Source organism: Ostrea edulis, chromosome 3 (genome assembly GCF_947568905.1).
Source record: "Ostrea edulis chromosome 3, xbOstEdul1.1, whole genome shotgun sequence".
Lineage (NCBI taxonomy): Eukaryota > Metazoa > Mollusca > Bivalvia > Ostreida > Ostreidae > Ostrea > Ostrea edulis.
In genome coordinates, this window is record NC_079166.1 from 94247995 (window position 1) to 94320083 (window position 72089).

The 72089-nt window shown below is 35.6% G+C and overlaps 3 protein-coding genes and 4 long non-coding RNA genes across 13 annotated transcripts in view; 5 read left to right on the plus strand and 2 right to left on the minus strand.

Annotated features, from left to right (window-relative positions):
• Nucleotides 1-1615: 1615 nt before the first annotated feature.
• LOC125674014 (uncharacterized) lies at nt 1616-13806 on the plus strand. 6 transcript variants are annotated; one of them, XR_007369885.2, is made up of 6 exons: nt 1670-1714; nt 5411-5493; nt 6130-6262; nt 7013-7144; nt 8575-8656; nt 12832-13806. It is a non-coding gene; the product is annotated as an uncharacterized LOC125674014 (long non-coding RNA). The 6 variants fall into 6 exon arrangements; XR_007369884.2 differs by lacking the exon at nt 1670-1714 and adding an exon at nt 1722-2057; XR_007369882.2 differs by lacking the exon at nt 1670-1714 and adding an exon at nt 3757-3880.
• Nucleotides 13807-26055: 12249 nt separating this feature from the next.
• Nucleotides 26056-30427, plus strand: LOC130053045 (uncharacterized). Its single transcript, XR_008801489.1, has 4 exons — nt 26056-26084; nt 26194-26265; nt 30194-30258; nt 30393-30427. It is a non-coding gene; the product is annotated as an uncharacterized LOC130053045 (long non-coding RNA).
• LOC125672657 (uncharacterized) lies at nt 30425-44368 on the plus strand. The gene is made up of 13 exons (XM_056161099.1): nt 30425-30516; nt 30641-30708; nt 32699-32785; nt 34166-34243; nt 34633-34712; nt 35696-35783; nt 35876-35991; nt 36086-36221; nt 36365-36508; nt 38012-40294; nt 40428-40574; nt 40890-40967; nt 42549-44368. Exons 1-13 carry the CDS (start codon nt 30425-30427, stop codon nt 42764-42766), a joined length of 3615 nt encoding a protein of 1204 aa, XP_056017074.1. The 3' UTR covers nt 42767-44368.
• Nucleotides 44369-47047: 2679 nt separating this feature from the next.
• LOC125674015 (uncharacterized) lies at nt 47048-49095 on the minus strand. 2 transcript variants are annotated; one of them, XR_008801491.1, is made up of 3 exons: nt 48971-49095; nt 48392-48486; nt 47048-48281 (listed from the first exon to the last, which is right to left on the minus strand). It is a non-coding gene; the product is annotated as an uncharacterized LOC125674015 (long non-coding RNA). The 2 variants fall into 2 exon arrangements; XR_008801490.1 differs by lacking the exon at nt 48971-49095 and having other exon boundaries at nt 48392-48970.
• Nucleotides 49096-49865: 770 nt separating this feature from the next.
• LOC130053044 (uncharacterized) lies at nt 49866-52044 on the minus strand. The gene is made up of 3 exons (XR_008801488.1): nt 51820-52044; nt 50783-50898; nt 49866-49992 (listed from the first exon to the last, which is right to left on the minus strand). It is a non-coding gene; the product is annotated as an uncharacterized LOC130053044 (long non-coding RNA).
• Nucleotides 52045-59422: 7378 nt separating this feature from the next.
• Nucleotides 59423-72089, plus strand: part of LOC125677157 (uncharacterized) — a 15701-nt gene continuing 3034 nt past the window's right edge. Inside the window, exon 1 of the mRNA XM_048915130.2 lies at nt 59423-59645. Within this exon, the coding sequence (XP_048771087.1) occupies nt 59603-59645 (43 nt within the window). The 5' untranslated portion in view covers nt 59423-59602. The remainder of the gene's footprint in view (nt 59646-72089) is intronic.
• Nucleotides 59639-63904, plus strand: LOC125677156 (uncharacterized). The gene has a single exon (XM_048915129.2). The coding sequence runs from the start codon at nt 61146-61148 to the stop codon at nt 62100-62102; it is 957 nt and encodes a 318-aa protein (XP_048771086.1). The 5' UTR covers nt 59639-61145; the 3' UTR covers nt 62103-63904.

Here is a 72089-nt window from a genome sequence, read left to right on the forward strand (position 1 = left end):
ATAATAGATTGATATAATGTAGGCGCGGATCTAGAAAATTCTCAAGGGGAGATATGAACCAGGGGTTTAGGCTGTCGATCTCATGATATGTATTTTGTACTTTTTTATTGTCTTCGTGGGATTTATAGGTTAACCAGATAAAAACATTCTTGTTTTATCCATTTCCCTCTCCGCTCTATTTGAATTTAGATTTTTATCCGACAATCGATGCAGTTATGATATTATCAGAAAACTATAAATACCATGCTATGATATATCTCTCTCTTTTACAATATAACCGAAATCACAAGGTGTGTGCTGTTATCTCCGTACCTCTCTAGATTCCCTCATGTAATGTATATGCATTGGTTGCACATGTAATATCTGCATATCTAAGTGTGTTTTGGTCGTCCAAAATATTGATAAAAATCAATAATGAAGAATTGATGATATGCTAAAGATATCTTGATCATAATATTTAGTCGAGGCAAAGTATGTCGATCGATTGGACAAGCGGTATCTGTGTATAGCCTGCTGTTGACTTTGTTATTGCGAATTAAGTTAAAATCTTATATAAGACTACCTGCATTATTGAGCTAGCAATAATTAGTTACTTCATATAATTAACTATATTCTCTTCACTTAATTCGTTCATCTCCGGATTTGTTCGAAATTTCTCTTGTAATTTTTGCGCGCTTATAAAGAAAGGGAATCTTTGGAACACCTTTTAATTAAGATATTTAGTTCTTGCACTTCCCAAACTCTTTCCGGTCCATAAATTTGGTGCTTACACCAATGTTTCTTTTGCAAGTTATTTCACATGAAACCGATACTTTTCTTTCTGATTTCTAAAAATCAGATATTTGACTTTCGGGTATTTCTTATTATGCGAGATGGTTTCCTTTACAGCACGTGCAGTGCAATACATTGAATATCGCTAGGGGTAATGTGTCATAACAATTGGAGTTTCCATCCTCCCTTTATTATGGTTTGGTATTCAATGGACTTAATTGGTTGTCCTTCTGCTGGAATGTAGTTGTCCGTCAACCACCAAGTCTGAATCCAAATTCATTCATACCGCCAACCCCCCCCCCTCTCTCTCTCTCTCTCTCTCTCTCTCTCTCTCTCTCTCTCTCCATTCCTGTACTTTAATTAACACCGAATTCTTCGAAGATTAGAAGAATGTTTAAAATTTTACTCAATTATTCTTTTCCCGTCTATTTCTTGACAATGAATACATGTTTGTCGCAAACTAGTTTGATCCTATTTTTAGTGCCACCTGTCCGCGTAATCTTTAACGAATATAGAGTGCCGTCAAGGTCAAAGGATATATTTAGCTGTTCCATTTAAAGTAGCAAACGCATCAACGATATATTCAATTTCAAATCTGCTTTAATTTCTTTTTTAAAATACAAAAATATAAAGAATAGAGTGTCTTTTTTGTTCTTATATCGGGTGATGAATGTAGCAATAACTGCAGAATAAACTTGCATAACTCGCTAAAAATGCGCTCATGCTTCGAATGCAGTAGATTGTGACGTAATAGCTAACCCGTAAGGTCTTGCACTTGAAATGTCTCAGGTACTAGGCTATTATTCCATACCCGTACGACAAATCAACCAATCAAAATTGAATGTGACGACATCATTGCAAGGTATAAATTAGAGCAACAGCGGATAGGCGAAATATTTTATCATGGCTTTTTCCAAAACATGGAGATCCATTCAGTTTAATGGTAGGGATATGTTTCATTTTACTCTGCCTCCAATGTTTAAAATAAATCGTTTACCTCATTGGACTAGGTATATTCCAGATGATGTAAATGTAATGATTTTTATTGATTTTGATAATCACCCGGACATTTTTCAAAATGTAGAATTTTCCAGAACTTTTCCTACCGAATTTTTTTTTATACTAATTACATCCAAATATTTGATGTGGTTGGAAAGTATCCATTCACCAAGTGAACATTTTGGGAACATTATATTTAGGTGCGACAATGAAACTGCACGCCAGATTTTAAGATTAATGCAAATGGGTCGACTGACTGTCATTGGTATTCCCGAGAGTACGAACAGGTACGCTGTATCAGTTCCCATTGTAATAGAAATAACAAAAATTATTGGTTTAAATTTTCAAATACAAGTTTTGTGCAAGCAAAATGAAATATACGCTGCTAAGAATTACTTCAGCAGAGTATTTAAAAAATATATTGATGCTTTTGAAGATGTTCCTACTTTTAGAAACGTCAATGCTGGCGGTTATTCTAATGGTAGAACGACACCATCAGCTTCTAATGTTTCCTTTGGTGTATCGTTATCACGTCACGTGACTGTAGATCACCACACAAACAATGATTCAGCTGGAAGTTTTGAAATTGAAGATTTTTCTAATATAATTGACTTATCATACTATGATGATTGCTTTCCAAAGGATACTTTGTTTGAAGTCAAGAGTAGAGATGAAATATTTTCACGAGCAGCAGAATATTTATCTACCAAATATGGACGTAATCTGATTAAACTTCCTGACATTGAAAATAATTAAAAATGTATACAATCAATACAATTGAGAAATCATTTCTTTCCTCCATTAAAGAAAAAAATATTTGAATCTATATAGGATTTGATAATAAAAAAGTAGATTAAGTCTCTCTGTAAAGCTTTAATAATTGAGTTTCATGGGGGCCAGAAAAAGTATGTTATCATAAATGCTACTTTCCATTCTATATTTCATTTAATGGTACTAAAATACTACACACAGCATATGCCACTTGTATTGAAATCTTTAATATTCAAGTAAAATTAAACCCCCAGCCTCAGTCTCTATTTCTTTATTGCATTAAGATATATGTTGTTCATGATTATGTTTGTTCGTTTTCTCTTGTAATAATGGCGACGATTATCCCATAATAATGATGATAGTGATACCTACAAACTTAATGCATTGAGTAACATCTAATTTACACTACATGTTGTAAATAACACACAGGAATTTCCTTTAAGCAGCTAATATTCAACACTTACATGAAACTTACATCCATATTCCATACATCTTATTATGGCCCCGACATAAGTGTCGGGGACAAATTGTTTAGCTCTCGTTTCTTCTTCTTCTTCTTTAGTAAGAAATTTGTCCGCGTGACTTTATAAACGTGCTTCAACAGATCCAAATCAAACTTTGTGGGATGGTAAGGGATCATGAGGAAGCGTGCAATCAACTTTCAAAATTTTCGAAATGGCCACCAATTCAAAATAATCAAGGTTGTCGGATTTTAACTTACTTCTATTCATAGAGTATTGTAATGCCCGGAATCCATTTCAACCATCAACAAATATTTAAACCATCATTTTCAAAACAGCCACCATATACTGAAATATTTTAAAGTGTTAAGAACTCCACGAAATTTGGGTTATGGCGTCAATATGGGGCCCAGAGTTCATTTCCAGCATCGTTATAACTTTCCATTAAATTTTCAATTGATTCAAAATGGCCGCAATTTCCATATGGCTGCCAAAAATCAAGTTTATTGTATATATACATAAATATCACATGCATATATACAGGGCCATTATAAATGGATATTCTTTATCCTTGTTGTGTACCGGGATAACTATATATTTATTTTATCGCTACCATGTGCTTGAAACATATATAACACCCAATTTGTAAGACATGACATATATAGGTCATGTTTAAAAGTGATATGCTTTCCCTATCTATATAAAAAAAAAACTTACTCTTGTAATTTACATCAATTTTATGGTTAGTACATACTGCAAATATAGATAAATATAAGTCTATAACATGTGTAAGCCTTTGGATCTCCATGAAACCAAGCCTGTTCTTGTGATATTGCTGTAAAAAAAAAAAAAAAAAGGCTATTGGATTGCTACACAAGGTATGTTAAGATTGCTGTATCCGCTATCGAAAGTAAATTTCGTCGATGATATTTTCGACATTTCATAATTTTTTCCCCCACTATTTCAAATCACCCGTTTCCTCATGGTTATTACCTCAAATGATCTGAAAGCTCAAGTGAGCTATTCTGATGACCTTTTGTTCGGTGTCAGTCTGTCCGCCCGTCCGTAAACTTATAACATTTTCGATTTTTCCAGAACCACAGGGCTGATTTCAACTACAAAGCATGTATGGGTAAAGAGAATTAGAGTTTGTTTAAATGAAGTGTGAAGATATGAACAATTAGTAAATATTTTATGGCGTCATTTAATAATCTTCTTCAGTACCACTGAGCCATTTTCAATCAAACGTAGCACATACCATCCTTGGGTGAAGGGAATTCAAGATTCTTTAAATGAATGGGCACGCTCCCTCCAAAAGGGTGAAATAATCAAGAAAAGGCAAGAATAGGGTGTTCATGTAAATACCACAATGCCAGAAAAGTTGAAATTTATATGAATTCTTCCTGATTCATTTTTGTTAAAATCACGGCCTTGGGAGTAGAGTGGAGTCAAAGTTTTCCATGGGAATATATAGGAAAAAAATTCTTCTCCATAACAACAAGGTCATGAATACTCATATTAATATACAAGCACCACCAGGTAATGCAAATTTAAGTGCATGTATGTTCAAAGCACGACCAGGGGGGCAGGGGCAGGATGGAGCTACAATAAGGGATCACAGTTTTATATGGAAATATATAAGGGTACATCTTTGAAAATTTTCTTCCAGTTGTGCAAATTCAAGTTTGTTTAATTCAGGGACCATAGAGGTAGGTTGAAGCTAAATCATATCAAAATGCTATTTTTCTAAATTCTGTGAATTCAGGTTTTCATGATGCCCCCTTGTAACTTAAGACTGTGTGAAGACATACTGTTTTGGTACTTGAACCTGGTTTGTAACTTTTGAATGACTAGTGATAACGTTCTTATATTTCATATCTGTATTTCTTCTGACAAGACCTTTCTTTTGGTACCAAAGCCTTTGACCTTGTGACCTTGACCTTTGAGTTTGACCTAATTCTAAGAAAATCTAAGATAGGCAATATCACCTTGAACTATTCAAGATAGTGCCTTCATATAGTATGCTCTCATAGTTCCTGCCCTCTGGGTTTTCTTCTTTATTAGTGAAATAAAGTAGGTACGGGCAGTTTCTATACATTCAATATCATGGGAGTCCTCATTGGAGCGAAAAAATTAGTGACTGTTTTTATTTTGGGATTTTCATAACTAGACGGTAACGAATGCTAGATTAATAGTGAAAGAGAGTTGGTATAAGGTTGCATCACTCTATATATCTGAAGGTACACGTCGAAATAAAATAATTCCAGGAACTCTCCTTGTATTATGGGACTTTACTTAAGAGGCAGGCTCTCAATTTTTGTGAGGTTTAATTAAAGTATAAAGTTTGATATTTTGTGAGTAAAAGACACCAAAGAAGGATATGAATATTTTTTAAATTTTTATTGTAGATGTTGTTGAATTGGCTTTTGACCAGCTGATTTATCACGTGTTTGTCTTTAAGGCAAACAAACTCTCATGTCTCGCTGGATGGGTATGTATTTTTGGTATGACATTGATCATAATCAAGTACAGCACTCCATGATGTAAAAGTAAAACTTGTGAGAAGGTTACTTTAGGGGAACAGGGTCAGGTTAAAAGTGAGTAATTTTGGTGAGAACATCTAGGCAAAATTGATAGAGTGGTGCAACCTGCAGCGATGCCATTCGGGAGGTAAATTTTTACATATACATATTTTTAACGTAGATGGAGAGGTAAGGTAATTACATAGACATATTAAAAAAACAATGGATGATACGTGGCGAGAAGAGAAATTAGCTGTTTTAATTAGAAAAGATAGATAGGAGTAGAGTCAATGGGTTGGGGTATAATTTTTATATTAACTTAGCTACAAACGGACGGGGTAGGGGAAATCTATGGCAAGGCTAAAATACCATTACCAGAAGTTAAAGATAGGTCAAATTTCACTCGAATGGCAAGTCATATTTTCCCGTTTAGTGTAGGATTGTTCTTTACTTTTCCTCATGCTACACTGTGGTAAGAGGGGGGAGGGGCACTCATGGACATACAGGTCAATTATCTCTTTCGCAAGGACTTGTCTCCTGATATGGTATGTCTTTGAAATTTTCTTCTGTTTGTTGATCTCATATATCTTTTGTTTCCTCTGCAGTTACCGTGCCAGACGAGTACCTTCAAGACTTTACGAACCGAGAGCAGCACAGTCGAGGGAAGTAGATTTTCTGGGTCGCTGGTTCATCCGGTGTATTGAAGAGAAGATTTGAAAATCAAAGTTCCGAGAACAGGTAACATTCCATGGGTTTGATTTTGAATACCCACGTTCGAATCCCTTGAACTTCTCAGTGTTGGTCCCATGACCGGTAGCTGTCAATGTTGGTCGGCTGAGTCGGAAGTTTATGAGCTGACGTAAGATTTTCTCATCGTCATCAGTCGAGTTAAGTGTTCTGACATGGGTTTAGTGGTAATCTTTGGCTCAGTGACTTTCAGGCGTGCTGCTACAGACGAGGGAATGTTCGCCACAAGTCTTGCAACATCTGCCCAAGTAGCAATGTATTATGGCATCCGCAGTATAACTTAGGGTGTTGACCAGCTTTTCTGTGTTACCTCGGAACTTCTTCACTGCTTCGTCATATTCTGCAGTACATCTCTTCATAAAGCCAAAAGAGAATTTTCTATTCATCCGGAAAACATCTCTTACCAGGCATTGTTAACTGCTTTTTATGGGATAGGGCTTGGTAACAGGTGTTCCTCAAGGTTCTACCACTTGACCGGACTCAGCCATGGACCTCTCAACCCCACGGAAAGCAGTGTTACCTCCATATCCGGTGAAGTGGCTGATTAGTGTGGGCTCGTGGTCATTAAGAAACTCCATGCTGATTTTCCGTCACCATATCCTCCTTCCCTATGAGATAATATAGTCTTATATTGATTGTGCATTTTCCAGGATATTCCAGGCAATGGGCATCCTGTGATCTATTCTTACTGAGTTTTATATGGTAATACAGCCAATTTTTTCTGTTCTGTTACATTTTCAGAGATGGTGTATATTGCCTGGGTTGCTGGCTTAAAAGGATTTCTGTCTCGAGACCAGTATATTACCACCTGTCACCTTCTACAGGTATTGGTGTCTCCCGTGGGAACCCACAGTTCTTGATGAGGTCTTTGAGGTGAGCCAATTCTCTTCCTAAGTCCTTCTGAACCATTTCCATAATCATGGACCAGATCTTGTTTGCATTCTGTTGTAAGCAGTTAAGGTAGGGTGCTCGAAAGTTGAGGGCATGAAAATCTCCTGCACCCCTGTTCCCATGATTGGTTTGTCTAGTAGGGCTACCCACACAGATAGGTTTAATTTGGTTCCGTGTTTTCCGGTTTCGATTTCCTTGTAAAGTTGAGAACTCTGGCTCTGTTAAGTGCGGTACTTGTACTCTATCCAGCAGACTCCCTTTTGCTGTTCAGCTTGAGAGTCAACTTGAAAATGGGTTGGGTAGTTTGGGTTCTCTAGGGGATGCTGGTGGTAAACTATGTTAAACATTTTACACAGTTTTTCCATGTGAAGTGGTCTAAAGGTGTTCCTCTCATTGTCAGGAATGCATGTATTTTCAGTCTGATCACAGGTGCCCCTCGACCGGTGCTTGAAGGCTGAATGGTCCCGTTCTACTGGATTTCTCAAGAGTTTGTTCCTTATCTCTCTTCCCCTTCTATCCCATCCTCCAAGGGCTTACCCTCTCCGGCGGTCATCTTTTACTCTAAAATATCAACTTGTTGCCTTACTTCTTCTCTTCATTTTAACTAATTCATGACTGTAATACTACTTTTGTCTTTCTCTTTTTGTTATCTGAAGTCTAATGATTGAGTTTGATGTTTGGATGCCTAACATCACCGTAAGTGGTAATGTGTATTATCTTGTTTCTACATACCCCCCTCCCCTCGCCCTGAAAGTCCTACATGGAAAAACAGAATGCCCAATATGGTCTCCATCTTCACTTTACAATTAAAGATAAGATAATTCTGCATGATACCAACAATATTTCAAAGGAATTGAACAACAGTTTAATTAAGTTTAATTCAGAACATCATAGTATTTCAATTGAAATTTTTCCACATCAATTTTTAATAGAATATAAGTAAATCAAATAAAATCACCAGAAACTTTCTTATATTCAATTCAAGGCCTTCCACAAGAATATAAAAATCAATTATAAGCAATCAAATCAAAATTTCACACACACGTACTTTCTATAAGAAATGTTCATAATGGCTCAATGTCATACAAACATACTTCATTTACCAACAACCTGTTTCATTTGATAACGATCAATTAATGTACAGTAAAACACACATATAATTCAACTTCTTTTTTCTGAAGCTTATCAAAATTTAAAGAAATCATATTTTTATTGCAGTATACATCAGTTTATTTATCTATCTGAAAGTTCACGGCTAAAGGAAAATAATTAATGGAACTTTCCTTGTATTATGGGACTTTACTTAAGAGGTAGGCTCTCACTTTTTGTGAGGTGTAATTCAAGTATAGTGTTTGATAATTTGTGAGTAAAATCACCAAAGAAGGATTCGAATATTTTTTGTATTTTTGTAGTCGATGTGCACGAGTTGGCTTTTGACAAGCTGATTTAGGACGTACCTGACATCAATGTAAACAATAGATGACGCCTTTCTGGGTTGGTAGATAGTTATCTATTATGTATTGTTTATAGGAGTTATGAGATTGATCACTGTTCGTTATCTTTGCCTTGCATTTAACCATCGAGTTAGTATCTCTGCTGGTGGACAGTCTGTCCCCGAGGATACTTGTCGCTCGATATATGTTCCTTCATGAATATACACAATAACGAAACAATACTGGCTGACACGTCGCCCAGTATAAAAAGGCTCCACTCTGTGGAGTCTATAAGGGACACAGGCTCCTACAGATCGGTTGGTGTCCCTCGGATTATCCTTCGAGATATCAAAGATTTGTCTTATGTACAATCGTCAGATTGTCAGCTTTGGTACAGAAACCAAAATTCTTATACCCAAATTAAAGACTGTTATGTTCCTTTAAGAGATATTTTTAAGAATTCCTTTTTAGACCCCATGTGCTCAACCTCAAAATCTTCTGCAAAAAATTGCAAAACTTGTGATATACTGATCACTAGAAATTCATTTAATAGTAATCTAACTGGACGTAGTTTCTGTACCAAAACTTTTGATAATTTGACTTTTAAATCTTCTAACGTTGTCTACGCCATTGAGTGTAACCTGTGTGGCTTAATTTATGTGGGAGAAACCAAGGGTTCACTTAATAAAACAATATCGGGGCACAGATTTCAAATTAATAATGGTGGTAACCAACTTCTTTACAAGCATTTTAATGCACCGGACCACTCCATCTTGCCCATGAGGGTAAGGATTTTGGAAAAAAAAACAATCCAATATTAAGCACCCCTTTTTGTACACAACGAGAAGATCACTGGATCAGGACCTCAGGCACTGCATATCCATATGGATGCAATGATAATGTGTATGCTGTTGGAAATTTGACTAGTTCACAAGAAAATAACGTGAATGTGATGAGACTCTTTCCAAATAACCAAAGACGGAAACGCAGTCATGGACATCGTTCATCTAAAAGACCAAGTATAAATGATGTCATGTTTGATTCACTTTTGCCTTACGTCAACAGACAATTAGGTCCACATCACATTCGTACAAAACTTTACTCTGTTTCATTGAGAGTTTTACATACGTTATTTGAAGAAACTATGGCTAGTCTATACTTGGATTTTTCAACACCTGAATATAGACTGAACTCTATGATTATGGATGTTGCCTACCACAGGCTCTTTAAACCAGCACGGACCATGGATGATATTCCTTCCAAGTCATGCCGCCAGTTCCTTAAGCTCCAATTTACAAACAAAGAAATAGATGCCGTCAACATCAGCAACATTCTTCGCCATAAAAGGGTTCAGTCGTGTATTCCAACTTATTTCAAGTTCAAGTCTACACCCTGTATTTCCTACAGCTATACTTCTACTATTGCATCCAAACTTTTTAATTATAAACAAACTTTGCAGTGCCTAGATATAGACCATCTTATACGTAATCCACCAACGTGTTCTTGTTCTTCATCTTCTTTCAACTGTAGTCCAGCTGGACATGTCATTACTGGTGATGTTGATATAGTTGAAAATGAGGACCTCAAATCACTTATTTTAAAAGGTCCTAAATACAGAGAACCTCGGTCTTTTAATTGGCGACAGAACTTCATCTCTATTATGAATTATGTCGAAGATTATGCCAGACGATGGGCTAAATATGAAAAAGAAGAACTTGATACATTGTCACAATGGGTTCAAAGCATAAGAGGAATATTAAAATTCCGCATTCGACATATGAAAACAAAAGTACGTACCATATATCCCTCTGTGTTTAGTTAATCAGAAGTGATAAAAGAATTAGATAGGTTACATGAGGAATATGTTTTGGTTCCAGCTGACAAAGCTAGTAACAGCATTGCCTTTGTTTGTAAGGATCATTATTACAACTGTATTTTCAACGAACTTGGCATTAATTCCACTTTTGGTAATCGTACTTATAGTCCATCTGCCCTTTCAAAAGATGAAATTCTTTAAAACCATGCTTCAGTTTTAGACACATTTAATATCCCAGTCAATGAGTCGAATGAATATGAGTTACCGTACCTATACTGGATTCCTAAACTACATAAAACCCCTTACAAACAAAGATACATTGCTGGATCCGGTAAGTGCTCTACCAAGCCCCTATCTTTGCTCCTCACGAAAATATTAACAGCTGTGAAGGAGAAACTTCAAACGTACTGTGCGACTACATATGCCAGAAGTGGTGTTAATCAAATGTGGATTCTAAAAAATTCTAAAGAACTTTTATTAAACTTGAAATCACAGAATTTTTCCCAAATCAATAACATTAAAACCTATGACTTTTCAACACTATACACGACAATTCCTCACGATAAATTAAAGACTAGACTTTTTGATATCATAGACAGTTGCTTCTTCAACAAAATGGAAAACGGAAATATTCATATCTAGTGATCAGTCATTCGAAAACTTACTTTGTTAAACACCATTTTGATTCCACGCACAAGTACTCTGAAGGTGAAATAAAAAATATGCTAGAGTTCCTCATTGACAATATCTTCGTGGTCTTTGGTGATCAGGTCTTCCAACAGTCTGTTGGAATTCCCATGGGCACGAATTGTGCTCCTTTGTTAGCTGACCTGTTTCTATATTCATATGAAGCAGAATTTATTCAAAAACTTCTACGTGAGAAGAAAAAATCTCTCGCTGTGGCCTTCAATTCGACATTTCGATATATCGATGACGTTTTGTCTATTAACAATAATAACTTTCATTCATATGTCGATTTGATATATCCCTGTGAGCTCAAAATAAAGGACACCACAGAGTCATCCACTTCTGCTTCATACTTAGATATTTTATTGAAAGTAGACATTAACGGCAAACTGACAACTCAACTGTATGACAAACGGGATGATTTCAGCTTCTCCATCGTCAACTTCCCATATTTATGTAGCAATATTCCAGTATCACCTGCATATGGTGTTTATATATTATACTGATTCGATATGCAAGTAGCTCGAGGTAAGCTACTGACAAACAAGTTGATGGTACAGGGGTTTCAACAGTCTCGATTGAAGTCAGTATTTCGTAAATTCTATGATCGTTTTAACGATCTAGTTCGTCAATACAACCTATCATTGGGTCAAATGCTGTCTGACGTGTTTCATACCGATTGTTAAGCCGTTCTTGGGACACTGATTTTGACTGCGGATAACTCCGTTTACCTGATCAGGATATAGGGCTCACGGCGGGTGTGACCGGTCAACAGGGGATGTTTACTCCTCCTAGGCACCTGATCCCACCTCTTGTGTGTCCAGGGGTCCGTGTTTGCCCAACTATCTATTTTGTATTGTTTATAGGAGTTATGAGATTGATCACTGTTCGTTATCTTCGCCTTGCATGAAAATGCTCATTAACAACAGCACTATATGATGCGAAAGTAAAACGTGTGAGAAGTTTTGGTGAAAACAAATAGGCACAATCAATAGAGGGCCACAACTGTCACAATCAAATCACTTACTTGAAGTGCACATTAATTTCTAGAACCGACCGGAGCTGAATGTGAATTTCCAGACATGAATTATGAACGACTGCTCCGAGATTCGGTAAATATACAATCGAACCGATATTAGGCCGCGTCAAACCTAAGCCGTAAATATAAGTAATGATTGCTCCTTCGCAAAACGTTCGACATTTTGAAATGAGAATCAAGGATCTTTTGAATATGGCCTTAAAGATGGAGGTCCCTTGTCACGGCAGGCGTTGGCACGTCAAAGAACCTTCACTGTTACGGCCGTAAGCGCTAAGAATAGGTCTAAATATGTGGCACTTCACATCACTTTTGACTGCAGATAACTCCGTTTACCTGATCAAGATATAAATAAGGCTCATGGCGGGTGTGACTGGTCGACAGAGGAAACTTACTCTTCCTAGGCACCTGATCCCATCTCTGGTATATCCAGGGGACCGTGTTTGCCCAACTATCTATTTTGTATTGCTTATAAGAGTTATGAGATTGATCACTGTTCGCTATCTTCACCTTTCACCTACAACTCGCGACGTCTCAGTATGAGTGAACATTATCGACGGGACGTAAAACAAACAACAGCCTAAAGTATTTACTTTAAAAATAAGATTTGATGATTAACGTGACTTGTTTTTCTGTAACTTCCTCCACTGAAATGTTGGGGATTTTTTAATGTTAACTTTTCATTTATTTTTTGCAGAAACCTCGTAAACTCAGCACAAATGCCATCCACTACAAAAACCATGGATTACAGCAAAAAGTTTTCAATGGAGCAAACAAAATTAAGACTTGCTTGCTTAGAAACATAAAATCTTTTTATAGGAGATTCATGGAGATTCCGAATGTAGTCATATACATAGATATTAGAAATACAGTAAAACACGGTTACAATGAACATTTTTATAATGAATTCACGTTTACAGTGAAGTGATTTTCATTCTCTATTATTTTAAGACAAATTATGAACTTATTGGATAAAAAATATATTTTACGATGGATCAAAATTGTTCGTCTCAAGCGTGTTTTACCGTAGAAGCTTTGAAACAATGTCCAGCAGGTTAAAGATTTATATCAACTTTTACTCTCAATCAATTTTCTTTCTATCTGCAATAAACAGGGACAAGATTGCCTTTGACTTTTGAGATTGAAGATGATGGACTATAGTTAGTTGTAAGTTTAAGCTTTAGGACAAATTATTTCATCAGTATGACTATTAATTATATTTCTATCCTCATAAACACATTCTAACCACTCTCTGAGACTTTCGAATCATACTTTATGTAACATCTAATCTAGGAGAGTGGACTTTGATGAATCCTATCAACTTAGAAAAGTCACCATCAGTGGGTCTACTATTGTTAGGGGCAATCATGTTTCACATAGTCTACATGTATCATAACTTGATTTTATATTTATATCAATTGCCTTTTACACTAGATTTTTTGTTTCAAAATTTCTGTATTCATTTTTTAAAATTAACTTGTGTATTGAAATAACTATTAGCTTGGGAGACCTTTTTTGTCTAATTTTTAATGGAAATTTGATTATGTCAAACATCTTTTCATTTTTCTTTTTCCTTTTTTCCCCCTATTGGTTAGAAAATTCTATATTGATTTGAAAAATGTTGTAAATTGTAATGTACTTCGAAATCAAAATATAAGCTCCATCAATGTTATTTGTTTATGTTCATTATTTACCTGCATGTCCTCGTCATTGTGAATGAAATTAGAGATAATTAATAAATTCAGGGTTCGAAATTACCACATGTCCGTAAGTCCGAGACTAGTATAAAACATGTCGGACTAGTAAACTAAGTATAGCACCAGTCCGTACGAACTAGTGAAAATCCGGAAATCAATCTTAAATTGGTTAAGATTTTAGCAAACTTGTCTGAGTCTCTTAGATGTTTGAAGTTATGGTCGATTACCTGCATGGTTAACTGTTTGCGTGACAATATTGACATGCTGATTTTCAAACACATGGAGTGCGTTCGAGACCGCCGTTCTTCGCACGAGTACAAATTCCTGCCGATACCGAACGGCGAGTACGCATCGCGAGAACGGGTTCGAGGTGCAAAAACTCACACCACTTCTGTAGGTGGTGTGGCCGAAGAACACGTTTGTGAGCACATGTTCTCGTCATTAGCGACTCTAACACAGGAGTTCATAAAATATACACTATAGCTCATGACTTGGTCAATCGAGTGAATTCTATTGACTTTATTGATAAAATTTTGAACTCATTTGACTCTAAGAACTGAGCACGAGAACAACGGGAATGTCGATCTCGAACGCAATTATAGACGCGAAGGGAATACGTGATTAACTCGGAGCACAGGGGCTTCTTATCCTTTTTGTTCTCAATCTATGTGCTCGAAGGTTAATGTATGCTTCTGAAGATTTTGATTGCAAAATAAAGTATGGTGGTCTGAATTGTTTGAAAATGTGATGTGTTTGGTTGGATTAAATACTATTGAATAAAATGAAGATCATTTCATGGGATATACTGGACGGACTAGTGAACAACAATAGTCACTAGTCCGTACGGACTAGTGCTTGAAAAAGTTAATTTCGAACCAACTCCTGTGATCTTGATCAACTGCAAATTTTTTGGCGTTATCACATGTAAACAGTCCGTAGCTGTACCTATCCTGATTGTACATATAAAACATGAAAACACAAGATACCATAAATATGCTAGATAAGAATAAACATCAGTTTCAGGGCGTATTAAAATAATAATAATAATGAAATACACACACGCACACACAGCATATAATGTCTCGGGTATAATACATGAAAACAGAATTCTTTTTTTTCTTTCTTCTTTTTCTTTTTTTAATAAAACATCACAAAATGATACTCGAAAACTAAGACATACAGTCAAAACAGATAATACGATGAAACAGCAAACAAAAATGACTGAAATGATAGAAACTAGTCCTGGAAAAATTGATGAAAAAAATGTGTTTTCAGTGACTTCTTGAACGCACACAGTGTTCTACAGTCCCTTACATGTTCTGGAAGGGCATTCCACAGTTTTGGAGCTATTGTTCTGAAACACCGATCCCCGTATGTTACGGTTCGACTTTTTGGAACAACTAGAGTGACTGATTGTTTTATAGACCTAAGATTTCGGGAAGGCTTATATACCTCTAGTAATTGTTTTGATATAAGTTGGGCACTCATCATGTAAGGCTTTGTAAGTATCAGTAAGTATTTTATATTGTGTCCTATACTGCACAGGTAACCAGTTGATACAATTTTAACTTGACATCCAATGCAACAGCAGGCTATACACATTTTCCCCGTTCGATCGACTAGACTAAAATGACTCCTTGACAAAAATAAAGAATGATATGGACAATACACGTGTGCCCTACTTAGCCTCGGCTTTTTATATATCATTCTTCATGTTAATACTATGATAGAACCTTTATAATTAATTCAATAAGTTCTTATCACCTTTATTTGCACGGTAAATTATGGATGTGGTGCTAGCATTCTAATCTTTCTAAAAACACAAGCTTGTTGAACATTTATAATTAATTCAATCAGTTCTTATCACCTTTATTTGCACGGTAAATTATGGATGTGGTGCTAGCATTCTAATCTTTCTAAAAACACAAGCTTGTTGAACATTTATAATTAATTCAATCATTTCTTATGACCTTTATTTGCATGGTAAATTATGGATGTGGTGCTAGCATTCTAATCTTTCTAAAAACACAAGCTTGTTGAACATTTATAATTAATTCAATCATTTCTTATAACCTGATAACGACAACATTGTGACTTAGAAATACTGCAGTACTAGTGTATACAGATACCAATTTCACATATTTCGATGATGGTATCATTTTACACATTAGGCGTGAGATCAAAAGATCGATGTCAGGTAAAATCTAAATTCAAATAATTAGGGGAGAGGAAGGGAGGATAAAAACTGCCGTAAGTTTCTCTCATCCACAATCGATTACACTTCTGTGGAAAAAATACACCGACAAATGACTGTTAAAAAGCACATAATATTACATTCTAATGAACATTTAATAGATTTAATTTAAATTTTCACTTGTAAAGAAACAATAGAAAAGGTATACTGAGTGTTATTTATAATTGTGTGTTAATCGATTAGTTTCAAAATTCGTCATATTTAGTTTTAAATAGGGTATCTTGGTGATAACTATGTGAATTTAGTTTTTTGTCAGACATTGAACTTTTCATCTCGCCCCTTATTCACTACAATCCATCCTGGCCAGTAAACGGTATGGCAAAACATATGACATCACTATAGTTAACAACAAGCCCTTACCAAAATGTTTTTTATGTTTAGCGTCCACCCTAGAATCAAAATCCAATCCCTCTATGATCTGGAAAAAACAAAAATCGGTACAAAACCCCCACATTCTTTTGTTTAATAATATGATAATTATCAGCAATTGAGTATTTAGGGAGATAATACAGTCATTTAGGGTATTTCGGGTCACCCCGATTTTTGGGAGTTGTCGGGTTTATTCAGTAACAGTTCGCACTAAACGTGAAAGAAAAAGAAACTAATGTTGCAGTCACGTCCAGGAAGGTTTATTCTATGTATTCACACAATAAACAAGTGAAATACTAAAAATAAACAGCATCACTAACACTTTGATTAACTGGCTTGAAAATACGGATGTATATTTAATTGCTGTTATAAAGGACAAGGGACGTTATTGACCAAAATTGGCCGCGTTTCAAAAACCGATCACATTTTGCAGGTAGAAAGGTGATAATTTTCTCGTTTCATTCATATATAACATGTACCATTTACTTGTTGCTGATATTGAGAATATAACGTTACAATATTGCATTGTTAACTCAGACGCTGTCTTCCTACGGTCGCTTTTTCGGAACGACGTCATCGACGTTATAGGATTTACAGTCCCCTGATTCTTCTAGAATATTTTTCTAAAAGTTACAATTTTAACTTTTTATATCAAAATACTCATTGATATCAAAGACTATTGAAAACTGGCATGCTATTGAAAATACATTATTCATTTACATGTAACTTAATCGTGGTCATAGACATTTTGCGGAAGAATCTTGTGTTAATTAGAGTGAGGAAAATAATGCGTGTAAATATATTTGTTAAACGTTGTTGAGTAGAATGCAATCATATTTTCGAAGGTGCTGTTCGATATCCTCCTATTCAAATGAAATATGGACAATAAATTGGCTCTTGAATTTTCTTTTTCCTTTTTAAAACGTTGATTGAGTCGGATAAAATTACTTGTTATGCTATGTACACCAAGGACTATATAACAGGTCTGCTTACATGTGTATGCAATATACATGTTACAGTACATGATACGAATAAAATATATCTGCCTGCTGTGGGTATTTACAAAACATATTGAATAAAGTGTGGTAAATGTACATGTACTAAACGATACAAATTTATGTTGCATGAATGGGATATCATTTTCTTGGGTACAGCAAAACACGTCAAGTAATATATACATTAACTTCAGATGGTATATTTCATATAGCAAATGTATTTAAAATCCCTCACAAAAATGCGTCATGTTTATATCTTTACATTCCCCTAAATGGTCAACAAAGAGTAGTTCCAACTCTCTCTCTCTCTCTCTCTCTCTCTCTCTCTCTCTCTCTCTCTCTCTCTCTCTCTCTCCCCATATAGTGTTCATCTTTGATAAATGAAAATGACATCAGTCAGTGGGCATGTCATTGTATGCACCGACATTCAGTCTAAATCTAGAACAGACTCTGAGAAGTTGTTTGAGTACATGTATAGACAATGTAGTATATTTAAATGCTTTTCCCAGGCACTTATTTTCATATGTGAATAAGGAAATATTGAGTGAAACCCCCCCCCCCCCATTTTTGATAGTAGTATTGAATGAGAAAAAATAGGCTTAAAATTATGAATTGAACCCATGTAGCAAAGAATATCCCCCCTCCCTGCGATTTAAGAATTCGAAGATCAGGCAGAAAGGTTTTTTTTTCATTTCCTAGTTAACTACCAACTTATCTTTCGACTCCACCCCCAATAAATGATGCTATGTGTCTGTTTCCAAGAGACAGTATATGTAACTACAACAGACCTTTTATAAAAACGAATTTAATAAACATCATGCATCATTTTTCAATGTGCGGGCCAGGCCTATCCAGAACACCTTGACGTGAGAGAGAGAGAGAGAGAGAGAGAGAGAGAGAGAGAGAGAGAGAGAGAGAGAGAGAGCGTCTACATATGTACATAACCTTACGGTTATACTTCAGTTTTCCTAATCATGGAGGGGCATACATCAATACTATTAATATAAACTTTTAATAAAAATCACCACAACACATATTTATATATTTTATAAGATTGATAAAAGTTGAAGTGTCATTAGACTGGTCAAGTTGTTCCCATAGCAAGGAAATGGTCGACATCACCCCCCCCCCCCTCCCCAAAAGTGGAGGGGCAACCCCTTTTCGATACTACGGTGTTTGAATATTTATATCTATACATGTATATATACACATGTGCATCCTACCCAATTACCTTTGTTATATAAGTGCACCTGTAAATGTGCATCTATTATATATATATATATATATATATATATATATATATATATATATATATATGACCCCGTGGGGATCCAGGTTTGAGTAGGTCCTCAGTACTCCTTGCTTGTCGTAAGAGGCGACTAAATGGGGTGGTCTTCGGATGAGACCGCAAAAAACTGAGGTCCCGTGTCACAGCAGGTGTGGCACGATAAAGATCCCTCCCTGCTCAATGGCCATAAGCGCCGAGCATAGGCCTAAATTGTGCAGCCCTTCACCGGCAGTGGTGAGGTTTCCATGAGTGAAATATTCTCAAGAGGGGCGTTAAGCAATATTCAATCAATCAATATGCGATATAGAGAAAAAGCTGCCACAACAATGGTCGAAGTTTCAAATCGATCACAGGTTTTCGACGTTTTAAAGAAACCACATCTCGCTGGAAGATATAAATAATGATTTGCTGTTAATTTATTTTTAATTTAAACCGTTTTAAGAACCTTTGGAATCAATATCTAATTACTAATGTAGTAACATCTAATTTCAACATGCATCATATATATACATGCATGCATGTACGTTAAAATTGATGTAAGAAAACTGCTTTAAAGAAAAACCCGCACAAACACGTCAATATTATTAGCAACAAGTTTTATGCATTATATTTGATATATTTGTATCAAAGATAGTTTAAAAAGCGAAAAAAGTAACATACATCCCAACTATCTAGCTCTTGAGATGTAACGTATTTTTTGCCGAAAATGAACGAATTTTGGTCCGATTTTTGTAAAAAGAAAATAAATTCGAGTTATTACAGGTCTATGCGTGTCTTTGATTATATATTTTTTTTTAATTCAATTTATTCTTAAATAATCTTATTTTGAAAAGACATGTTCCCGTGACCTTTGAAAACGAAAGTAGAATAATTTCCATTCATCATGCGGTGGATTTTTGATCCGCCTCCGTGATTCGAAAGGCAGACATCTGCATTTATTAGGTGCAGATATTTATGGCAAACTAGGTAAAGCATTAATTGTTTGACAGGACATACATGTATTTATTAAATCGCAGAGTAAGTAAAAGTTTATGAGGTTAAATGATGGAACAGTTTGCTTCAGTTCTATAACATGCAAAATATTGACTTTGCGTAACGAAAACGGCCGATTTACGTATTCATTCTTTTTTAAAATTCATATTGTTTGCAGCCAACAACCGACACCATATTGATAATGAAAGAAGAATATTAATGGATAATTAAACATGCAAAATATAAATCTGGTTGTTGCATGCAAAAGTTTTTTTTTTCTTTAGTTCTATAACATGCAAAATATTGACTTTGCGTATCAAAAACAGCCGATTTCGCATTCATTCTTTTTAAAAAAATTCATATTGTTTGCAGCCAACAACCGACACCATATTGATAATGAAAGAAGAATATTAATGGATAATCAAACATGCAAAATATAAATCTGGTTGTTGCATGCAAAAGTATTATTATTTTTCAGTTCTATAACATGCAAAATATTGACTTTGCGTATCGAAAATAGCCGATTTCGCATTCATTCTTTTTTAAAATTCATATTGTTTGCAGCCAACAACCGACACCATATTGATAATGAAAGAAGAATATTAATGGATAATTAAACATGCAAAATATAAATCTGGTTGTTGCATGCAAAAGTATTTGTTTTTGCTAAAGTTTATTCATAATTTATTTCAAATCAACAGATTCCGCTAAACAGCTCAACTTTAGCGTATATTCATGACGTCATAATAAAATATTACGTCATTTTCATGCAAGTGGGATTAGAAGAACATTCTAGTTGTGTAAATAAAAAGAATAATTAAGCATAGTATGAAAGTTGAAAAAATGAAAAAAATCTCGGCGGTATATAGCCAATAACGTCCCTTGTCCTTTAGAAATTCATTTCAAAATTAAGGATTATCTCCCTCATGCATATAACTCTTATCCTTAGACGAACTTGACTCCACTTTTTTTGGCACGCTGTTTTTGGCTATAATAGCTCTAAAACTTCATTGTTATTTCGGATTTCAAACATTTCGGTTGAGCATCACTGAAGAGACATTATTTCTCGAAATGCGCATCTGGTGCATCAAAATTGGTACCGTATAAGTTTTTCATGCTTTCGCGATCGGAGAATTTTGCGTGTCCAAAACGGAGACATTGTTATTTTCATCGATGTTGTGAATGTTACGATTGACGAAACAATACATGTTATATACTGCTGGAAAGGTAATTTTATACACTTTGAATGCAACTCTACTAAACGTAATTACAATCAATTCTTTGGAGTTAATAGCGTATTTCTTACCCCCTTCGATTTAGTGTATTTCGGGTCACGTGCATTTTAAAAGGTACATCTTCGTCGAGTCTTTGCTGTGCCGCATGTTGATGTTTACAGTAAAATTTTTATTCTTATTTTTAGAAAATGTGTTATCATTAATTATAGATTGTAAAATTGATTAATTACAATTAAAAATCAACGTAACAAAAATACATCTTATCACTGCCACGGTCCACTTCAGCCCCTTTCCTTAACAATATAGCTATACAATATATCTTTATCAAGCCTTATAAAGCATTGAAGAATTTCTAAAAGTATTTAAAATACCTTGTGAAATTTCAACTTCTGGTTGAATTAATTGAAAACACTGCATGACAGATGAAATATTACTGGAAAGATTCATGCATAGATCTATGTCCGGTACATGACAAACGAAACAAAATGTGTCTAAATCTATATAGCTATGAAGGTACAGGTAGCTTATAGACATTTAGATAAAACTACACATGAATTAAATATTCGTAGAATAATGGGAAAAACTAAGAGGGAAAAGAAACGCAAATGTAGTTTGGATTCCAGAAAATGTTCCAGAACACTTTTAAAATATTAAAACTGATGAAGAGAGGGGTCTCAAATTACGCGATATAGAAGGTCTTCCCTGTGGACATGTTCCAAGAGGTTTGGCATACATGCATGTGATGGGTGCTGGAGTAGATATTTCTGCAATCGTTACTGGTGAACCAAAGCGAAGTTTTCCACCCTGGCCCCCTATGGTGAAAAAAGTAGGAGGTGTAGGAAGTCCCTGTAAATACAACTTTTAGTATGACCCTAATGCTTCCATGGTGCGTTGACTACCGTAAACATTATTCAACTGCATGTTGAAATTCTGCCTAAAAAGTTGGTAGATGATGTCTCTAAATATCACAATTCATATTGTCTCACGAATGAGATGTTTTTATCTAGATTATTTATATGCTGGTTAAATAAAAAATATTGTATGCATATAAAGAGAAAATCAATTCCTAAATGTCCAATGTTCAATTTTTAAAATAATTTTTGATATACTAGGCTTAAGTATATACTTTGTGTCTGTTTTTGTGATTCAAAGCTGAACAATTTATTAAAGAGAATATACAACGTATATAACATTTTAGAGAGAGTGGGAGCTAGAGGGACTGTTTTAGATTTATAATGTCCAGATAGCAGCATGTTCCATAATTTGTAAGAAAAGAGAGAGAGAGGGAGGGGGATACAATTATATATCTATCACTATTTATTTTATATGAGTCCACATAAGGCAATGTTCCATTTTTGTTTCACGTTAGTTTGAATATTTTTGTTATATTGGGCTTTACATGTTAGTAATTTTTTTAATACAGACATCTCCATATCAGCATAGGAGTGAAAGATTCGTTAAACAATATACATTCAATCTTTTAATACAAAGGTATTGTATTTTGTAATATAATATTACCTTTTTTATTGTTACATTAAAATATATCTTAGTAGTCATTGTTTCAAATGAATATATAAAATGATTTCAATTATTTTTTTGTGAAATAACGAAAGGTGTCTTTTCTTTTTTTTAAATCGAAGGCGATAATTTTTTTGGTTCGTCTGCTTGATCCGCACACGTTACATCGCGTGTGTATAGTGTATCAACTTAAACCATAAGCCATTTGTCCAGTAAAAATACATTTCTGACAAAATTAAAAATAAATTATAGCAATACTACCTAATAATGTTCACAAAACGATAGTAGCAAATCTTTTATTTAGATTTTATATTCTTTTACGAAGTGAATCGAAAAAACCGGAAGTGACCTGCAATACCCCAAATTGTTGGTCCAAGTAAAACTCCCGTTAGAGTCGTTTTATCAAAGGTAAACCAAAATTGATATATAGATCTATTCACTCGGAAAATATATTTCCCAATAATACCCAACAACCAATAATAACCATGTTTGTTTTATTTACTGCAGTAAAAATGTAAAAAAAAAAAAAAAAAAAAAAAAAAAAAAAAAAGTGACCCGAAATACCCTAAATGACTGTACTTAATTGAAAATAAGACTCGAGCGTGAGCCCTATATCTTGACCAGGTAAAGTGAGTTATCTGTAGTCAAAATCAGTGTGTTAAGAACGGCCTAACAATCGGTATAAAACAAGTCAGACAGTAGTTGACTCAATGATAGGTTGTATTTACAAACTAGATTGTTATAACGACCATGCTGACTATAGACGAGAGTGATGAACCCTCTGTAACATCAACTCATTTGTCAGTGTATCTAAGAGAGAGAGAGAGAGAGAGAGAGAGAGAGAGAGAGAGAGAGAGAGAGAGAGAGAGAGAGAGTGTGTGTGTGTGTGTGTGTGTGTCTGTGGTGTGGTGTGGTGTGGTGTGGTATGGTGTGTGTGTGTGTGTGTGTGTGTGTTAGTTTTACCTACATTACGAGGTAACTCATAGACTTACACACCCACCTACTGAGGTATGTAGAACCAACCGAGGTATTTTTCCCGTAACCTCGGTATGTATACCTCGCACGTCGCTCCCAAATTTAGTCCTGATACTACCTACGAAATTTCGTTATTACCTCACTACAACGGCAATCTGTCACACACTGTGTGTTGGCCTGTTACCTAACGCCAACTGAATCGTTTTTGACTGTCCCACACAACCACACACTCTACATGTAAAGATGGATTTCATTGGTCGGCACATGCGATTAAGTAGAGAACTTTTCATTGGCTACTGATAATAACGTCATTGTTGATTTCTTTGGCTGTTTCAATGGACTCTTAGGTAAGTACACGGGGATTATTTTTAGTCTGTTAATAGGTGAGTTTTTGAAACTATATTAGACGAATACAATTTCTTGTAGATCATTGTATAGAAAGATCATTTGGTAGACTATATGACGGGAATATTTGATTTATTATGCATATTTAAATGAATATTCTGTTATCTACCACGTGATATCATGTCAACATTTAAAATTTTTAAAAGTATATGTTACATGGGCCCAACTTTCAATAATTCACAAAAAAGACACCGACATCTCCACTTCCAGAATTTATTCATATTGATTGATTTGTAATTATCACTATTATTATTATTATTTTTCTCGAAGATTTTAATTTTATATCGACTGAAACATGTGTGTTGAGGAATTTCGCAATTATTACGAATTGGGTGATGATCGGTGACTAATGAAATTTAGCTAGCTAGCTACGTTAAATTCCTTGTGTATTACGGTAACTATAATAATAAAAAAAATACACTGGTGATGGCATTGTCTTTATTTCCCTTCTTGCCTTTGTCCATTCACGTCAGTCTGGGGAAATGTTGTCTTACTGGTGAATATATAGAAATAATTCTGAATGTTTGGTTATATATTGTTGAAGAATTTATTACCCGTATGGTGATGTCACCATTGCCAGAGAAGGGCTGCAAAATTTAGGCCTATCTCGACGCTTACGGCTTTTGAGCAGAAAGGGATGTTTATCGTGCCACACCTGCTGTGACACGGGGCCTCGTTTTTGCGGTATGATCAATAGGAATCCCCCCCCTCCCATTTAGTCGCCTCTTACGACTAGCAAGGGGTACTGACGGTCTATTTTAACTCGGATCCGCAAGGGACAACGTGATTGGAATCGGAATGGTTTTCATATGAATGTACTTAACTATTATCATCTATATTATCTTTTTTCTCTCTTTCTCAAACACATACATACAAGGAAAACGTTTTTCAAGGACACTGAATTTCTCTCCCCGTTTGATTGGGAGTTGGGCTATAATTGATCATACATTTGAATTAAAACTTATGTGAACATGATTCAATACTAACCATGTCTAACAGTCAATTCTATCAATTACATGCATGCATGTGAGGCCTGCATATACAGTACTTGATTTAATACAGTTACGTTTTGAGTATGAAGCGGTAAATATTAGGATAAGTTTGTCAAATGCTTAAAAATGGAGAAAATTTCTATTATTTATTTTCTTTCTCTGCTTTCAGGCTGTGAAATGTGTCTAACTGGTATTTTTGTTGTTCATTTTCCAGCATTTTTGATGTTAGAAGGACTAAACAATTCGAATGATTATTCAGTTTCCAGTTATGAAAATGGATTTTTGTTTATTTTCAAGACTTTTTCTTCATTGATTATTTCTAAATTATTTTTGGATGACCAGGGATGTTTCTATCGTATTGTTAGCATTGATGGTAAGAGTCAAATGTGAAATAAGAGACATATTGTTTGTTATCTTCACCTTTTATATATAATAGAAACAGTGTCCACTGCACGGCGTGCACGTTTTTAAAATATGTGACGATCCCATGCACTTATAAATTCTTAATGTCTATTCATCGATGTGCTGAATTGATAATTTCATTACTATTATACACTTTAATCAAACTACCATATTTAAATTGATTTTGTGATTCAAGTTTCAATTAATAAATATACTAAGTAGCAAACAAAATAAATAAATAGAAGAGCCCCCCCCCCCCCCCCTCTTAAAAAAAAATGAAAATAATGATAATAATAAAACCAGGCAAATTGCACTCAAACGTTTCCCAAAATGTCGCCATAATTATGTACAACTTGATATATTAGGATATGTGAGTTATGGTGTAGCCTATGTATTTTACTGAATTTACCGCATGTTGGAATTCTAAAATTGAGGTACAGGTTCATGTGATTCGCTAATCTATGTTATATATCTCTGGTTATATCATTGCTATAATTGTAGAATTGTCTTGAGAATCGCAAGAAATGTCAAGATTTTATGTAGATCTGATATTCCAGATTTATCTATTTTATGAGATAGTGACTGAGATGAGAGGTCCGTTCCATAGACGGCGCGACGTCACAAACACGATCCTTTTGATATATAGCAACATGTCCAAAACACTACATTCATGTATTGAAAAAACTTAGTAATTTAATGGGGTTACGCCCCATGACTTCGCCCTGGATCCATTGGGGCCTCAGACACCCATTTGTGATTTAGAGAGGGGGGGGGATTATTTTTGATCGGGATCGGAGTTATCTGTGCACGTGCTAAGACTAGAAATGCCAAATGGCTGCCTGTAACTGGTAAAGTTGACATGATTATTTGTTTATTTGAAACTCATTACTTTTATTAATACTGTTCAATCTGTTGTTTATGAATTTGTTGTCAGTCAGTTACAATGTTTGTTCAAAGATTTTGGGCCTAATGTCTTTGCCAAGTTTGGTCCATGAAATTGGCGGTGTGCCGGGGTCCTATGATACCACGGTATTCGTATTAAGATCTTTCGATCTTATTTCAGTAATTTGTTGATGTTTTGTAAATATCTTGTATATATGATTCATAATATGTTGACGGTGCTACCGTTTGAGCGAGCGCAGCTACATGTTTGTATATATTTTGTAACGTTTACCAGGCCCAGACCAAAGACTAGAGTGTTTTTTAAGGTCTTTATTTCAAGGGCCTGGGCCTTTCCAAATTGGGGAAAATAGCGACATTTACTTGAAATTGGGGAAAATGTTTCATACAGAGAAGTAGGGAGAAAACCAATCCAGAGTGCATTAAGGTATAACACGCCAGTTTCGAGATAAGATTTCTCCTGTGTACGAGGAACATTTAGTAGAACTTGAGTGCCTAAGTGGGACAGGGTGAACCTACAGTCAGTGAGGAAGACGATAAAATGTATTAAATGTAGTGATGGGCAATCGGGGGAAAAAAATTAATCGATCGGATTAATCGGATGCACCTTTTCGATTGATTAAGCGAAAAATAATCGAATTTTAATGATTTCAAATTTAAGGCATAGATATATTAAATTTATTTTATTTTGTTACCCTAGATATTAAGTTAATTAGAATAAAATCATTAGATTGATTTTATCTTGCATAACATCTCTGTCGGATATTTTTCACTCATATGGAGGTCCGTCTAAAATCATAATTAGAAATTTGAAGTAATAATCCCATACTTTCGATTTTATTTTCCCGGGATAGGGGTAGATATCTCGACTTTTGTTGTTCTTATGAGATCCGGGTTAGAATAGAGCCTCATTATCCCTTGCATGTTGTAAGAGGCAAAATCTCGAGGCCCCGTGTCACAACAGGTGTGGCATGATAAAGATCCCTCCCTGTTCAAAGACTGTAAGTGCCGAGCTTAGGCCTAAATTTTGTAGGCCTTTACCGGCAATGGTGACGTCTCCATACGAGTGAGAGATTCTCATGAGGGATGTTAAACAATATTCAATCATTATTATCATTCAATCTTATCAGATTATTCAGCTTCGTCAGCCATTTTTGATTTTAGATAATTCGCGGCAGGAATATTCGTATTATTAAATATATTACCGATGTCGGCGATTTTCAAAATGACAATCGATTATTCACATCGTTTCAGTTATAGCGACCGACAATCGAAAGTCGGCGACAATCGGTACATCACTAATTAAGTTCTGCTCCTCTTTAAATATGTAAATGAAGGAAATTCAAAATACTATTGAAAGAAATGTTTGAAAGTAATATCCTGGATATGAAACCTACAACCAACGAAATTACATGATATAATAAGAATTCCACATATTTAATTACTCCCTGAATACATTACTTATCACTTACTTAGTTTGTGTATCAGTTGAATTCAGGTGATGAAACAGCGTATGAAAAAAATACTGAGTACATTTACTTATGTACGAGAGTTCTTCAAAGGAAAATAACTCGAACGTATCTCGAAATCGGCGTATTGGACTCCCTCTGACTTTCAATTTGGCCAAAGTTTACTTCATTTAAATAAGCAGAGGTCAGAAAATTAGGTCTACTTCACAATTTTGAAGCAAATATTGTAATCTGTGGGTCTGTGGAGAAGATTTATTAACAATTAGGTTACTCTGCTTATTTTGTTTTCATTGTTTGGGAATTTCAAAGCAAAGATTGGGGAAAATATCTGCTTTTTAGTATTGAGAATGGGGCCTTATTTCGACCCCCTACAGACTTTAAAAACATCCCTGGACTATTTCTACCTACAATAGCTACCTAGGTATTTAAACCTGCTTAAAGTAGCTACTTCTACCTACTTTTATCTGTTTTAAAAATATGAATAAATAATAATTGAGGTGCATCTTTTAAACAGGTCAGTAGTTTTATGTATCATGTGCTTGTGCACGATAAAATTTGGAGTGTAAATTTGAATACTTTAGAGGGTGGAGAATGTAGAGGAAATGTAAACCGGTATATAATTAACAGAAAATTTCCAAAAATAAATAGAATTCAACAATTCTAATGAGAGCTCCAGATAATTTTTGACCACAAAGAGTATAAATTTACCCCCTGATTTTCAAATCAATGAATATTTTGCTTTTCAGAAGAAGTCAAAAGAGTATTTTGTAATTTACTGATTATCTTTGCTGTTTTGCCACTAATACAGAATTGGATCATAATCATGTGACTGGATGTCTGACATATTAAATTTCAATACCTCAATGATAGATTTAAAAATCCCAATAACAGTGAAGAGTTTTAATAAAAAGAACTACAAAGGATTTCCCCCTGTAAATATACAAGTATCAAATAAATGCGTGACTCCGATTCTCGCAAATGCTTTTTAAAAATACTTATTGAGACAATGCTGCTTTGAGCGGCCTTTCAGTAAAAACTTTAAGTCAAAGTTTAACAGAGGAAGTATTGTTTATCTGGTGATATTTTCTGTGCCATGTTTTTAGCAGCATTCATTTGTCCACGATTGATAATACAAGATTTTGTTTTCTGTGATTTCGACCGCACACTACCTCTTTAAGAGAAAAGTATAACAAGTAGGACTATATAGTTGTTTTGAGTTGACTCTTTCAAACTTTCAAGATTGTGATTGTCATCGAATCGTATTTCATAGCGCTTTCATGTATGATCAAACCCTGGGCAAACCTCAATACGCAAGTTCCGAGTTACCCAAGAGTTATTTCCCTTTGTTGAACTCTTTCGCATTTTATGACGTATGGTGGGTACACAATGTATACATTATATCGTAGACTGGCATTGTACATAACGATTATGTACGATTAATGTAATAAAAGCGTAACTTTTGTTTATATCAATCACTGGTATGCATATTCTGGCCATATCAAGCATAATTTGTTTGAATAAGATCATCAAATTGGCTATTGAATCATTATTTGTTTCCTCTTCTACATGAGTGACGCTTTTATCAAAGAACGATGGCAATTAACAATATTTGTTTGAGCCATTTTGTTATCCAATACTCATAAACTCACTAAAGTTGCCTTTTCCCTGAGATAGGATAGTCTCAGAAATTCTGGATATCATCTTTTAAGAAATAATACAACGATAGTAATTAGCAAATGTACCCACTGTCATCATATTTTACGTCATAATTTACGGAAGAGTTCGACAAAGGGAAATAACTTTTTGGGAACTCGGAACTTCCGTATTCATATGAATAGATAATTTGTATTTATATTATACTACATGTATCACAAGTATGCATTACTTTGGGAGTGTTAAGCGTATTTAAATTCGCTAATGCGTAATTATACGCATAACTTTCAACTTAATTGCGTATCTGGTCAAATTAAATGAGTATTTACGCTGATACGCACCTTATCTGGAGCTCTGTCTAATACAATGAAATAATATTTATTATTCTGCATAATCATGATAATGTAGAAGAACATAAATTAAGAAAAGTATTGGAAAATGTTTAATTTTCTCTAGTTATAAATTCAAAGACTGTTCTTATTTTACTTTACTTTTTCAGTTGAGACAAGTATTGCATGCAATAGTTGTTTATTATCTAAAAATAACTCGTCGACAAATGTCAGTGTTCATGCGTGACATGTAAAACCAAAATACCTCTGTACTGTAAGACCTGCAGTATCATGGGATGGGAATAAAACGCCAAAACACAAGGTGTATTTTGCCTTTGACAATTTGTTGATGAAGGGCCTGGGGATAGCGAATATGTTGGTAAAATGGGTAGGAAAATCCAGGCCGGCCGGGGCAATTGAAATCCCGATTGCAATTGCAGTATTGTATAAATTGCGCTTAACTTCTTTTAATATCTTTATTTTCTGTGCATTGTTTTCTTTCAGCCATGAATTTACTTTGAACTTCTGTTTCAGTTTATTATTGTGAATCAATAGAAGTAATTAATACATCATTTGTACAATGTCCCTGTATGCAAACATTTTCAGAAATCAGAGATTCTCAAAGATGGAAACAAGAAAACGGAAAACGATGAAAGACACACCCACATTGGGTAAAATATATCTATTGCATTATGAATTATTGTGCAATGACATAATGATCTTTTGAAAACAAAATCTCCAGATTTAGAAAGTCATATATTGGTACAAAGTATTTTTTTTGAACATGTATACTTTACTTTAATAGGTGTTCATGATGTTGTGCTTTGTCCGATTATAATGTGGTCTTGGACAACACTGTGGTGGCCAGGATTTATTAGTAAAAAGGAAAGTGCTAAAGTTGAAGTATCGTTTTGGGATGAGGATTCTGTGTGAGTATTTCTGTGATCTTTGGACCTACTCTGCAATGTTAACCTATTGACATGTATTTTAAATAACGATGGGTATCAATACGTTAACGAGATGATGCTTGATGTGCCTTTTATTTATTTTCAGCATTTCATTAGATATTGATAGGCTAAAAGCTTTTGATAAGGCTTCACCAGTTGTTGCACAGAGTCTAAGTAATTTTAATTTTTCATTCAGCATTAATTATTTTGTTTTTATTGAATGTTTTTACTAACATTTTATTTACTACAGTTTTTTGGTCACCTGAATCACTCTTGTGACCTATTGTTATTGGTCTTGCAATGTGTGTTAACAATTGAACATTTTAAACTCTTTTCAAATTTGGTATGAAGTACAAGAAAGACATACATTGTAAATTTTAGGACTCCAACACCCTTAGGGATGGGGCAAAAGTGCCAAAAATTGACAATTTCTCAAAAATCTTCCACTCAACAATTGCACCTGTGTCAGAAAAACTAATTTATGCATTGTCATATAGAGTGGGAATTTAAGACCTTGATCTATCGAAATTTCATTATCTCCAGGTAGAATTTAATTCTGAATTCAGGACGATGCCAAACTTAGCATATAGTATGTATGTGTAAATTATAAAACATTTCAATGCATGTAGAATTCTTGAAAAAATGTCACTGTCACTCATTTGAAATTTGTTATATACACACACATATATATATATATATATATATATATATATATATATATATATATATATATATAAATAAAATGTCTAGAAAACCATTATAACAAATCACAAGTTGTGGATCCAAGAGAATTCAAATGAAATGTAGTTGGAAATTGTGAAATTTAATGCTACTAGTTTTAGGGGTCAGTCCCTAAATAAGGGGCTAGATGGTGTCACAAGTCAGTGCTTTTGGGGGGGCCTGATTTAGGGTCAAATATCGGCCCAATCCAAAAATTTCTTGACATTTTCCCAAAATCTGACCTAAAAATTCCCATTCGTAAATTCAAAAAAAAAAAATTTGTTTTGACGCTAATTTTCCCAATTGTAAGGGCCCCAGTCCCAAATAAAATACAGAAGAAAAAACCCACCAAAAGTATTTTGTACTTTAGTAAGTACTCAAGTTTCAAAAACTTGATATAATTTTGTAAGCATTATTGATGCAAGTTGCTTTTAAGCACAAATAAGCAGGATGCAACAACTAAGTATTTACTGGTTCAATACTGATCCCATTGGTGCAAACATATTACACATTTATCTATCACTGAACCCTATCCTTTTGAAAACATTTGAGTCAAGTCAAATTTTGAAAGGGTTTGGCAGGGACTATATTTTATGGCGGAATGATTCACTAATCAAAATGTTCTAAATCTGCATGATATTACAATTTCTGTTTCATCCAATGTATTGTCTGTTTTATACTGCCATATACATGTATTTCAGTTCTCTGATTTATGATACAGGTAGTTGAGACTTGGAACAAGTTCAAATGTTGTAATTTATTAACTTGGTTGATAATATTTTTGCAAACAGATTTTTTTTTTATTAACAGAACACCGATTCTTGAAAAAGTTCTAATTAATTTACTCGAAATTTTGTATAAAAATTCAGTATTTTTGCTGATAATTCAAAAATTTGATCTCCAACCCCAACTTTTTAAAATTCTATTCTAAATTGTAAGACCAGACCTTGAATATTATGTAAAATTTCAGAAATTGACATTACTCCTACTTTGTTCTTTTAAACTCTCAATTTTGATATCATGAAGTTTTTCGTATATTAAGTGCAAAAGGTCATCATTTACGTCTATTAATAGTATTAAATTTTTTTTTTTTTTTTTTTTTTTTTATATCTTTTATCTGTAGTGTTAGAAGACATGATTATGTATATATTTTATACAATGATTGATTTGTGTAGCTTATGTTGTGTTGACACCAACAGACAAATAAAGTATAATATTGAATAAATTTTAAGTGCAAAAAGGTTGTGTTTAGAGCACTGTAGCTCAATAACAAACATTGTGACCCCAGTTTTTCATTTTGATTTCCTAATTCTCCTTCAATGTAGAAATAAAAAAATAAAATTGACATTACTCCAAATCTCAGATGTGAACCTCTTGAAGAGCCAATATTTTTATTTTTTAAATAGATAATATCTTGTCTTTAAAATGAGAATACTTATTTCAGAAAAACTTACTAAAAGACCAGAACTGGAGAAATATAAAAGAGACCTTGAAATTGCTGATAGATCAAAGAGCATTAATTTGTCTACAGGTAAGTAATTATGCATATTAGTAAGACATAAATTCATGTTTATAAAGCATACACTAAGTGAAATCACTAAGGTATAATTATTAATTAATTTATACATGGATAAATTTGCTTATAGAAAATAATGTTTTTGATACGATTGAAAGCAGTTTGCTTATTAGCTCACCTGAGCCGAAAGCTCATTAGAGCTTTTCTGATCACTGTCTATCTGTTATCTTTTCACATTTGTATCTTCTTCTCTAGAATAACTGAGCCAATTATAATCAAATTTAGTACAAATCATCTGAGGGTGAAGGGGATTAAAGGTTGTTTAAATGAAGGGTCATGCCCCTCCATTGTGAGATATCAAGAAATGCCAAGATGTAAAAGATCTTTTAAGAACCACTGGGCCAGAAAAATTGAAATTTACATGATAGCTTCCTGACATAAAGTAGTCTAGATTTAATTTTGGTCACATCATTGACCCCAGGGGTAGCAGTCTGAGAATTTAACTTTTTAAATGGCATAGGCAATAGGTCTAGATGTCTTTTTGATGTGGCATAAACCATTGGCATTTGGCATAGACTTACCAAAATTTTACGACAAAAATAACACATATATCGAGAGAAAATAGTTATTAACAAACTTTCTTTTGTTTTATTCAACTTCATACTCCATTTCCAATTCTACATTTAATCTATTTTCTTTTTTCTTTTTTCTTTTATAATTAATCATAATCACTGTCCAGAAAATATTTTAACTGCGGAATCATATACATGCCATTTGACCTTCACCTCAAAAAGTCGAACGTATATTATTTTGTTTTGACATTCTTGCAATACTTGAATATTTGGGATGTAAGAAAAATAGGATAACTCTAGTCATATTGTTGAGGAAAATTTTAGTTTAAAAATCGATCCCAATAAAATTTGTCAATGCTGATTTTAAAAAAAGCATTGACATTTAAAGACATACGAATCGTATGTTGAAAAATTTGTCTAGAGCACTAGTCATAATCTTCAAACCACTTAGACACTCAAGTCGTATACTCTAAAATTAACAGAGGGAAATCCAGGTCACAAAAATAGATTTTGACAATTTTAAGGGAAAATATTTATCTTAAGTGCATTATCTCACACACGTATCATAATTATTCCTTTGTTTCTTAGAATTTGGCATAGACAATTCGGGATATCTTATTTGCACATGGCATGGCCCGACCTCATTTGGCATAGCCGCGGTCTATCTGTCTACCATTAAATTCTCAGACTGGGGTAGGGTGGAGCCATTTTATGGAATCAAGATTTTGCTTGCAAATATATAGGAGAAAATCTATAAAGTCTTCAGAAGAATGAATAGCAGGGACAAGGTGAGCTTTATGGGTTATGGGGTTTTTGTTTGAAGGGAATCCAGCGAAACAAGAAAAACTAGGCCCTAAGGAAGATGTACCAGGACTTAGTGAGGATATGGTGTCTGAACTCAGTAAGTATTTATCAGTACCTGGTCAGTGTATACTGTAAACCAACTTTTAATCGCAACAACTTTATTTTGCGATTTATTAGCGATAAACTGGTTCGCAGTGAATAATTTTTGCAACTGAGAAAAACTTGGAACAAATACTAGAGACATTAAAAGAACTGGTTCATTGCTAGAAATATTCACGATGGTAAGGTTCTTGCAAAAATTTCTCGCACACAAATAAAAGTTGGTTTTAAGCTAATCTGTACAACACCCCCCCCACCCCCCACCCCCCAGAACTCTACACAATCTCATCTTGATTAATTATCTATAAATTATCTTTCAAGTATCTTTGTGTTTACTTTTGAAACAAAATATGTATTGAAGTATTGATATATTTAACTTTACTACAGGAAATACAGGTATTGTTTCGGGGGCAGAAATTCCTTATATCAAAGGAATAATGGTCTCTGGACTGGAGAAAAGATGTGTGGTAAGAATTTTAATAATTATTTAGATAACAAGTGATACTAAATACTAAAGGAAACCAAGATTCTTCTCATATTTTTTAGTCACGCGAGTCCCTCATCATCCGTTAACAATTCTACAGTCTTCTTCTCGAAAACTTCAAGGCCAATTGGTCTGCGTTTGTCATCGTGCACTAACAATTGAAATATTTTTAACTTCTTGATAACTACCATTCAGATTTCATATGAAGCATCATTGGAACAAGGGGGACATAAATAAATTTTCAGGATACCTGCACCCCTTGGGCCTTAAGCAGGGCAAAAACGGCAAAACATTTACCAGTTTTTTTTTAAAATCTTCTCTACAACTGCATATCTCAAGAAAAACTAAATGCATGGTGATGTAGAGCAGGAAGGCCTCTACAAAAATTGTATATTTTATTCCCGTGGGGATCTGGGTTAGAATTGGTCCTCAGTACCCCTTGCTTGTCATAAGAGGGGATTAAATGAGGCGGTCCTTCGGATGATATCACAAAAACTGAAGCCTGATGTCACAGCAAGTGTGGCACGATAAAAACCCCTCACTGCTCAATGGCCATAAGTACCGAGCATAGGCCTAAATTTTGCAGCCCTTCACTGGTAGTGGTGACGTCTTCATTTGAGTGAAATATTCTCGAGAAGGACGTAAAACAATATTCAATCAATCATGGTCCCCGGGTAGAGAATCTTGACTCCAGGGTGGGGTTAAACTTGATTTATATATATATATATATATATATATATAATGTGTATAGATTATGTAAAACATTTAATTAATATCTTTTTTAATGCTATTGAAACTAAATAGATATTTAAAAGGAGTAGGTAGTCCCTTACCAAAATTGTAAATTTCATGATCCTAGGGGGTTAGACTCCATATTGAGGCTTATATGCAAATTTGAGACTCCCTGTATCATGGGCTATGATACTCAGGTGACTGTTAATGCCTGTGTACCTCTCTTTTTTTCAGAATGAAGTGAAGTCATTTGCTTTTGAACATGGTGTCAAATTTCATCATCTTTTCAACGACTCTGTAAGCCATGTCATTGTTAGGTCAAGTAAGTTCTTTAATCACTTCTCCCTTGAACACTTGAGCTTATTCGAAGGAAGTGTAAATGTTTCGAACTACTCCTATTTACATATCTTACAGGTGGACGTGTTTGTGATAGAACAATGAAGTATTTCTTTGGATTAGCAAATCATTGCTGGATACTTGATTATAGTTGGATAAAACAAAGTATTCAGAAAGGGTTTTTTCTGCCAGAAGTAAGTACACATACATGTACCTTATTATGGTATTGCTGTGGAGTTCCATTTTACCTTTTGCCAAACTTCAATTAATTGTACAATGATTACATAGGGTGATTTTGAGATAATTGGCGACAACACCATCGGCATCAACTATGGGCCAAAACTGTCCAGAGAAATGCAGAATCCAATCCTAAAAAATCATCAGATATATGTTGATGTAAAGAAATGCGAAACAGTGGACCCAGGTTTGTTGTTTATAACATCTAATGATAAGGACAAATATTTATGAATGTGCAAGTGTTATGGCTTTAATAAAGACAACAATTATATGGATATATAGTCTATTCTATAATTTTAAGTTTGTGTTTTCTGTTCTTTGTTAATTAAGCATGCCTGAAGTATCTTGTGGAAGCATGTGGAGGCCTTTTGATATCATCTGCAAAAGAATTCCAGAATAATGCAATGAGGAAAGTAATTTTGACTTGTTTTTCCGATGATGATGTCAGTAAGGAGGATTCAAAGAAATTTAAAGGTAAAGTTATTCATTTCAAGCCTTTTTACTTGTGTGTATATATATATATAGATATTGGCCAATCATTAACATTTTTGATTTGGAGCATCTCTAGGATAAGAGGGATATAAATTGTGAAATTTATGACAATACCTCCCCCAGGGCCTCATGGGTGGGCAAAATATCATAAGAAAAAGGTCAAATTTTCAAAAATATTCTTCTCTACACTTACACATGTGGGAGAAAAACTAAATGCATGGTTATGATATCCATGAAACATTCTACTTGAATTGTGAAATCCATGGCCCAGGTGAGCGGTTTAGGCCCAATATGACCATAAAATCAAAATGCATTAAATCTTAGAAAATCTTCCTTCTCTACTGCCATAAATATATTTGAGAAAAATTAAATGCATGATTATGATGTTGATGTAGCTATCTGCCTAAATTGTGAAATTTGTGGCTCCTGGGTCAGGGTTCAAGTCCTAGGGATGGACCAATATAGCCATATAGTGAAAATTTATGAAACAATAGAAAATCTCTACTGTGATATAGATATATGGGAAAAGCTAAATGCATGACTTTGATGATGTTCATGAACTTCTCTACTAAATTGCAAAATTGATTTCATAGCTCCTGCATCAGGAGTTCAGGCCCTTATGCAGGGCCAGTATGGTGACAAAATAAAAGTGTATAATTTTTTTTTTTTTTTTTTAGCTCTGCTGAGCTTTTCTGATCACATTTTGTCCATTGTCTGCAAACTTTTTATATTTTTGACTTCTTCTGAAGAACCACTGGGCCAATTTCAACCAAACTTGCCACAAAGCATCCTTGGGTGAAGGGCTTTCAAGTTTGTTCAAATGAAGGGCAATGTCCCTCTCAAAGGGGAGATAATCACAAAAATAAAAAATAGGGTGGGTCATTTAAAAAATTTCTTCTCAAGAACCACTGGGCCAGAAGAGCTGAAATTTACATGAAAGCTTTCTGACATATTTCAGATATGACTATGTTCAGATCATGACTCCCAGGGGTAGGATAGGGCCACAAGAGGGGATCAAAGTTTTGCATACAAACATATAGGGAAAATCTTTTAAAAAAAATCTTCTCAAAAACTACTGGGCCAGGAAAGTGAACATTTACATGAAAGCTTCCTGACATAGTGCAGATTCAATTTTGTAAAAATCATGGCCCCCGGAGGTAGGATGGGGATACAAGGGAGGATTGAAGTTTTGCATACACATATAAGGATTTTTTAAAAAAAAAAATATTCATCTCAAAAACTGCTGTGCCAGGAAAGTTGAAATTTACATGATATAAATTAAAAGCATGATTATGATGTTCATAATGTCCTTTTCCTAAATTGCGAAATTCATGGGTCAGGGTTTGTTTTGGGTTTTTTGAGGGGGGGTGTCAAAATGATTTTTATGTTTCAACCTTCCATTTGTTCTTCTGTAAATGAATAGAAAGTGTGTGCATATTTTATGTTTGGCATAGTTAAGAGAATTTTTTGTGTTCTTACATATAGATTTGCATTTTGAGACTGGAGTTCAGACAGTAAGTCGGGAGTGGCTGTTCGATTCTCTATCATCTTCTCATGCCAAATCTTTGTGTAACTATCTGATATATGAAAAAGACAGTGATAGTGAAAAAGACAGTGATAGTGAAGAAGAGGAGACATCATCAGAGGAAGATGATGATAGAAAGGATTCAGGCTATGATATTTTAAAATTAGATAATCATTCATTTGATGATGATGACAGTGATGGATCTTATGATTTTGATGACAGTGACAAGTCTGTTGATTTTGATGACAGTGATGAATCTGATGATTTTGATGACAGTGATGAATCTGATGATTTTGATGACAGTGATGATTTTGATGACAGTGATGAATCTTATGATTTTGATGACAGTGATGAATCTGATGAGGAAGATGGTAGTGATAGGAATGATTCAGAAGATAAAATTCTAGAATCGGATGATTCAACTGTATCGGAAATCATTCCAATTATTTCTCAAGGAAATAACGAATCAAAGCTCAGTGGCATGTCTCATGATTCTGAAGTCAGACTTCAAGTTCCAAAACAAAATGCAGTCAAAGTGCAAGAATCAAACAACAAGGAAGACGGTAGAGTGTGGGATAAAGTCCATTTTTGTCTGTATTGTCAAAAAAGTTTCACAAATATTACTAAACATTATCTAGGCCCACATAAGGAGGAAGTAGAGGTTCAGAGAATCCTTGCCATGAAGTTACAGACTGAGGAAAGAAAATTAGCACTACTTAAACTCAGAAACACTGGTGACTATACCCACAACATGGAAGTGTTGCAGAGTGGCACAGGGATACTTATAACTTGGTCACGCAGAGATGAAGCATTGTCTGCTCAAAGTTACCTGCCATGTGAGGACTGTCTTGCCTTTTTTGTTGATAAAAATTTATGGAGACATAGAAAAGTTTGCCCTCTGAGGAAAAGCAACTCAACATCTAATAAAAAATTGAAGTCTCGTGCATCTCTTCTTCTACCAAGTTCTGTTGATATTGGCAGAGGATTGAAGGATAATGTTATAGGCCACATGCAGTGCGATGAAGTTACAATAGCTGCCAGGAATGACCCCATGATCATTCGGATAGGTGAAAAACTATACCAAAAACATGGACATTTACCTCATCTCTATGTCCATATCAGTCAGAAAATGAGAGAATTAGGGAGATTCCTTGTTACAGTCAGAAAGATAGACTCGGAGACAAATAATATGTCAGAACTCCTCATTCCCAGGAAATTTCCTGTTGCAATTAAAGCCACTCGTGCCCTTTGTGGCTACAAGGAAAATGAAAACAAGTACAGTAACCCTTCCTTGGCATTGAAATTAGGCCATCTGCTTAAAAAATGCTGCACTGTAAAGAAAGCTATTTCCTTAGTTTCTGGGGATAGATCAGCTGTACAAGATGCCCATGATTTTCATTCTTTGTGTGAAAGTGAATGGAATGAAGACATATCGAATGCAGCATTGGAAACGCTGAGCACTAAGAAAAAAGAGAAAGGAAACATTTTACCTTTGACGGAAGACATCAAGAAACTTCAGAGCTTCTTGAAAGGAAAATTGACTAGTTTAGTTAAAGAACTAGAAAAACAGTTTGCAAAATCAAAATGGGATGAACTCAATCAAGTGACACTGGCAAGTGTCGTACTATTTAACAGAAGAAGAGGTGGGGAAACGGAGAGAATCACGGTGAAATGTTATTTAGATTCTAAATCCAAATGCTCTTTACGAGATTCACTGAAAGATATTGAGGAATCTCTATCACCAGTGGAAAAAATGATGTGCTCCATGTTCCAGCGGATAGAGATAAGAGGCAAAAGAGGCCGAACAGTTCCAGTTCTTCTTCCTCCAAATATAGTGGAAAACATTGAATTCTTGCTGAAGTTAAGAAATGATGCAGGGGTACACAAGGAGAATGAATACCTCTTTCCAAGATCAACATTTGATTCAAAAAATCCAGTACGAAGTGCAGATTGCTTAAGAAAATTTTCAAAAGAAGCTGATCTTGCTTTTCCAGAAAATATAACAAGCACCAAATTAAGGAAACATGTTGCAACAATTTCACAGATTCTGAATCTTACCAAGTCTGATTTAGAAAATATGGCAAATTTTCTTGGGCATGACATTGAAGTACATCGGTCGTTCTATCGTCTTCCACAAGAGACTCTCCAGATAGCAAGAATGGGCAGGCTGCTTACTGCATTTGATAATGGAACAATAGGACAGTACAGTGGGAAGCGACTTGAGGAAATTGCTGTGTTTGAAGGTTAGTTTGATATTTTTACAGGCTAACAATAGGTTATACTTTATACATCAGACGTTTAAATCTGGAAAGACACTGTATGTTTTAGATAATTAAAATGCATGTGAACAATATCAATTTTATGTTGTTTATACAGATTTAGAATCTGATGGTGAGAAAGAAGATGATGAAACACAGTCTCGGAATGGTGGAACACAGTCTCGAACACAGTCTCGGAATGGTGGAACACAGTCTCGGAATGGTAGAACACCGTCTCGGAATGGTGGAACACAGTCTCTTGAAGGTGAGATTTTTATTAAGTTTGAGCATTGTTAATTTTTAGTAATCTTATGACAGATTACAAAACAAGAATATTGTTTGTGATTGAAATTGATTGCTGTTGATGTATATAAGTTGAAACTGGAATTTTAGCGTGGTATTTTGAAACTATTAATGCAAGGTGAAGATAACGAACAGTGATCAATCTCATAACTCCTATAAGCAATACAAAATAGATAGTTGGGCAACACGGACCCCTGGACACACCAGAGGTGGGATCAGGTGTCTAGGAGGAGTAAGCATACTAATATCATTAATTCTTTAAATTCATTTTTTACAGATACTAGTGTTACAGTAAGTGCTGACAAGGGACATCGAGGAGGCAAATTTTCTTGCAAACAGAAGAATGATAAGAGAGGTAAATTGATTAATTATGTCTCTCTTTCATTGGGAGACATATTTCTTTGTATTTTCCGTCTTTCTGTCACAAAATCTTGTAAACACTTCCCCTCCTATACGGGTTACCAGATAGATTTGAAACTTTGTACAATGCTTCATTGTCATTTGTAGATGTGCATATTGTAGGGACAGGAGGATCCAATTATTTTCTAAAAGTTATAGTGGATCTAAGAGGGATGGAGGATATTAAAATAGCTTGTGAATGCTTTTCCTGCTATATGGCTTATCCGATAGACTTGAAATTTTGTACAATACCCCAGTGCCATTTGCGGATGTGCATTTTGTAGGGACAGGAGGGTTTAATTGGTTTTCTTAATGTCATAGTGGATCTGAGGGGTGTAGGGTATAAAATAGTTTGTGAGCACTTTTCCTATGTCGTTATGGGAGTTCATAATGTCTATGTTTCTGCTCGTGCTTTCTCCTCCATACCATGCAGTGCATTAAGGGGAGGAGGTTTCATTTGGATCACTTCCAATTTGGGAGCGGAGGAGACATTAGTTTCATAAAAACAATCTCTAGTTAATAAACATTTTGTTTGCAAATGAGACTAAATTATAACTATATTTAAAACAAAGAAACTTGTTAACAGATAGTTGGCATGATGTGCAGTGTAGTTTTAATTTCACTTCCAAATGTGACTCAAACCCAAGGCCCTCAGAATTTCATGCTAGCGTTATAGATTGTATGTAATGATAATCCAGCAAATGAAGTTTTGGGTTGAACTGGTACCATCTGTCTGTCCATAGACATGTATTGTCCGGTGTATATCTTTAAAACTTGTGAACAGTTTCAGACTATGTGCATTATTCCATAAATCATAATTATACAAATGACTCGAGATAACTCGAAGTTCAAGGGACCTTGAAAAAAACATCAAGAGATCGAAATTTTAATCAAATTCAGAAATAAAAAGGTATGACCATTATGGTAAAGATTTTATAGCAACCGTAGTGCAAATTTACATCGTGGAATTGTTTTGACATGTTGCCCTTCACATTTTATTTCAACTTAATCTTGCATACATAAAAATATTTTTTAAAGTTTATGTATTTGTTTGCTTTTCTCAAATTAAGATAAATGTACATGCATTTACAAGACGAAACTTCTCGTAATCTTTTATTCAGTTCTTATCCCGTGTGGATCCAGGTTAGAATAGGTCCTCTTTACCCCTTTGCTTGTCGTAATAGGCGACTAAATGGAATGGTCCTTTGAATGAGACCGCAAAAGCCATGGGCCCATGTCAAAGAAGGTGTGGCATGATAAAGATCCTATCCTGCTCGAAGGCTTTAAACGCCGAGCATAGGCCTAAATTTTGCAGCCCTTCACCGGAAATGGTGACATCTCCATATGAGTGAAATATTCTCGAGCAGGATGTTAAACAATATGCAATCAATGATACGGTTCTTGAAGGATAATCTCACTTGTCGAACACCTAACATAAAACTCTTATCTTTTAAAATTTTATAAAGCCCATTACTTCAGTGCAGCATGTACAAGAAATGTTCAGATTAACATTAATTTTATTTTTTTTTTTTTACAGAAAAGGTCTACCTTTCTCAGCAGGAGAAATCGTTACTTAGACAATTTTTCACGACAAACATAGTGCAAAAAAAAGAATTGAAGAAGACCGACTGTGAAAAGTTTATTGAAAAGAACCCAAATCTGCAAAGACTAGGATGGAGGAAAATTAAAAACACGATTCATAATTGGATAACCGAAGAAAAAAAGAAGATCGAAAGTTTGTTGAAAAAAAAGTAGATTTTCTGTTTTCATCAACATGATCGATTTCTGGACATGATGGTCAAATGTTGACTAAGCCACTCAAATGACTTAATTACAATTTACAGTTTTTATACACCTATCTTTAGACATATTATGGTACAGCAATATCTGTCCGTCTGTTAGTGGTTTTCTGTTTCTAATTTCATTTCTTTGTCATGTATCAAGCTGAAACTTGCTATGTAGCTTCGTTGTAGATCATTCTATATCGTACTGCAATTTTGATCCATTTTGACTTCTCGTGCATTTTTACCTCTCCCCAGGGGGCAGGGCAAAAACTTCCCAAAATTGACCAATTTTTAAAAATCTTCTTCTCTACAACTGCACATGTGTAAGAAAAACTAAATGCCTAGTGATGTAGAGCAGGAAAGCCTCCACCAAAATTGTAAATTTCATGATCCCCAGGGTAGGAGTTTTGACCTGTGAGTGGGGCCAAACTTACTATATAGTGTTTATGTGTAAAACACTTAGATAACATCTTCTTTAGTGTTATTGATACTAAATTGAAACGAAATGGATATTTAGAAAGAGGAGGTAGTCCTTTACCAAAATTGTAAATTTGATGATCTCCGGGATAGGGGTTCTGACCCCAGGGTGGGACCAAACTTAGTATACAGTATTTATCTGTAAGTTTGCTGATGCTGTATAAAATCTAAATGCATACTTAGGAATAGCAGAAAAGGATGTACAAAAAATGGTAATTTTACACATCTTGTTTTATACTGTTGCTGAACATTAGAATTTAGCTTAGATATTCAGAACAGGAATTTTTTTTTCTAGATTCCACAGCCCTTGGGAGTAGTGATACTTTTTTTCTAGTATTCAGGTGACCTATAAGGCCTGTAGGCCTCTTGTTGAAAAAATTACAGGATATTGAACTTAGTCACCTTCAAGGAATTATTGCATAGAGAGTACATGATTTGTCTTTTATTTTTCCTTCTACAGTTAAGTTTTTAAGTGAGGACCTCATTTTACAGAGTATTTGTATGGGTATGGAAGATGTGCATGTGGCAAGGATTTTGATTTTCTTCTTAGTGGAAATATGTGGTTTTCTTATGTTTATACTTCCTTCAGTTTATCTGTTTTGTAAAAACATAGTAACTTGTATTTTTTTTAGGTCACCTGAGTCACTCAGGTGATCTATTGCTATTGGTCTGTGTCCGTCGTGTAAATCACTTAAATAACATCTTCTTTAGTGCTATTGATATTAAATTGAAATTAAGTGGATAATTAGAAAGAGCAGAAACTGTTTGATGAAGCCAGGGGTAGGGGTTTTGGTATCAGGATGGGCACAAAATGGTCAGTTATTAAATGTGTGAACAATGATTTTTTTTTTTTTATTTCTTCTTGATAACTACTATTTCAATTCTTTTCAAATTTGGTATGAAGCATCTTTGGGACAAGGGGGACATAAACTGTAAATTTCGGGATTGGGTTCTACCAAAATTGTAAATTTCATGACCCCCCTGGTTAGGGGTTCTGAACCCAGGACAGGGTCAAACTTACTATATATACTACTGTTGTGTAAGTCCCACTATGATGTATTCTGTTAATTTTACAAATAAAATTCTGTGTGTAGTATAGTTGTTTTCTTTTTCCTACGAAACTTTGAAGGTGCCCAGAGTCATCCAAGTGTGACAACAGCTAGGGAAAGGTCTATTAATTGATATGATGAGTATATTATATGTATTCACATCTGGTAGAACATCTGGATTTTCCTTATTTGGATGTCGATCTCATCCATTTATAATGAAAGGATCTGCTGAGCTCACACTTCTTTGTAATGTAAACAAGGCTTGTGTCATGTTTTTTAATTTACATTATGTTTAATATCCTAGTAAATGTTTTATTCAAAGCAGTGTTTTTTTAAAGTTTACAAGTTAATTCTTAATAGTTAAACAGTTTTGAGTGTTTGTTAGTCATCTCATTTTGTTTTAGACGTCTTTTTTTTTCATCAAGCAATCTACTGTATACATGTTGACAATACATAACAAAGAATTGTGAGCTCTGTATCTCAGTAACTGACATTCAAATTTTTACTGCCTGTTAAAAATACCTTATTTAAGCATTGTAAACATTAGAAATGTGGAAATGAAAATGGTTTGTAAGTTATAGAAAGTGTGTATGTGTACCTCGGTAGATATGTGTAGGTTATATAAAGTGTGTATGTGTACCTCGGTAGAGGGTGTGTAGGTTATATATAGTGTGTATGTGTACCTCGGTAGAGGGTGTGTAGGTTATATATAGTGTGTGTGTGTTCCTCGGTAGAGGGTGTGTATGTTATATAAAGTGTGTATGTGTACCTCGGTAGAGGGTGTGTATGTTATGTAAAGTGTGTATGTGTACCTCGGTAGAGGGTGTGTATGTTATATATAGTGTGTATGTGTACCTCGGTAGAGGGTGTGTATGTTATATATAGTGTGTATGTGTACCTCGGTAGATATGTGTAGGTTATATAAAGTGTGTATGTGTACCTCGGTAGAGGGTGTGTATGTTATATAAAGTGTGTATGTGTACCTCGGTAGATATGTGTAGGTTATATATAGTGTGTATGTGTACCTCGGTAGAGGGTGTGTATGTTATATAAAGTGTGTATGTGTACCTCGGTAGAGAATGTGTAGGTTATATATAGTGTGTATGTGTACCTCGGTAGAGGGTGTGTATGTTATATATAGTGTATATGTGTACCTCGGTAGAGGGTGTGTATGTTATATATAGTGTGTATGTGTACCTCGGTAGAGGGTGTGTCGGCTATATAGTGTGTGTGTACCTCGATAGATGGTGGGTTGGTTATAGAAAGTGTGTACCTCGGAAAGGGTGTTGCTAAAACGTGGAACGGAACAGAATTTAAAAATTAGAATGATTAATGTAGTTAAGATGACACCAAAAATCGGAAGACAATACTATGTTATGATTAAAATTTTAAAATAAATGAGAATTTGTTTACCAGCGGTAAAACAATTTTTTTTATCTTGCATGTAACAAGAATTTTGAAATGTCAGCATTGGCGTGTTAGCGCACAGCGACCGGTCTATGGGTAGAAAATGGAAAGAACACGTGTGCTTTATATGTGACCCCTCCCCAGGGCCGTAAATTACATGGAGGCGGAGGAGGCAGCTGCCTCCTCCAACTTTTGAGCCAAAAAAAATTAAAATTTAAAATTCATTAGAATTTATGTTGTTTCCAATAACTAAGAACATGATACCTCCCTTAAAAAGCATTCCAAATCTTTCTTTTAGAATGAGTTAGTCAAGTAACATCTTAGAAGGCCCTAGAATCAAGGATTTTGCACGAAACGTGTTCAGTGTGCACAAAATGTGCTCAGCGTCTGGGGGCCTGGGCGGCCCCCAGACCCCCGCCTAATTTCCTGCCTCCTCCAAATTGAAGGTTAATTTACGGCCCTGCTCCCTCCCCGGTGGCGATCGCCATTATCGCACATTTACATGTGATACCGTGTATGTGTATACTTGCATTTATCACAGGGAGTGTGGTATGTATATAATAACGACAATTCGTGATTTTGTTAGTCAGCAAGTTAAACATCTTGTGTTTGATATACATGTGTATTATTTTTTTAACTAACAGAGACTTTGTGACCGCAGCACTCCAATCCTAAATAGGGCGGACTTCTAGCAGTTTATTTCTAAACGAATTACTTGTATATTAATATTCAGATTAATAATGAGACGACTTTTGAATTCCATTTAGAGCTATTTCATATCTGTTAATCGTAAACTTCAACTTAGTTATTATTGGTTCTGCTTCAATCTCTCTTTTCCGCTGTACCTCTCCGGGTTCAAAACTAATCCGCAGGATATCGGTATGCTAAATGTGCGAACTTTCACGTAAATTCATCCCAAATGAGGCAAATCTTTTATACACATCGGACTCGTTGGCTTTAAAATTTAATGTGATACATAAATACATACATGTATTATACCAGGTGTAGAACTAAATTACGAATAAAAGCAAGTACGATTGAAGGTAGTGATTGCATGAGATTTAAGAAGGCTATGTTTGGAGAAAATTGTTGAAAAAATTATTTTATCTTTTACAATGTTGTTTTCGGGGAAGCTTTTATTCATTGGATATAAAATTTGAAAACTCAAGTCTTTCCGTATGAATGTTTTGTTTTCTTTATTAATATATTTCATGGTAAGTTAATGATATCAAAATACATGTATAGCATTAGTATGAAGGATATGAAACGGTGGATTCAGTGGATGACTTCCCGCTCTATCTGTAATTTCTGCTTCTCTTGTTCATGATAAACTTTTTCTTTTATAAACTGCTGACCTCCTCATAACATTATTGCATACAATATTTTCCGTTCTGTTCCGTCTTCTGTTTAGTTTTCCGTTCAGCGTTTTAACAACACCCCCTCTTAGATAGTGTGTATAAGATGTTAATATCGGTACACAAGTTGTTGGATAATAGAAAATATAAGGTTGGTTATATGTAGTACCATTAGTTTTTCCTTCTCGGCACACGTTTTAATGGACGATTATTCTGTTCATGTAGCCTTTCTCTCACCTAAAATGATTCAGTATGTGAAAACTTTTCAAACTTTCTCTTTATAATTGAATACTCATGGTATCAAATCATATATTCGTTTTCCATTTGATATTTCGTCTGTTTGCAAAACCTTTGAAAATGAAAGTGAAAGAAGGGGGAATCCCAATTTTCATCTTTTTTAATTCTAAAGACTATCTACATTTTATGTGGTTTTAGGTGTCCTCTGGGTCTTATTTATACTTATCTGTAGGCCTCATAAGAATATTTTGATAGATGTGCATGTTCAATACATTATATTCTTTAAAAATACTACTTTCTCATTTATTCTAAAAATAGATGATTTGATAGTACCTCGAGCATAGTGCATACTTTTATTTGTACCTCGTTTGATATTGAAATTGTTATGCTTTATAGTTCACAAATGAAACGATGAAATTGATTTGTTGGGTCAAATCCAGATTAATATCGTTGGGGACATGCATCAGATGCGCAAAATTTTGCAGAATTCCTCTTGTTTGACGGTGACCTCGGAATGTTACCGAAAACTGCTATACCTCTGTAGGTTGGTAAAACCAGTATGTGTGTGTGTGTGTGTGTGTGTGTGTGTGTGTGTGTGTGTGTGTGTGTTTTATAGTGTTTTTAGGGTTTCAATCCCGATCAAAATTAGACAGGGAACTCAATACGGGACTTTCGGGATACGGATCCATTCTGACTTTTATCACGCGTCGAAAGTAATTGCAGGTTGCACCACTCTATTAATTTTGCCTATATGTTCTTACCGAAATTATTCACCTTTGACCTGACCCTGCTTCCTTAGAGTAAACTTTTCAGAAGTTCTACTTTCACATCATGTAGTACAGTTCTTAATGAGCATTTTCATACCAAAAAATACATACCCATCCAGCAAGGCGTGAGAGTTTGTTTACATCGAAGTCAAGCACGTGCAAAATCAGCTAGTCAAAAGCCAAATCACCCACCTCTACAACAAAAATTCAAAAAAATATTTAGATCCTTCTTTCATGGTTTTTACTCACAAAATTTCAAACACAATACTTGAATTTACATCTCACAAAAAATTGGAGAGCCTACCTCATAAGGAAAGTCCCATAAAACATGCAAAGTTTCAGTTATTTTCTTTCGGCCATGATTCGACGTGAACCTCCACATAAATAGAGTGATGCAACCTGCAATGAAAATATGGTTTCTTTAAATTTCAATAAACTTCATAAAAAAGAAGTTGAATGATATGTGTGTGTGACTGTACATTCATTTTTTGGATTTCTGATCTTTATCAAGTGAAACAGGCCTTGGGTAAATGAGGTGTGTTTGGATGAAATTGAGTCCATTTTGAGCAATTCTAATAGAAAATTTTGTGTGTGTGAAATTTGGATTTTTCACCTATTTGTGTGCAATGGATGACAGTGATTTTTTTTATATTGTTGTGGAAGGCCTTACCTTGTATACAGGAAAATTGTTGGTGATTTTGTGTGGTATACTTATATTTTATTGAGATTTGATGTGTAAAATTGCAATTGAAATGTGATGATGTTCTTGATTAAACTTATCAAATTTAATTAATGTGTTGTTCAATTCCTTTGAAATATAGTTGGTATCATGTAGAATTATCTTATCTTTAATTGTAATGGGAAGATGGAGAACATTACTCACTGCACCCAGCAAGGCATTCTGATTTTCCTGGACATGGTCAAGTCGAGCTGTCAAGGGGGGTCCTGTAGAAACAAGATAATACATATTGTCACTTTGGGAGATGTTAAGCATCCAAACATCAAACTCAATCATTGGACTTCAGATAACAGAAAGAGAAAGACAAAACTAGCATTACAGTCAAAAATTGGTAAAAATGAAGGGAAAAAGTAAGGCAAAAAGTGGATATTTCAGAGTAAAAGATGGCCGCCGCAGGGGGTCAGCCCATGGAGGGTGGGAGAGAAGGGGAAAATAGATTAAATACACCAGGAAACAGACTCTGGAGGAAGTCAGTAAAACGGGAGCATGCATATTACAAGACCATGCAGACAGTAGGCAGCCTTTAAGCACCATCATGCAACTGCGGCCAAGGGGCACCTTTGACGAGACCAAAACTCCCTGCATCCCCGACAACGAGAAGAACACATACAGACTTTTTCACATGGGAAAACTGTGTGAAATGTTCAACTTAGCTTACCACCAGCACAAACTAGAGAGCCCAAACTGCCCAACCAACCTTCAATTTGACTACCCAGCTGAACAACAAAAGGGAGTCTGCTGGGTAGAGAGCCTAAAGTGCAAGTACTGCACTTACCACAGCCAGAGTACCAAACTCTACGAGGAAATCGACACCGGAAAACGTGGACCCAAGCCAGCAAAGCCAAACCTATCTGCGTGGGTAGCCCTCCTGGACAATCCCACGATGGGAACTGGACTGCAGGAAATTTTGCATGCCCTCAACTGTCCAGCACCCTCAGCCAATTGTTTACAACAAAATGCAAACAAGGTTGGGCCCATGATTGTTGAAATGGTTCAGGAGGACTTACGAAGAGAAAGGGCTCACCTCAAAGATCTCATCGAGAACTGTGGGTTCCCACGGGAGACACCAATACCTGTGGAAGGTGATGGGCGGTACAATAATCCTCTGTACTGGTCTCGAGACAGAAATCCTTTTCAGCCAGCAACCCAGGCAACATATATCATGTCTGAAAATGTAACGGAAGAGAAAAAAATTGTTGGCTGCATCACCAAAAACAAGCTCTGCAAGAAAAGATCACAGGAAATCCCATGCCCGGAACACCCTGGAAAATGCACAGTCAACCTACAACTACAGGATCCCATAGGGAGGGAGGACAAGGCAACAGAGGAAATCTGCCGGGAATTTCTCAACGATCAAGATCCCACACTAATCAGCCACTTCACCACAGACGGGGATAGTGCTGCTTTCCGGGGCGTCGAGAGGGCCATGGCCGAGTCTGGTCAAGCGGTAGAATCCTTGAGGGACACCCGTTAACTAGCCCAGTCCCAGAAAAAAGCAGTTGACAATGCCAAGTTCAGCGAGGGAATGTTTCCTGGACGTACAGCTGCCCCAAAACTGGCCGTCAAAAGAAAATTCTCGGTGGACTTCATGAAGAGATGCACCGCAGAATACGACGTAGCAGTCAAGAAGTTCCGAGGTGACGCAGGAAAGCTGGTCAACACCCCGAGTTATGCCACAGATGCCATAATACACTACTACTCGGGCAGATGTGGCAAGACCTGTGCCGAACACTCTCTCGTCTGTGGCGGCACACCCGAAAGACACTGGGCCAAAGACTACCTCCCAACCCATGCCAGAACACTTAACCCGACTGATGACGATGAGGAAACCTTACGCCAGCTCATAAACGTTCGATTCAGCCGGACAACACTCGTATCCACCAGATATGGGACCAACACTCAGAAGTCTGAGGGACTACATCACGGGTATTCAAAATCCAACCCAAAGAATATTACCTGTTCTCGGAACTTTGAGCCTCAGATTCTCTCCTCTATACACCGGATGAACCATGGACCCGGAAAATCGACTGCCCTCAAGTGTGCTGCACTCGGTTCATCAATTCCTGAAGGAACTGAAAATAAAGCAATAGTTGTACGAACACAGTAAACAGAGGAAAAGATCTAAGACCTATCATACCAGGAGACAAGTCCTTGTGAGAGAAAAATTCGATCTATATTTCCAGAGAGGGACTGAGACTCAAACAGGGTATCTGAATGGCATGAGTGATCCCCCCTTACCACAGTGTAGCCCAAGGACAAGTAATGAACACTCCTACAGTAAGCAGAAAAAAATAGTGTCAAGTGAAATTTGACTTACCTCGATTTAACTTTCAAAAAGACAATCTGGATATCCCGGGTGCTTCAGACAGACTTTAGGTACTAAATGTGTACATGTTTGCCTTTCGTTATTTATGTGTGGTGCTTCTAAACTTAAATGAAGTGGATTAATGCAAAGACTGTTGTGACATATGTGTGATACATGTTTATTATGTGGAATGTGTAATGCATTTGTATGTAACATGTACATGAGCCTGTGTGCCAATAAAACTTTACGTGTACCCTCTGGAAATGTTATTCTAACTCTGCCATAAATATTCCCCCTACCCCGTCTGTTTGTAGCCAAGTTAACATCATAAAAATTACACCCAACCCATTGACCCTACCTCTATCTACCTTCTCTAATAAAACTGCTAATTTCTCTTCTCGCCACGTGGCATCCATTGTTTTTTTTTTTTAAATATGTCTATGTAATTACCCAGACTCCCCATCTCGATTAAAAAAAAACACACCAAAAACGTGTATATGTAAACATTTACCTCCCGGATTGCCTCGCTGCAACTTGCACCACTCTATCAATTTTGCCTATATGTTCTTACCAAAATTACTCACCTTTGACCTGACCCTGCTTCCTTAAAGTAAACTTTTCAGAAGTTGTACTTTCACATCATGTAGTACAGTTCTTAATGAGCATTTTCATACCAAAAAATACATACCCATCCAGCAAGGCGTGAGAGTTTGTTTACATCGAAGTCAAGCACGTGCAAAATCAGCTGGTCAAAAGCCAAATCACCCACCTCTACAACAAAAATTCAAAAAAATATTTAAATCCTTCTTTCATGGTTTTTACTCACAAAATTTCAAACACAATACTTGAATTTACATCTCACAAAAAATTGGAGAGCCTACCTCATAAGGAAAGTCCCATAAAACATGCAAAGTTTCAGTTATTTTCTTTCGGCCATGATTCGACGTGAACCTCCACATAAATAGAGTGATGCAACCTGCAGGGCATTCCACTTCCGGATAACAGTAACAACTAAGTAAACAAACATGGAATACTTCAACTGCTATCAAATTACTGTATAAAAATGTTATTTTTCAAAGAAAGGAATCACTACAACCATTTACAAGAAAATACATTTGATTAAATTATGTGAGTTGGTGACGAAAACAAATCTAAGGAATATCTTGAGCCTGGATATCGGTAAAACATCACGCCTTCCATCCAAGGGTACGCGTCTAAATATGCCCTTTTCCTTCCTATTAAACACTAATAGTGACTTGGATCGTCATTGTGGGACTGCGCATAGCTCTTTACGGACCGTCTACTAGCGAAACACCAGTTGTATTGATGACAACTTTGCCGTACAATTGCTTACTATCGCGTGACCTCGGTATATAAACGTCAAGTTTTATCCGTCGTTCCGGCACATCCCGAAAGTTCCGTTAGCATTTCAATATAAGTTTTTTAAATGATTTTTTATACCTTAGAACCAATCCGTCCAGGACGCTAAACATAGAAGTTTTTTCGAATGGCCTAAGGCCATAGAAGTAGATTAGGGAAGAACGAAAGGAGAGTCATGAAATTTCCAACTCCGTTCAAATGAGTTTCGTTGCATAATTTCTTTTGTTTTGTTTCATTTTAGAACCAACTGTTGGAAAAGCCCACGCACTTCACAGATGTTCATAGACGACATCTTGCCTGCACACAATACCCTTTTAATGGCGGAAAGATACTACTGAATGAACACGAATGTTTAAACCCACAAAGCAGCTAGTTTACACGTAACAGAGGATAAAGCGTCCCGTAAGTTCTTGTCATTCACAATCGATTACACTTCTGTGGAAAAAAAAACGACAAGTGATATTATATTCGAATGAACATCTACTAGTTTGAAGTTTTTGTAAATTCGTCATATTTAGTTTTAAAAGGGGTGTCTTGGTGATAACTATACGAATTTAGTTTTTGTCAGACATTGAACTTTTCATCTCGCCCCTTTTACTATCAACTATAATCCATCCTGACCAGTAAACGGTATGTAAAAACCTTTGACATCACTATAGTTAACAAGATCATACTGAGAGAGAGAGAGAGAGAGAGAGAGAGAGAGAGAGAGAGAGAGAGAGCACCAAAAACCAACAACGCTTAAAATACAAATTGTTGGAGGTAAATAAGTCTATAAAAAGCATCAGCGGCAAGAACAATATGAAAATATTAAATTTTCGGGATGACTTCCACTTCTGTTCAGATCATACGTCCTTTTGTATAATATTTAGGTCCCCTGAGGCATTCAGGCCTTCTACAGCTGATCTTAGTCCGTCGTCGTGCGTTAAAAATTAAACATATTTAACTTCATGATAAACGGTTTTTCAATTCTTTTCAAATTTGATAGGAATCATCTGTTTCCTAAAAATTAGAATTTCGCTTAAATATGCAGAACGGGATTTTTTTCTAGATGTCATAGCCCTTGTGACTAGCGATACTTTTAACTAAAATCAGATGATTGATAAGGCAATTGAGTCTCTTTTTGCTCAATATTCATTCCATTGTAGTCACCTTGAACATTATATTGCTCTTTGTGTAGAAAACCCTCAAAGATAGGCTAGCAGAGTACTCTGAAAATCGGAATACCTATGCTTTGATAATTAATTCGGCATTACTGAAAGACAGGTCTAGCATAGGGCTTGCTGGGTGGCAAAGCTTATCTGGTATCCCTCAAAAGTAGGTGTTTATATCACCAGGGAACCCAGGCTAGTTGAGCGTTAATAATTAACTCGGTATTCCCGAAAGACAGGTCTAGAATTGGGCTCGCTGAGTTGGAAAGCTTATCTGGTATCCCTCAAAAGTAGATGACTTTACTACCCTGGAATTTGAAGTAGTTGGGCTTCGATGATTAACTCGGTATCCCTGAAAGACATGTCTGGCATAGCTAGCATAGGGCTCGCTGGGTGGTAAAGCTTTTCTGGAACCACTCAAAAGTAAGTGTTCATATCCCCTGGGGACCCGGACTAGTTGAGCCTTGATAATGAACTCGGTATCCCTGAAAGGCAGGTCTAATGTAGAGCTTACTGGGTGGAAAAGCTTATCTGGTATCCCTCAATGTAGGTGTTAATATCGCCCTGGAACACGGGCTAGTTGAGCCTTGATAATGAACTCGGTATCCCTGAAAGGCAGGTCTAGTATAGAGCTCACTGGGTGGCGAAACTTATCTAGTATCCCTCAAAAGTAGGTGACTTTAGCGCCCGGGAACCTGGGATAGTTGAGCCTTGATTATTAACTTGGTATCCCTGAAAGGCAGATTTAGCATAGGGCTCGCTGGGTGGCAAAGCTTTATTTGGTATCCCTCAATGTAGGTGTTAATATCGCCCTGGAACACGGGCTAGTTGAGCCTTGATATTTAACTCGCAATCCCTAAATGTTAGGTCTAGAAGAGGGCTCGCTGGGTGGCAAAGCTTATCTGGTATCGGTCAAAATTAGATGAGTTTAGCAACCTGGAACTATGGGTAGTTGGACTTCGATAATTAACTCGGTATCCCTGAAAGACATGTCTGGCATAGCTAGCATAGGGCTCGCTGGGTGGCAAAGCTTATCTGGTATCCCTCAAAAGTAGGTGACTTTAGCACCCTGGAACTCAGGGTAGTTGGGCTTTGATAATTAACTCGTTATCCCTGAAAGACATGTCTGGCATAGTTAGCATAGGGCTCGCTGGGTGGCAAAGCTTATCTGGTATCCCTCAAAAGTAGGTGACTTTAGCACCCTGGAACTCAGGGTAGTTGGGCTTTGATGATTAACTCGTTATCCCCGAAAGGCAGGTCTAGCATAGGCTCGCTTGGTGGCAAAGCTTACCTGGTATCTCCCAAAAGTAGGTGTTTATATCGCCCTGGAACCTGTGCTAATTGAACCTTGATAATTAACATTGTATCCCCGAAAGGCAGGTCTAGCCATAGGGCTCTCTGGATAGCAAAGCTTATATGATATCCCTCAAAAGTAGGTGTTAATATCGCCAAGGAACTGGACTTAGTTTGACCTTAATAATTAACTCAGTATCCCTAAAATGCAGATTTGAGGAATGCTCTTTTAATGAGTTATAATGTTGAATGAAAGTTTTGTCTTGATTTAATGTATTGATGAATGGGGGTAATTAAAATAATTTCTGTGATTAACTTAAGATTAAAAATGCCCTTCTGTACTTTCAGTGTCTTTTAAAATTCATTTCTAAAGTGAGAGAGAGCGAGAGAGAGAGAGAGAGAGAGAGAGAGAGAGAGAGAGAGAGAGAGAGAGAGAGAGAGAGAGAAGGTATTGATTGACCTTGATTAAAAATTTTAGTTGACAATGACAGAAGGCTATATTATATCTTCAATATATTTATTGTCTTTTTAGTCACAAAGATATTCAGATCTCAAGTGTGAAAGATGTTCAAAATGCGCATCTGGTGCATCAAAATTGGTACCGTATAAGTTTTACATATACTTGGAGCGCCATACATGTTACTATGCCATAATGTTGTCCGATCCTTGGGTGAGACCTGTTGTCTCTGTGTACGCTCATTGATTGTCTAGATTTCTAATATATCATCAAGAAAAGTATATTTGTAGAAAAAAAGTAACTTTTAATTTAATTGTTTAATATACATTATTGACAAAAGCATTCTTTTTTCTCCAAAATTTTTCTGACTTAAATAATATCCGCTGCCTGAATACTTTTGAATTATTATTTGTTATAAGAGCGATACAAAACAATTCATTAAAAGAATGCTAGTTAAAGGTAGGCTGTGCAGGTAAAATGCCGTTAAGATATTTTGGTTTCAAAGCAATATCTTAAGTATATGTCATATCTTATAAATTGGGATATATTTGTAGACACAAAGCAGTTCCCTGAAACCAGGAATACCCCTTCTTCTGATTTCTAGAAAACACGTAAATCAAATCTTTTCTATCTGACCCAGCTCTTTCCTCCTCTGATTTTAGAAAACCGGGCAGTTTAAATGTTTAGCTGACACACAAAATATAGTTACCTCTGGTATAAGGTGGATTCAATCTTCACGCTGATAAAACCTAGATTAAAATAACACCTCAATGATGTAGACAATACACGTTTGTCCTACTTAGCCTCAACTTTGTAGTTTGTCATCCACCCTTTCTTTTCATTCTTAATATCAATACTATGATAGAACTTTTATAATTGATTGAATCATTTTTTATAGCCTATATTTGCTTGTGGCGCTACAACTAAAACTACAAGTTTGTTGAACATTAAGGTATTGACTTACTGGTATATATACTGCAGTACTAGTGTATACAGACAACATTGTGACTTAGAAATACTGCAGTACTAGTGTATACAGATAACAATGTGACTTAGAAATACTGCGGTACTAGTGTATACAGACAACATTGTGACTTAGAAATACTGCAGTACTTGTGTATACAGACAACATTGTGACTTAGAAATACTGCAGTACTTGTGTATACAGACAACATTGTGACTTAGAAATACTGCAGTACTAGTGTATACAGACAACATTGTGACTTAGAAATACTGCAGTACTCGTGTATACAGACAACATTGTGACTTAGAAATACTGTAGTACTAGTGTATATAGACAACATTTCACATATTTCAATGATAATATCATTTTACACATTAGGCGTGAGATCGAAAGATCGATGTCAGATAAAAATCTAAATTCAGATAGTTAGGGGAGAGGGAGGGAGGATAAAAACTGCCGTAAGTTTCTCTCATCCACAATCGATTACACTTCTGTGGGGAAAAACGACAAGTGACTGTTAAACCCCATATACTGATAGTACATTCTCATGGACATTTAATAGTATTAATGTAGACTTCAACTTGTAAATAAACAATAGAAAAGGTAAACGGAGTGTTATTTATACTCGTATGTTTTTACTTCTCAATCAATTAGTTTCAACATTCGTCATATTTAGTTTTAAAGAGGGTGAGGGTCCTAGTGACAAATATGTGAATTTAGTTTTTTGTCAGTAATTGAACTTTTCATCTCGCCCCTTATACTTTATATCAACTATAATCCATCCTGACCAGTAAATGGTATGGCAAAACCTATGTCATTACTATAGTTAACAAGATCATATTGAGAGAGAGAGAGAGAGAGAGAGAGAGAGAGAGAGAGAGAGAGAGAGAGAGAGAGAGAGACCAAAAACCAAAAACGCTTAAAATACAAATTGTAGGAGGTCAATAAGTCTATGAAAAGCACCAAAGAACAATATGAAATTATCCAATTTTCGGGATGACTTCCACTTCTGTTCAAATCAGACGTCCTTTTCTACAATATTTAGGTCACCTGAGGCATTCAGACCTTCTACAGCTGATCTTAGTCCGTCGGCGTGCGTTAAGAATTGAACATATTTGACTTCATAATAAACGCTATTTCAATTCTTTTCAAATCATCTTTAGGACCAGGCTGATATATATAAATTGTAAACATTGGACTTTAGGGGATCTTGGACGTCAGGGGCGGAGAAAATTGACAAATTTTCAAAACTCTTCTCTACAGCCAAACATCTGTAAGAACTACATACCTAAAGATGTGAATCAGTATTAAATATTATTTTCTTTATAAGTTAGCTGATGCGGTATAAAAACTAAATGCATATTTAGGAAAAACAGAAAAGAACAGCATTTTATCAGTTAAGGTATTGGGGGGGGGGGGGCATTAAAGTTTCAAAAACACATGCTGTTTTATTCTTTTACTAAAATTAGAATTTCGCTTAAATATACAGAACGGGATTTTTTTCTACATGTCATAGCCCTTGTGACTAGCGATACTTTTAACTAAAATCAGATGATTGATAGGGCAAGTCAGTCTCCTTTTTGTTTGCTTAATATTCATTCCATTGTAGTCACCTTGAACATTATATTGCTCTTTGTGTAGAAAACCCTCAAAGACAGGTTAGCACAGTACTCTGAAAATCGGAATAGGTATGCTTTGATAATTAACTCGGCATTACTGAAAGACAGGTCTAGATTTGGGCTCGCTGAGTTGTAAAGCTTATCTGGTACATGTATCCCTCAAAAGTAGATGACTTTAGCACACTGGAATTTGGGGTAGTTGGGCTTCGATGATTAACTCGGTATCCCTGAAAGACATGTCTAGCATAGCTAGCATAAGGCTCACTCGGTGGTAAAGCTTTTCTGGAACCCCTCAAAAGTAGGTGTTTATATCGCCCGGAAACCTGGGCTAGTTGAACCTTGATAATGAACTCGGTATCCCTGAAAGACAGGTCTAATATAGAGCTTACTGGGTGGCAAAGCTTATCTAGTATCCCTCAAAAGTAGGCGTTTACATCGCCCGGGAACCCGGGCTAGTTGAGCGTTGATAATTAACTCGTGTAGACTGTAAAACAGAAAGCATTCCCGTGAAACCAAGAACATTTTAATTCAAATCTTTTCTATCTGACCCAGATTTTGGTTCCTTTAATTTTAGAAAACCAGGTAGTTTAAATGTTAAGCTGGAACAAAATATAGTTACCTCTGGTATAGGGTAGATTCAGTCTTAACATAGATATGAATTTCAGTATATTGATAATTATTTCCTTTCCGAAAATCTCACTAAATGCAGGGATATTTATTTCTCAAACATCTTCCCCTTTTGATAATGAAATTAATTACATGTAGCACATTTCATTTTAACTTATATTTGATCAAACTCTTTTCTGGGTATTTCAGAACTTCTAAATAGGGGAAATTGAATATTGATGTTCCTCTTTTTCTTATGATATCGGGTAGATTTTAATCTTTTGAGTTGACATAAATTTCAGTGTCTGGACATTTATTAATATCCCAAAAGTCTCATCAGATGCAGGTATGGTATATTCAGCAATATTTCCCAAATATCTTCTTATCAATGAAATAACATATGATTACATATCACACATTTCACTTTAACTTAAGGATCAACATTCCTATCAAATCGTTGTTGAGTTGTTTTCGAGTTTCAACGTAAGAAAGAAATGCAGAGTTTTACATGTAGTTTTGGAGACACCTAAAATGAGCAAACATTTCTTAACGACTGTTTGTAGATACTCCAACTAACGATCTTTATGCATGCTTTGCAATGAACAAAACAAAACCTTAATGTAAATTATTGTAAAACAATCTTCATGTCAGTGTAGCTATTGTTTATGAGAATAAAGAATGAATGACGATGGATAACTAAACCCGTCAAACTTAAAATTGATGACTCATCGACATTGATATATATATATATATATATATATATATATATATATATATATATATATATATATATGAAAAAGAGGTCCGTATAAGGCGGAGGAATTTATCATGACTAGTTTCGACACATACATTCTGACTACGGATTATTCCGTTTACCTTATCAGGATATAGGGCTCACGGCGGGTGTGACCGATCGAGAAGGGAGGCACCTGATCCCATCTCTGGTGTGTCCAGAGGTCCGTGTTTGCCCAACTCTCTATTTTATATTCCTTATAGGAGTTATGAGATTGATTACTGTTCCTTTTCTTCAGCTTTCACATAAAGGTAGGAACGTACTTGATTTCATTCAATCTGCATTGTTTAATGTTCAAATGAAAAACGCCACTGGTCAAGGTATATTCCAAATGATGTTAATGAACTAAGTTTTATTAATTTTGATATAAATTACAATTTTTTACAAAAATTAGAATACAGAAATCTACCCGACTAATGGGTAATTAGTTTTAATGCTATTAAGATTTTATGAGTGGGTGGAAAATCTCTTTTCTCTTCGACTGACTGTTGTTGGTGTTCCTGAGAGTACGAACAGATATGCTGTATCAGTCCCTCTTGTTGAATACACAAGTGTATATGTAAGATTTCAAACTGGAAAGTATTTGAAGATTTTGAAGTGTGTTTTGTGTACACATGCAGTGTTTGAAGTGGGTTTTGTGTACACATGCAGTGTTTGAACTGTTTTGTGTACACATGCAGTGTGTGAAGTGTGTTTTGTGTACACATGCAGTGTTCGACCTCACGTTATCACGGTTATTGCCGATAAATGCATATTCTCCTGCTATTTTGTTGAACTGCATATTTTCCTGCTTTTTTATTGAACTGCATATTTTCCTGCTTTTTTATTGAACTGCATATTTTCCTGCCTTTTTATTGAATTATTTTCACTGTGTGATATCAACTCTTTCTATTTGGATTATATATATATACATACAAAAGTACTGCCAAACTAAGGCTCCTGGCTCAGACTGCAGACTTCAAGGTCTGTGGAATGTGTGACGTCACAGAAATGTTAGGTATTTTTAGCTCAGAGTGCAAGGACTTGGAAAGGAATGCGGATTATTTAAATATCGCGTATAGGTATAAATATGAGCGCCAACATCAAAGCACTTTAAACGTTAGACATTGACATATGGTCATTGCAGAAACTATATTTGACTCAGACCTTTAAATTTCATTTATCTATATACCATGCCTGGAACTGGCAACAACGCTCGTCGCTATGTATTGCAGTGTATCAAGGAACGCAAAGAAAGAGATGCTGCGGGATTTCAATTCATCAAAGACTTTCTGATATCTGGAGTATTTCCAATTACCTTTGAAGAATATCCAGAGCATTGCAAGTATATATTCGAGAACATTCGCACTTCCGAGGGGATGATTCTCATTCATATCACAGGACAAGAACTGAAAAAACGAGTACCGAAAAAGACCTCAGAAATCCAGAGAATCATAGATCACTGGCTTGAGGAGGTGTATAAAAGACTAACAGTTTAATTTACGGAAATATCATTGTAAGAAAACATGTCTAATAACTGTGTTCACTTCACAGATAAACTGTGTGAAGTGTACTATGTAGACAATTGTTGAAGAATAGGACCATGGGAAGAATGTGCTAGAGATAGAGTTAGATTTAGAAGACGTATTTTAGAAATAGAAACTGTTATAAAGCCTATTTTAAATCAAGAACATAGGAAAAAAGTATTGAAGTCTATGCAACAATTGGAATGTTGAAAATGTACTAGAATTAGCGATGTATGTATTTAAGGAATGGGAAGTCTGAAATATTTCACTAAATCACGTGAGAGAGAATGGAATGTGAGAAGGACTATAAATGCATGCAAGAAATCATCTTCTCTATCATTCACATTAAATTTTATCACATTGCAAATGGAAGACGTACATCGTGAAATTTTGAGAAGAAATCATTCGATGTTGGTGAAGGAGATGTCTCCCGAGTTAATAGCGGACAAGTTATATAGTGACTGTATTTTAACTCTAGAGATGAAAGAAGTTGTGTTAGCACAACTCACTCGATTTGCCAAGACTAAGAAGATCTTAGAGTATCTACCAAAACGAGGGAAGAAGGCTTTTCATTCATTCTGTCGTGCATTGGAAGAAACAGGTCAATCTGAACTCGCTAGCCCATTGCGACAAGACGATTTCAGCAATGCAAGAGAACCTACCAACAATCCAACGAGTTCCAACCCTGCGAATAACAAGAAGACTTCCAAGAAGTACACACAATTATGCCAGCTTCATTTAGGAGGTGAAATCTATGTCACAGGCAGCCTATGCGAGATTGACAACGTTGTACAAATTCACATTCGTCAGTATGGTTGGGAAAATCAGAAACTCTTTCCTACCAAGAAAGGTGTTACACTGTCCTTGACAGAATGGTTAGCGCTAGAAGGCTTTCTAAACGGTATGGAAGAAGCTTTGAAGAAGTATTTCGAACGGGATTTCGAAGAGATGTGGTACCTAGGCAGTAATATTTATATAACTGCTTCTAAAGAATTTCCACTCGAGGATCTCCGCCATTACTGGAAACCAGACCCTAATGGATATTTCGTACCTACTACAAGAGGTGTGAAACTCAACCGAGCAAAGCTACAAAATCTGAAAGACATGACGTCGATCATCAGGAATTACATACCCGTCCTTCCTGCCGGTATCGACCTCCAGTCTTTAGAAGGACTTCTTAGCATTCCAGATGTAAATTGCTGAAATTGCTAAAATATTTCAGAAAGAGTATAGATAACCGAACAGTTGTAAAAACCAAATCATTCGCCTATTGCTAGCACAGAGCAATTCACCATGGAACGAATGAGTGAGAAACATTGCAGACAGATGATACGGAGTTATAATATGATTTTTGCTGTGGAAATTGTCGATTTATTATTGAGTGATATAGTATATGAACAGTGTTATGGATGTTCTGTCGAGCATCCAAGCCAAGTGCATCATCCATGCATCATGGAGACTCCTTTAACCCACCCATGGATGTATTTCGAGTTGACAGTAGGAAAAGTCAATAAAGAAATCGTTATGAAGAAGTGGTTGAAGGAAATCGCTTCCTTAAACATACCCAATTGAATGAAAGTTAACAGCGATGTCTCTAAATGGACAGAAAGACATATACCTGATACGGAATCCTGGAGAGAAGAAATTACCAAAATTTGCGAGACGATGGTGAAGTTTAAATCGCGGTAGTCGGGATGGGATGCTTTTGTATGAACGTGTTCAAAGTACATGATTTGTACATATCTTATAAATATTCAAAGATAACAGTTATGTCCTTAAAGTGAATTTGACTGTCTTGGTGAATAAACTGTGAAAATGACTTCAACTGATGGTAAATATAGCTATGTATGCATTTGTACTTTATTGTAATAAAAAAAAAAATCACTTTCAAATTTATTTTATTTCACACCTTTCCAGGTATTGATATAAGTAATGCAATTGACAAATTGTTACAGAAAGAGTATTATAATCTAAAGTCGTCAGGTTCTTACTTTGGACCATCAAAACTACACGAATCTTTGAAGGCTCGCGGAATTAATATTGGAAGACATAAAATACGAAAATGGTTGAATAATCAAGACGATTACAGTTTGCAAAAACAAGCTCGACGCCCTGTCAAAAGAGCAAGAGTTGTTGTATCGGGTATTGACAATCAGTGGGATTCTGATCTGGCGGATATGTCTTCCTTGTCAACATTTCATAAGGGTATTAAGTTTTTACTGGTTGTGATCGACATTTTTTCACGATTTGTATGGGTTCAACCTTTAAAAAATAAAACTGGTAAAAAAGTGGTAGAAGGGTTTAAACAGATTTTACAAAAGGGTCGCAAATGTAAATTACTCAGGACGGACAAAGGTTGTGAATTTACAAATCGTTTGTTGCAAGAATATTTAAAATCTCAAGATATATACTTTTTCACAACACGAAACTCGGATACCAAAGCCAATTATTCTGAACGCGTTATACAGACTTTGAAGTCTAGAATATATAGATACTTTACAAAAAATAGAATAAAACGATCTGTAGACGTTTCACCAGATATAGTGCGGAGTTATAATGAAACCCCACATATATCTTTAAATAATAATATGTTGACGGTGCTACCGTTTGGGCGAACGCAACTTCATGTATATATATTTTGTAATGTTCATGCTTTGATCAGGTTCAATTTAAACAATATCTATTTGCCAAATACTCATTACATGAATTTTCTCCCAAGGTTTTATATTAAAAATCATTAAAACATGAATACATGAATCTAATTGAAATATTTTTATGCTATACATGTATATACATTTTATTTCTGCTGCCTTCACTGTGTCTGGCTTAACCTTTGATGCATGACCTGTTCTGCTGTATGCTCTCAGCCTCTACTTTCCTTTTTTTTTCTACTCTCAATCTTTTTAAGTTACTAATTGCATGATAAAAATGCCCAAACCTTTCAAGTTTGTAAAACTATGTTTAGGCCTAAACAGCACTGCCTTTAAACACAAAACGCATTTCAATATAATGAAAATTTAAAAATAAAGCGATAAATTCAACTATTGGGCATGTATATGCCCCATGCCCCCCCTACACACACACACACACACACACACACACACACACACACACACACACACATATGTGAACTTATCTTAAAGAAATGAAATTCATATGATAATCCCTTTGTAGCAATGGTATGTTCCAAAAGAGAAAACTAGAACAATTTTTATAATATTGTACATAATCCTAGTTGTAACACAATGATGAAATATTTCAGCATTCACATATAATCATTGTATAAAATTGCAACATAATTGGTTCCAGCCCCTCTCCACTGTTATTTTGAGGATAAATTAATTAAGATTGATTCACAAAACTAGAATTAATTAATGATATTTAAGTCGTTCATAGCAAGTGGCATGGTTGGTTATCATGAGGGAGAAGGGGGTGGGTGGGTGGGTGGTGGTGTCATCGTGGTTTGCATTACCGGACATGTTAAAAGGAAATGGATTTAAGCACTTATCATTTTTAGGCGCGGGAAAGAAACCAAAGATTTAAAAAAAAATGTTTTCAATCCGACCGATTTCCATCGATTTTTTTTTTGCAATTTCTTAAATAGTACTAATTCAGTACCTTTGATCCCTCACATATTCTAACAATTTAAAAAAAAATTAGTCTCCCTTTTTCCTATTGAGAATTTAGTATTTTAATCAGATTTGTGGTTTGCAGTCGATTATACACAATTTGTATTCGATGCCATATTACGTCATCTTCACAAGTCAAGGGTTATTGATTCGTTACCTCGCACTAACCCTTGACATCAGTCGCTATTTAAAAGTTGGGCTCGAGAAGAAACATATGATTGGTTTGCAGCCTGGAGCTGCAAACCAATCAGACAACGGCTTTTATAATCGGTCGAAAACAAAACTAAACAGTAAACACTCATGGCGACGGCATTATGGTGTAGAATTTGTGGCCAATTAGTACAAGACAGATACCATCGATTGATTTTTGGGAGTTCGTTTTGTTTGAAGAAACAATTAGACGAGGTTTTGGGGGTATGAGCCGAATGAAAATGATGGATTGTCGTAGTACGTTTGTCGACTATGTTTTAACAAATTAAACAAGTTGTCTAAAATTGACTATGAACTATATAATAAACTACAACAATTAAAGGACGAAAAATGTGAATTATTGATTACGTTACGAAATAATTTAACACGCAATGATGTTGAAAAGTGGGGCGACTATCAGCGTCACTGCATTTCCCCCCAAAATAATGGGAACAACTTCGTAAGGTAGCGATTTACCACTGCCGGTTTTAGTCCCAATAAAAACATCTTTTCCTTCTCTGATACATGATATCGAAAGCTTTTGGTTTTCAGTCAAATGATCGATTTGATGTTTTTCACATCTTTTCATCAACGGACGCCATTTTTTACTTTCTGTTTATTCCCTTACCAAACTTTCATCTGAAACAAGAAATCCCATTGGCTGATTAATTTTAACGTTTTGCGTCATCCTTTTTCTCGAGCCCAACTTTTAAATAGCGACTGATGTCAAGGGTTAGTGCGAGGTAACGAATCAATAACCCTTGACTTGTGAAGATGATATTACGTATGCTTAATGTTTATGTATATTCAATATTGTCCCGGTAGTATGACTTTTACAGATGGAAATAACAAGTACCGGTACATATTTAGATCCGCCACTGTCAGTCTAATTATGACGTACGTCAAAACGTAGACGTGACGTCACACATCATCTTAGCCTGCCTTTCATAAACATTGCACTTCGTTAAACATTTCGCCTAATGGTGCACTACATTTTGGAGCAAGGAGGTCACAAGATTAGGTTGATAATCCACGTAAGTTCACAATCATATTCCAAGGTGTGACTTTGCAAGATCTCAGCCATTTTTGACAAGGGACTTCTGGGATTGGCGTCAAAAAATTTTCCTTGTTAGAGGTTTAGAGTTAGCTCGGATTATTTCCCGCGCTCTAGTCATTAGAGCTCGCAGTACGAGCCATCGCTATTACATCAAAAGATGTAACCAAAAGGAACGAGGCTGATGTTTGGGCCTATCAGTATTTGAAACCTGTGAAGACAAAAACCGTTAAGCGTACTCCATTTCATCTGAAATTAAATGACATGGTTAGAATAAGCCACGAAAATGCTGTCTTTAAAAGGGTATACAACGAGCAGTTTTCCAAGGAAATATTTAAGGTAGCGCAACGCTTTCGCATACAAGGCATTCCTATGTATAAAATAAAAGATTCTTCAAACTAGTCGATCAAGGGAAATTTTTACGAGTCAGAGCTACAAAAAGTTGATAAAAATGAAGATTTCCTTTGGATCATTGACAAAAAAAATAGAAAGCGCAATGTTAATGGCAAGGTCGAATACCTCATGTCTTTTGAAGGGTGGTCAAGTAAATATAACATGTGGATCCCAGTGATATCAATGATATAAAAGATACAGAGCAATCAACATGAGTATTTACGCCATTGTAAGCAGTGAATCTTCCCTACAGTATTTTCCTCAAAATAAGGCATATCATTTCAAATGTCATTTGAATACATCTCTAAATTTAGAAGGGGTTTGGAAAGTTGCTTTACTAGAAGCAAATATTTCTTCTAGCAAACATCTGAAAGCGTTAAAGCCATTGTATATCTACTCCAATATATGCGGAGAGTCAATTGTAGATGGTGACAAACAGCCCATCCTCAGAAAATTAATGGGTAATTCACCTGACAATTGGGATTCTGTATTCAATGTGGGACATTACATGCCAGTAAAAATAAACAGCATTTCCGATATCGACATCTATATAACCACCAGAGAAGGTGTTTTAGCCTCATTTCTAGATCAGCCGTACAGCATTACACTTCATTTTAGAGCCTTCCCATTTATCTAAACATGGATTTATTAACGAAAAAATGTATGTACCAGATCCTAAAACGTGGATTGACTACTATAGAAATGTATCGAATGTATCATACATCGCTTACGGGAATAAAAATCAAACCGAGGGAGCTCTGATGGGTTCAACAAAACAGTTTATGATACCTATAGAGAACGATGCCCATGTGATGCCACAACAAAAGGACTTGCCGAAATTGCAACTTGTATCACCCGCCGAGCAAGTTGTGCAACAAGCCAAGGATGAGCTGAAGAAAGGTATAAAAAGAAACAAGAATGAAAATATCGTCATTTCTACCCCGAAACGTCAGAAGCGCAACACGTCTAAAGTGCGTAAGCCAAGCAAAGCTAAAACGGTTGGTAGGAAAACATCACCTCAAAAGACGAAACGACTCCCGCAGAAATCCAAGAAAGCTCGTCAACAAAAATCTAGAAAACCACGTCAACAGAACTCGAAGAAAACAAAGCAGTCACGGAAAACAAAACAAGTTCGAAAACGTTCACCTAAGAAGAATAAGCTTGATAATTTTAACGATATATTTGCATGATGGCAGCCGTACAATTTCAAGATGCCCAGCCAAGCAGCCTAAATTTATTTTCCCTACCACCCACTCAGACCGCCATTGAGAAAATTTACTATCAAGAAGTTAGACCGATATCTCAAATCAGCGGAAATTCACCGATATAATTCATCATTTCTGGTCAGAATGGAATGGAATACGTAAACTTGAAGCAGAGTAAAGTGTACATTAAAGCCAGAATTGTTCACAGCAATGGATCCCATTTAAACGGGATAGAGTATGTGGGCCCTGTCAATTTACTGGCAGGTTCTTTGTCAAGTAGATGTCACACTTCAAGGAAAATCAGTTACCTCGACAACAAATCATTACCCTTACAAGTGCATGTTTGAGACTTTACTTTCTTACGGATCAGGGGCAAAAACATCCCAGCTAACTTCTCAGCTCTTTATCAAGGATACCCCTGGCGCAATGGACGATCATGATGTTAAAAATGGCCAAAATAATGGGTTGTATTCTCGATCTAAACATTTTCAAAAACCGTCAACCTGGAAGGACCCTCTACTCAGACGTATTCAAAATGGATCGTTACATACTGAACCAAGTGTCCATCGGTGTGCGACTCTATCGTTCGAAGGGGGAATTCTGTCTCATTACCAACGAGACTGATGCAGACTTTCAAGTCATCGTAGATGACATCCTCTTGAGAGTCTGTAAACTACAAATCAATCCTGCTCTGATCTACGGACATGCGGAAATTCTACAAAAAAACCCAGCCTTATACCCGTATACTAGAACTGAAATCAAAATGATGGCCATTCCAACAGGACAAGTCACCTTCACCTGGGACAACATGTTTCAAGGAATGAAACCTAATCAAGTGGTTGTGGCTTTTGTGGATTCTGCCGCTGTAGCAGGGACCTATTCAACCAACCCATTTAATTTTACGCATTATGGGTTGAATCCGATAGGCCTGTACGTGGACAACATTCCCGTTGGGGGCAATCCTCTTAGGCTTAATTATGACGATTCTAGTGGACAGACCATTCTTCCCGCCTTTGATAGTATGTTTGAAGTGATGGGGAAATGGATGCAAGACTCGGGGAACCAGTTAAACAGAGACGATATTGCACAGGGATATGCCCTGTACTGTTTCGACATTGAGCCTCAGATCACGTCTCAAGAAAATTACACCACCTTATTAAAACAAGGAAACACACGTATTGAAGCTCAGTTTAGTAAAGCCCTGCCGAATACCGTCACGTGTATTGTCTACGCCACATTCCCTGCCCTGTTTAAGATCAAAAGTTCCAGAGACGTTATCGTAGAATGAATACGGAACAATTACAGCGCGCCATACAGTGTGATGTCTACATGGAGAGTTGCGTTTTAGGGGTATTTCCAGTCGACCACATACCACCCCATCTACCCCTTAGGACGGGAGTGATCGTGAATACAGATCCGACCTATTTACTTGGACGTCACTGGGTCGCTTTTTATCTTAACCAGCAGAATGAATTGGAATGCTTTGATTCGTTTGGGAATTCACCGGCTGTTTATTCCATGTATTTGAGACAATTCATGAAGAGATTTTCTAAAACAAGCATTAATCCAAGACAATTACAAAGTGGAAATACTAATGTGTGTGGACAATATTGCTTACTGTATTTAATGTGTAGATGTAGAGACCTATCGATAGATTACTTTTTACATTTATTTTATAATCAAACAAGCATCAATGATGAATTTGTATATAATCTGATTAAAAGAAACTTTGAGTGTTGTTTATATAATTGTAATCATGGTCAATGCAGTGTTTCTGAAAATAAAATATTGTAAACATTTTATATTTATGTGCTTTTAAAGTTTGTGATGCATTTCAATGAATGTCATCAACGATGAATGACGTATGGTGGAACAAACAAAGTTTGGTGCCTTTAGAAGCACCCACAAGTATTTTTGTGATGGGGGTGAGCGGCTCCGGTAAAAGTTACTTTACCCGAGAAATATTAAAACATGCTGATGGGATGTTTAAGGAACCCGTCGTTCGAATCATGGCGTATGGCTAGACTTGTACAATCAAATGAAACAAGACATGCCTTTCATAGAGTTTTACAAAGGGTTCCCTCCAGCTGATGAAATGCATGAATGGGGTAATACTAAGGGGCATAAAATATTAGTGTTAGACGACCTCATGATCGATGCAGCTGACAACTTGGACATGGTGCATTTGCTTTGCGTTGGATCACCTCATTACGATATTACTGTTATTCATTTAATGCAAAACTTATTTCATAAGGGCAAAGCTATGCGCACTGCTTCTCTAAATTGTCATTATTTTATCCTGTTCCCGTCCTACAGAGATCGATTACAAATCCAATTATTTGGTAAACAGCTATTCCCAAGGAAGAGTAAATACTTTATGGACGTTTTTGAAAAGGCCACAGCTAAGCCGTACGGCTGTTTACTAGTAGATTTAAATCCGCATTCCAACAAAGCGTATCAGTTGCGCACTGACATTTTACCTGGGCAGGTCACTAAACCTTTTCAACCAAAATGAATGACGAAAAAATAAAGTCTCTTTGTTTGTATTTAACATCGAGTCCAAAGCAGCAGGTCACATACATATTAAAACCCATCACGAAAGACCTACTTCAAATTATCCTTGAAATATTATATAACATTGCTAAAGGTGTACTTGCTATTTTTAATGAAGATAAGCAAAAATTTTAAAAATATAAAACCATCCTGCGAAAACTCATCGCACCAGACGTTAAGTGGACTTCAAGGAAGAAACTATTGTGGAAAACCAGACACTTGGTACCTCTCATTGTTCAAAGCTACCTGAAACATGTCAAAAGAACTCGTGTTGATTCCGAAGAGAAAATATGAAGACCTACTCCAGCAAAGAATGGACGAACCCCAGCATGGTGAAGGATTGGAGTCAGACGACCAGTCAAATATTTCAGCGCAGAAGTCAAATGATGAGGCAGAGATGAAGTATCGTGTTAGTGAGGAAAATAAAAGCATTGATGTGAAAGATAATAAACTAAAAGATGACAAACTATCTAGCTATGTGAAAATGAAGCCAGCTACATTTGCAAAGAAGTCCAAATATGTGCAAAAGAAAAAATGGTTAACATTTGATATATGAGTATGTTACATGTTTAATACAAATCCGCTCAATGATTTTAAATCTCGAGACATTCAATGACTTTTAAATCTCGAGGGATTTACCTGTGTGATACCGTCTCTCAATGACCTACACTAAAGTTGGAAAAACATGATAATCTTTTTTTCTTTTCATAATAAATGTGTTGATTGTGTTTGATATTTATTATTTCACCAATGAAGGTAGACATGGCTGGATCATTCGTTTTTGCTCACTATGAATTCTTAAAAAGTCTAGGGAGAGAACCTAACGAACGCAGCAGAATAATGCTCATACGAGAGCCACATATAGATACTATGAGAGCACTGTCTAAAGTCATAACCTTCATACTTAACAACACTTTCCCCACTCTATCTTACGATCAAAGAATTTTTCGGGAAAACTGCAATGTCATGAGACATATAATTAGCCCAATTATTTCCCTCTCGAGAAAGAAGAGGACTCTGGAAAGATATAACAAATTGATTCCCAGACTTCTCCGCGAGCAATACATTATAAACACATGTCTACATGAATTAAGGAAGAGTCTCAACATGGTCTAGATCGGGTACTAAATAATGTGTTCTTGATTAGAGTGAAAATATATTTTTTTTGCGCGATAGTTACACCAGCCGTCAATTTTGCCGCGGAATGCGATAGCAACATGAAAAGGTATGCATGGTATTTCCAATCATTATGACGCAGGAATGCGGTCACTGCGCATATGCAACATTCCTAACGTTAGAATGCGGTACATACAATATATATAGCAATTTGGAGTGAAACTTTCTCATTTCATTGCCAATCATGGAGTTAGAAAGTCATGAACGAGGAAAACCTAAATCAAAAAGGAAAAGAGACGAAATCGACGATTTTAATAGTAGTGAAGATGAAGTGCTATGTGCCGAGTTGGATTCTACTGAACGGAAACTTTAAAAAATTAAACAATCAGAGGATTATTTTTTGTGTGATGTGTGTGGAAAACAATTAAAACATAGGCAAAGTTTTCGCAATCATATGCAGTCCCATGTTTCATCATTCGCCTGTAAATGTGGAATATATATATATATATATATATATATATATATATATATATATATAGACGGACCAGACCAGGATTTTAACCCGGGATTCCTGAATTGCTAGTTAGGTGCTCTACCAGCTGAGATATCTGGCCATTGGCGATCGAACCCGACTGGCCGCTATATTCCTCCCTCCTTAAATGTCTTCACACCTGAAGACATCAACCCAGGATCTTAATCCCCTGGCAGGCATTTTCACCTGTCAGTTCCAGGGGCTGGTCACAGTACCAAAAGTAACAAGAAGGGATAAAATGCAACTGACCATATCGGGATTCGAACCCGGGTCCTCTGAATCTCTAGTCAGGTGCTCTACCAAATGAGCTAACTGGCCACCGGCGATCGAACCCGGCTGAACTCTACACATTTATAAATTGTAGTCAATTATTGTTGTTATACATGTACAAAGAAAAGCATCAATAAAGAATAATGTTAATATAACTTTAATCAATATATATGTAAAATCATCGACAATACGATCTGTTTTCAAGGACCCTATATATTTCCGTATTACCACTTTAAGTGTCTATAGATG

Bases quoted from the DNA above. Each gene is read 5' to 3' on its own strand.
- LOC125672657 (XM_056161099.1), top strand. From the start codon at position 30,425: ATGTGGTCTTGGACAACACTGTGGTGGCCAGGATTTATTAGTAAAAAG. The intron at 35,992-36,085 runs GTAAGTACACAT...ATGATTACATAG, and splicing joins AAGGGTTTTTTCTGCCAGAA to GGTGATTTTGAGATAATTGG. The intron at 40,968-42,548 runs GTAAATTGATTA...TTTTTTTTACAG, and splicing joins ACAGAAGAATGATAAGAGAG to AAAAGGTCTACCTTTCTCAG.
- LOC125677156 (XM_048915129.2), top strand. From the start codon at position 61,146: ATGGGAAGTCTGAAATATTTCACTAAATCACGTGAGAGAGAATGGAAT.